Source organism: Cibotium barometz, chromosome 28, assembly GCF_041138505.1.
Source record: "Cibotium barometz isolate CiBa-2024 chromosome 28, ASM4113850v1, whole genome shotgun sequence".
Lineage (NCBI taxonomy): Eukaryota > Viridiplantae > Streptophyta > Polypodiopsida > Cyatheales > Cibotiaceae > Cibotium > Cibotium barometz.
Genome location: NC_141073.1, coordinates 35,182,407 through 35,254,495, shown reverse-complemented (window position 1 = coordinate 35,254,495; position 72,089 = coordinate 35,182,407). Strand labels below are relative to the sequence as shown.

The following is a 72,089-nucleotide window of genomic DNA, read 5'->3' as shown; positions in this document are numbered from 1 at the left end:
AAGCAATAAAAATATATAGGAAAGAGACTCATGAACTCTGATAGGGGTTTGATGTGTTTGAGAGAGATAAAAGCTAGGCCATTCCACAGTAGAAAGGTTTAGCTAGGCATTAGGTTATCTTCATAAGAGTCTAAAGGTAGGGGAAAGAAAAGCAATACAAGGGTGATTTGCTAAGAGCACAATTTCTCTTACCTTGCTTAATCTTCTTTTTCTTCCTTAACCCTCCTTGTATAACCTTCTCTCTTTTTCTTGACCTCATCATTGTCTATCCTTCCCTCCTTTCCCCTCTTCACAATGTGTTCCCCCACCCTATATTATCGAACAACTTACAAGGCTAGAAGTCTAAAGCTTAAGGTGTGGTGTAGTGTGAAAGGAGTTCAAACTCCAACAACCATGAACCGTTATTATAGTCAATGTATTTCGTACCCCCCCAAATGGTGTGATCCTCATTCTCACCATGATCATCACTCTCGTGTCCCATTATATGGCATTGCACAACTATGACAACACCTTTGCTCAACTTGATGAGTTGATGACACTTGTGGATGTAAGAAATTTTCAAACGCATAGAGTGTAAACTCGGAACAACGACAAGGGCAATTGTGGACTGCCAACAAAGAGGAATTACCCTTGTTCAATGATTGAGATGATTTTTGTAGCTTAACGTTGTGAAATCTTAAAGAAAAGCATGGAATTTGGAGAAGCTTGAGCTACAAACACTATGTTTCCTAGGAGAGCTTCTTCAATTTCCGACCAAGCTAAGTCCCTTTCTAAATTTCCTTGTATTATCTTTTTTCATTACTCTCCCACTTCAGTAGAGCAGATGTGTTGACTTACTTTGTTGTCCTTTATCTTTTTAATTTTAGGCTCCACTAAACAAAACAAAAACCAATAAAAAATATATAAGAAGGAGACTCATGAACTCTAATAGGGGTTTGATGTCTTTGAGAGAGATAAAAGCTAGGCCATTCCACACTAGAAAAGTTTAGCTAGGCATTAGGTTATCTTCATAAGAGTCTAAAGGTTGCGGAAAGAAAAGCACTACAAGGGTGATTTGCCAAGAGCACAGTTTCTCTTACCTTGCTTAATCTTCTTTTCTTCCTTAACCCTCCCTGTATAACCTTCCCTCTATTTTCTTGATCTCATCATTGTCTATCCTTCCCTCCTTTCCCCTCTGTAGAATGTGTTCCCCCACCCTATATTATTGACCAACTTACAAAGCTAGGAGTCTAAAGCTTAAGGTGTGGTGTAGTGTGAAAGGAGTCCAAACTCCAACAAGCATGAACCGAGATTATAGTCAATGTTCTTCGTAATCCCCCCCCAACGGTGTGATCCTCATTCTCACCACAATAATCACTCTCGTGTCCCATTATATGGCAATGCACAACTATGACAACACCTTTTCTCATTTTGTAGAGTTGATGACACGTGGATGTCAGAAATTTTCAAACACATAGAGTGTATAACTCAGAATAAGAACAAGGGCAATTGTTGACCAACAACAAAGAGGATTTACCCTTGTTCAATAATTGAAATGATTTCTATAGCTTAAGGTTGTGAAATCTTAAAGAAAAGCATGGAAGTTGGAGAAGCTTGAGCTACAAACACTATGTTTTCTTGGAGAGCTTCTTTGATTTCCGACAAAGGTAAGTCCCTTTCTAAATTTCCTTGTATCAACTTTTTTCGTTTTTCTCCTACTTCAATAGAGTAGATGTGTTGACTTACTTTGTTTTCCTTTATCTTTTTGATTTTAGGCTCACCCTATCTTATCGACCAACTTACAATGCTAGGAGTCCAAAGCTTAAGGTGTGGTGTAGTGTGAAATGAGTGCAAACTCCAACAAGCATGAACCGACATTATCATACCCCCCCCAATGATGTGATCCTCATTCTCACCACCATGATCATCACTCTCGTGTCCCATTATATGGCATTGCACAACTATGACAACACCTTTGCTCAACTTGTAGAGTTGATGACACTTGTGGATGTAGGAAATTGTCAAACACACAGAGTGTAAACGCGAAACAAGGACAAGGGAAACTGTGGACCAACAAGAAAGAGGATTTACTCTTGTTCAATAATTGAGATGATTTTCGTAGCTTAAGGTTAAATCTTAAAGAAAAGCATGGAAGTTGGAGAAGCTTCAGCTACAAACACTATGTTTCGTTGGAGAGCTTATTCAATTTCCCAAAAATATAAGTCCCTTTCTAAATTTCCTTGTATCATCTTTTTTCTTTATTCTCCTACTTCAGTAGAGTAGATGTGTTGACTTACTTTGTTTTCCTTTATCTTTTTAATTTTAGGCTCAATAAAAGAAAACAAAAGGCAATAAAAATATATAGAAAAGAGACTCATGAACTCTTATAGGGGTTTGATGTCTTCGAGAAAGATAAAAGCTAGACCATTCCATACTAGAAAGGTTTAGCTAGGCATTAGGTTATCTTCATAATAGTATAAAGGTAGGGGAAAGAAAAGCACTACAAGGGTGATTTGCCAAGAGCAGAGTTTCTCTTACCCTTCTTAATCTTCTTTTCTTCCTTAACCCTCCTTGTATAACCTTCTCTCTATTTTCTTGATCTTATCATTGTCTGTCCTGCCCTCCTTTCACCTCTGCATAGTGTGTAGTGTGAAAGGAATGCAAACTCATCCAAGCATGAATCGACAATATAGTCAATGTTCTTCGTTAACCCCCCCAATGGTGTGATCCTCGTTCTCACCACGATCATCACTCTCGTGTCCCATTATATGGCATTGTACAACTATAATAACACCTTAGCTCAACTTGTAGATTTGATGACACTTGTGGATGTAGGAAATTTTCAAACACATAGAGTGTAAACACGAAACAAGTACAAGGGCAATTGTCGACCGACAACAAAGAGGATTCACCCTTGTTCAATAATTGTGATGATTTCTGTAGCTTAAGGTTGTGAAATAATATGTTTCCTTGGAGAGCTTCTTTGATTTCCCACAAAGGTAAGTCCCTTTCTGAATTTCCTTGTATCATCTTTTTTCTTTATTCTCCTACTTTAGTAGAGTAAATGTGTTGAATTACTTTGTTTTCCTTTATCTTTTTAATTTTAGGCTACACAAAAGAAAACAAAAACCAATAAAAATAATATAGGAAAGAGACTCATGAACTCAAGTAGGGATTTGATGTCTTCATGAGAGATAAAAGCTAGGCTATTCCGTACTAGAAAGGTTTAGCTAGGCATTAGGTTATATTCATAAGAGTTTAAAGGTAGGGGAAAGAAAAGCACTACAAGGGTGATTTGCCAAGAGCACAATTTCTCTTACCTTGCTTAATCTTCTTTTCTTCCTTAACCCTCCCTATATAACCTTCTCTCTATTTTCTTGATCTCATCATTGTCTATCCTTCCCTCCTTTCCCCTCTGCACAGTGTTATCCACCCTATATTACCGTCCAACTTACAAGGCTAGGAGTCTAAAGCTTAAGGTGTGGTGTAGTGTGAAAGGAGTGCAAACTCCAACAAGCATGAACTGACATTATAATCAAAGTTCTTCATACCCCCCCAAACGGTGTGATCCTCATTCTCATCAAGATCATCACTCTTGTGTCCCATTATATGGCATTGCACAACTATGACAACACCTTTGCTCAACTTGTAGAGTTGATGACACTTGTGGATGTAGGAAATTTTCAAACACATAGAGTGTAAACATGAAACAAGGACAAGGGAAATTGTGGACCAACAACAAAGAGGATTTACCCTTGTTCAATAATTGAGATGATTTCTGTAGCTTAAGGTTGTGACATCTTAAAGAAAAGCATGGAAGTTGGAGAAGCTTGGGCTACAAACACTATGTTTCCTTGGAGAGCTTCTTTGATTTCCCACAAAGGTAAGTCCCTTTCTAAATTTCCTTGTATCATCTTTTTTCTTTATTCTCCTACTTAAGTAGAGTAGATGTGTTGACTTACTTTGTTTTCATACCCTCCTTTCCCCTTTGCACATTGTGTTTTCCCACCGTATCTTATCGACCAATTAACAACGCTGGGACTCTAAAGCTTAAGGTGTGGTGTAGTGTGAAATGAGTGCAAACTCCAACAAGCATGAGTCGACATTATAGTCAATGTTCTTCGTAAGTCCCCCCCCCAACACTGTGATCCTCATTCTCACCATGATCATCACTCTCGTGTCCCATTATATGGCATTGCACAACTATGACAACACCTTTGCTCAACTTGCTCAACTTGTAGAGTTGATGACACTTGTGGATGTAGGAAATTTTTAAACACATAGAGTATAAACGCGAAAGAAGGACAAGGAAAATTTTTGACCAACAATAAAGATTTACCCTTGTTCAATAATTGAGATGATTTCTATAGCTTAAGGTTTTGAAATCTTAAAGAAAAGCATGGAAGTTGGAGAAGCTTGAGCTACAAACACTATGTTTCCTTGGAGAGGTTCTTCGATTTCCAAAACAAATGTAAGTCCCTTTCTAAATTTCCTTGTATCAACTTTTTTCTTTATTCTCCTACTTCAGTAGAGTAGATGTGTTGACTTACTTTGTTTAACTTTATCTTTTTAATTTTAGGCTCAACAAAACAAAACAAAAAGCAATAAAAATATATAAGAAAGAGACTCATGAACTCTGATAGGGGTTTGATGTGTTTGAGAGAGATAAAAGCTAGTCCATTCCACACTAGAAAGGGTTAGCTAGGCATTAGGTTATATTCATAAGAGTCTAAAGGTAGGGGAAAGAAAAGCAATACAAGGGTGATTTGCTAAGAGCACAATTTCTCTTACCTTGCTTTATCTTCTTTTTCTTCCTTAACCCTCCCTGTATAACCTTCTCTCTATTTTCTTGATCTCATCATTGTCTATCCTTCCCTCCTTTCCCCTCTACACAATGTGTTCCCCCACCCTATATTATCGAACAACTTACAAGGCTAGGAATCTAAAGCTTAAGGTGTGGTGTAGTGTGAAAGGAGTTCAAACTCCAACAACCGTGAACCATTATTATAGTCAATGTTCTTCGTACCCCCCCAACAGCGTGATCCTCGTTCTCACCATGATCATCACTCTCCTATCCCATTATATGGCATTGCACAACTATGACAACACCTCTGCTCAACTTGATGAGTTGATGACACTTGTGGATGTAAGAAATCAGAGGACTTACCCTTGTTCAATAATTGAGATGCTTTTTGTAGCTTAACGTTGTGAAATCTTAAAGAAAAGCATGGAATTTGGAGAAGCTTGAGCTACAAACACTATGTTTCCTTGGAGAGCTTCTTCAATTTCCGACCAAGCTAAGTCCCTTTTTAAATTTCCTTGTATTATCTTTTTTCTTTATTCTCCCACTTCAGTAGAGTAGATGTGTTTACTTACTTTGTTGTCCTTTATCTTTTTAATTTTAGGCTCCACTAAACAAAACAAAAACCAATAAAAAATATATAAGAAGGAGACTCTTGAACTCTGATAGGGGTTTAATGTCTTTGAGAGAGATAAAAGCTAGGCCATTCCACACTAGAAAGGTTTAGCTAGGCACTAGGTTATCTTCATAAGAGTTTAAAGGTTGTGGAAAGAAAAGCACTTCAAGGGTGATTTGCCAAGAGCACAGTTTCTCTTACCTTGCTTAATCTTCTTTTCTTCCTTAACCCTCCCTGAATAACCTTCCCTCTATTTTCTTGATCTCATCATTGTCTATCCTTCCCTCCTTTCCCCTCTGCAGAGTGTGTTCCCCCATCCTATATTATTGACCAACTGAACAAGCTAGGAGTCTAAAGCTTAAGATGTGGTGTGGTGTAGTGTGAAAGGAGTCCAAACTCCAACAAGCATGAACCGACATTATAGTCAATGTTCTTCATGCTTGTTGGAGTCCAAACTCCAACAAGCATGAACTGACATTATAGTCAATGTTCTTCGTAATCCCCCCCCCAACGGTGTGATCCTCATTCTCACCACAATAATCACTCTCATGTCCCATTATATGGCAATGCACAACTATGACAACACCTTTGCTCATTTTGTAGAGTTGATGACACTTGTGGATGTAGGACATTTTCAAACATATAGAGTGTATAACTCGGAATAAGGGCAATTGTTGACCGACAACAAAGAGGATTTACCCTTGTTCAATAATTGAGATGATTTCTATAGCTTAAGCTTGTGAAATCTTAAAGAAAAGCATGGAAGTTGGAGAAGCTTCTTGAGCTATAAACACTAGTAGAGTAGATGTGTTGACTAACTTTGTTTTCCTTTATCTTTTTCATTTTAGGCTCACCCTATCTTATCGACCAACTTACAATGCTAGGAATCCAGACCTTAAGGTGTGGTGTAGTGTGAAATGAGTGCAAACTCCAACAAGCATGAACCAACATTATAGTCAATGTTCTTTGTACCCCCCCAACGATGTGATCCTCATTCTCACCATGATCATCACTCTCGTATCCCATTATATGGCATTGCACAACTATGACATTACCTTTGATCAACTTGTAGAGTTGATGACACTTGTGGATATAGGAAATTTTCAAACACACAAAGTGTAAGCACGCAAAACAAGGACAAGGGAAATTGTGGACCGACAAGAAAGAGGATTTATTCTTGTTCAATAATTGAGATGATTTTTGTAGCTTAAGGTTGTGAAATCTTAAAGAAAACCATGGAATTTGGGGAAGCTTCAGCTACAAACACTATGTTTCTTTGGAGAGCTTCTTCGATTTCCCAGAAAGGTAAGTCCCTTTCTAAATTTCCTTGTATCATATTTTTTCTTTATTCTCCTACTTCAGTAGAGTAGATGTGTTGACTTACTTTGTTTTCCTTTATCTTTTTAATTTTAGGTTCAACAAAAGAAAACAAAAGGCAATAAAAATATATAGAAAAGAAACTCATGAACTCTGATAGGGGTTTGATGTCTTTGAGAGAGATAAAAGCTAGGTCCATACTAGAAAGGTTTAGCTAGGCATTAGGTTATCTTCATAAGAGTATAAAGGTAGGGGAAAGAAAAGCACTACAAGGGTGATTTACCCAAGAGCAGAGTTTCTCTTACCTTGCTTAATCTTCTTTTCTTCCTTAACCCTCCTTGTATAACCTTCTCTCTATTTTATTGATCTTATCATTGTCTGTACTTCCCTCCTTTCACCTCTACATAGTGTGTAGTGTGAAAGGAATGTAAACTCCAACAAGCATGAATCGACATTATAGTCAATGTTCTTCGTTAACCCCCCCCCCCACGGTGTGATCCTCGTTCTCACCACGATCATCACTCTCGTGTCCCATCATATGGCATTGTACAACTATGACAACACCTTTGCTCAACTTGTAGATTTGATGACACTTGTGGATGTAGGAAATTTTCAAACACATAGAGTGTAAACACGAAACAAGTACAAGGGCAATTTGTCGACCGACAACAAAGAGGATTTACCCTTGTTCAATAATTAAGATGATTTCTGTAGCTTAAGGTTGTGAAATAATATTTCCTTGGAGAGCTTCTTCGATTTCCCACAAAGGTAAGCCCCTTTCTAGATTTCCTTGTATCATCTTTTTTCTTTATTCTCCTACTTCAGTAGAGTAAATGTGTTGACTTACTTTGTTTTCCTTTATCTTTTTAATTTTAGGCTACACAAAACAAAACAAGAGACTCATGAACTCTGGTAGGGATTTGATATCTTTGCGAGAGATAAAAGCTAGGCCATTCCATACTAGAAAGGTTTAGCTAGGCATTGGGTATCTTCATAAGAGTCTAAAGGTAGGGGAAAGAAAAGCACTACAAGGGTGATTTGCCAAGACCACAGTTTCTCTTACCTTGCTTAATCTTCTTTTCTTCCTTAACCCTCCCTGTATAACCTTCTCTCTATTTTCTTGATCTCATCATTGTCTATCCTTCCCTCCTTTCCCCTTTGCACAGTGTGTTCTCCACCCTATATTATTGACCAACTTACAAGGCAAGGAGTCTAAAGCTTAAGGTGTGGTGTAGTGTGAAAGGAGTGCAAACTCCTACAAGCATGAACCGACATTATAAACAATGTCCTTCATACCCCCCCCCAAAACGGTGTGATCCTCATTCTCATCAAGATCATCACTCTCGTGTCCCATTATATGGCATTGCACAACTATGACAACACCTTTGCTCAACTTGTAGAGTTGATGATGACACTTGTGGATGTAGGAAATTTTCAGACACATAGAGTGTAAACGTGAAACAAGGACAAGGGAAATTGTGGACTGACAACAAAGAGGATTTACCCTTGTTCAATAATTAAGAGGATTTCTGTAGCTTAAGGTTGTGACATCTTAAAGAAAAGCATGGAAGTTGGAGAAGCTTGAGCTACAAACACTATGTTTCCTTGGAGAGCTTCTTCGATTTCCCACAAAGGTAAGTCCCTTTCTAAATTTCCTTGTATCATCTTTTTGCTTTATTCTCCTACTTTAGTAGAGTAGATGTGTTGACTTACTTTGTTTTCCTTCCCTCCTTTCCCCTCTGCACATTGTGTTTCCCCACCGTATCTTATCGACCAACTAACAATGCTAGGACTCTAAAGCTTAAGGTGTGGTGTAGTGTGAAAGGAGTGCAAACTCTAAAAAGCTTGAAACGACATTATAGTCAATGTTCTTCGTAACCCCCCCCCCCCCCAAAAACTGTGATGCTCATTCTCACCATGATCATCACTCTCGTTTCCCATTATATGGCATTGCACAACTATGACAACACCTTTGCTCAATTTGTAGATTTGATGACAGTTGTGGATGTAGGTAATTTTCAAACACATAGAGTGTAAACACGAAACAAGGACAAGGGCAATTGTCAACCGACAACAAAGAGGATTTACCCTTGTTCAATAATTGAGATGATTTCTATAGGTTAAGATTGTGAAATCTTAAAGAAAAGCATGGAAGTTGGAGAAGCTTAAGCTATAAACACTATGTTTCCTTGGAGAGCTTCTTCGATTTCCTACAAAGGTAAGTCCCTTTCTAAATTTCCTTGTATCATCTTTTTTCTTTATTCTCCCACTTCAGTAGAGTAGATGTGTTGACTTACTTTGTTTTCCTTTATCTTTTTAATTTTAGGCTAAACTAAACAAAACAAAAACCAATAAAAATAATATAAGAAAGAGGCTCATGAACTCTGGTAGGGGTTTGATGTCTTCGAGAGAGATAAAAGCTAGGCCACTCCATACTAGAAAGGTTTAGCTATACGAATAAGGTTATCTTCATAAAAGTTTAAAGGTAGTGGAAAGAAAAGCACCACAAGGGTGATTTGCCAAGAGCACAGTTTCTCTTACCTTGCCAAGAGCACAGTTTCTCTTACCTTGCTTAATCTTCTTTTCTTCCTTAATGCTCGCTGTATAACCGTCTCTCTATTTTCTTGATCTCATCATTGTCTATCCTTCCCTCCTTTCCCCTCTGCACAGTGTGTTCCTGCACCCTATATTATCGACCAACTTACAAAGCTAGGAGTCTAAAGCTTAAGGTGTGGTGTAGTGTGAAAGGAGTGAAAACTCCAACAAGCATGAACCGACCTTATAGTGAATGTTCTTCGTAACCCCACCCCCCGCCCCCCCAACGGTGTGATCCTCATTCTCACGATCATCACTTTGGTGTCCCATTATATGGAATTGCAAAACTATGACAACACCTTTGCTCAACTTGTAGAGTTGATGACACGTGGATGTAGGAACTTTTCAAAATCATAGGGTGTAAACTCGGAGGACAAGGGCAATTGTGGACCTACAACAAATAGGATTTACCCTTGTTCAATAATTAACATGATTTCTGTAGCTTAAGGTTGTGAAATCTTTAAAAAAAGCATGGAAGTTGGAGAAGCTTAAGCTACAAACCCTACCTTGCTTAATCTTCTTTTCTTCCTTAACCCTCCCTGTATAACCTTCTCTCTTTTTTCTTGATCTTATCATTATCTGTCCTTCCCTCCTTTCACCTCTGCACAGTGTGTTCCCCCACTCTATATTATCGACCAACTTACAAGACTAGGAGTCTAAAGCTAAAGGTGTGGTGTAGAGTGAAAGGTGTGAAAACTCCAACAAGCAATGTTCTTCGTAACCCCAACCCCCCCCCAACGGTGTGATCCTCATTCTCACCACCACGATCATCACTCTCGTGTCCCATTATATGGAATTGCACAACTATGACAACACCTTTGCTCAACTTGTAGAGTTGATGACACTTGTGGGTGTAGGAACTTTTTAAACACATAGGGTGTAAACTCGGAACAAGGGTAAGTAAAAAAAAAAACCAATAAAAATATATACTAAAGAGACTCATGAACTCTGATAGGGGTTTGATGTCTTTGAGAGAGATAAAAGCTAGGCCATTCCACACTAGAAAGGTTTAGCTAGGCATTAGGTTATCTTCATAAGAGTCTAAAGGTAGGGGAAAATAACACTATAAGGGTGATTTGCCAAGAGCACAATTTCTCTTACCTTGCTTAATCTTCTTTCCTTCCTTAACCCTCCCTGTATAACCTTCTCTCTATTTTTTTGATCTCATCATTGTCTATCCTTTCCCCTAGACTGCATGGTGTGTTCCCCCACCCTATATTATCGACCAACTTACAAGGCTAGGAGTCTAAATCTTAAGGTTTGGTGTAGTGTGAAAGGAGTGCAAACTCCAACAAGCATGAACCGACATTATTGTTATTGTTCTTCATAACCCCCCCCAAAGGTGTGATCCTCATTCTCACCAAACGATCATCCCTTCTGCACACTGTGTTCCCCCACCCTATATTATCGTCCAACTTACAAGGCTACGAGTCTAAAGCTTAAGGTGTAGTGTAGTGTGAAAGGAGTGCAAACTCAAACAAGCACGAACCAACATTATAGTCAATGTTCTTCGTACACCCCCCCCACCCGGCCCAACGGTGTGATCCTCATTCTCACCACACGATCATCACTCTCGTGTCCCATTATATGCCATTGCACAACTATGACAACACCTTTGCTCAACTTGTAGAGTTGATGACACTTGTGGATGTAGGAATTTTCAAACATATAGAGTGTAAACTCGGAACAAGGACAAGGGCAATTGTGGACCGCCAAAAGAGGATTTACCCTTGTTCAATAATTGAGATGATTTATGTGTCTTAAGGTTGTGAAATCTTAAAGAAAAGCATGGAAGTTGGAGAAGCTTGAGCTACAAACACTATGTTTCCTTGGAGAGGTTCTTTCATTACCGACAAAGGTAAGTCCCTTTCTAAATTTCCTTGTATCATCTTTTGTACGTCAATTAGACATCAAAGTTGCTTTTTTGAATGGAGATTTGCATGAGGAGGTGTATGTATCTTAGACTCATGGTTTTGTATGTATCTTAGCCTCATGGTTTTGTTCAGAAAGGTCAAGAATTAAAAGTATGTAGATTGAAAAAAGCAGGTTCTCCCAGAGCATGGTATTAGAAGATACATTCATACTTAGTTGCATAAGGTTTTTACAATAGTTCTACTGATAGTACCCTCTGCATTAAGAGAACTAAAGATATGCATTGATGACATGCTACTTATAGGCCTTGATGGTAATCATATTTTAGCTTTTGTAGATGGCTGATATAGAGAGGTCTTTTGAAATGTCAGATCTTGTCCTGTTGCGCTATTATTTAGGCATTGAGTTTTAATAGGATATTGTTATGCTGCAGACACAATACATAGAGGCATTGTTGAAGAGGTTCAATTTTGGAGACTGCAAACCTATTGCTACACCTATGGAGCCTAGTTTGCAACTAATTCTTGAAGATGCAGGTGACCCTTTTGATGCTTGCCTATATCAAGAAGCTATTGGATGCCTTATCTTCTTATGTAACACCAGGCTTGATAGCCAATATGGGATCTTAGTATTGAGAAGATTTATACATAGCCCAGGCACAAAGCATTGGTAGTCTGTCAAACAGGTGTTCCGTTACCTAAAGGGCACCAAGCACTTTGGGTGGTAGTCTGTCAAACAAGTGTTCCGTTACCTAAAGGGCACCAAGCACTTTGGGTGGTTTTATCCCAAGGGGGTAAATCACAACTTATTTGCCTCGGTGATTCATGTATATCATGGCTCAATAAGAAGCAATCCACTATGGCCACTTCTAGCTATGAAAATGAGTACATGGCAGCGTTTACAGCTATACTTGAGTGTGTTTAGCTCAGATGCCTTTTTGCGGATTTGGGTAGTGGTGGCGAGTCCTTAGCCTTAACCATATTTACTGACACTCAAAGTGATATAACAATTGTGAAGAATTCATCTTTTCATGCTCGTGAGCTCGCACAAAGCACATTAAGATGCATTATCATTATGTCAGGGAGAGATGCTCTGCAGTGGAAATCAACTAGGCTTATCTGCCAACACATGACACCATGGCAAATTTATTCACGAAGTCTCTCACGAGAGACGTTTGAAGCTTTTTGTACTTCCCTTTGGGGATTTTAGTCTGGGCTCCCTCTCATAGTCCAAAGAGCTTAGCACATCTCTCTACTTTTAGTGCAGCTCACCTCTTATTCACATCATCACTCCCAGGGGGATTTGTAGCCATATTTGGCAGTAATGTACTAGGACCAACTGGGGAACTTTCTCCATCATGCTTTATACACCCATCTTTGGGGTATACTTATCATCGTTGTACATTGTACATTTATTATTTATCTATTATCTCACTGTGTGCTCCCTTGAGCTTCTCCACTGTGTGTGTGTGTGTGTGTGTGTGTGTGTGTGTGTGTGTGTTGTGTGTGTGCGCATTCCTACAACCCTGTTTCCAACATATCCATGGTTGTAGATTTGAATAGCATAGACTTAATCGACCTAGTAAGAGAGGTGTATTTACAAAATGGGTCTTTTAAAAATAATTACATTGCTATATTATATTTTGAAAATAATTATATGCTTAAGAAAATCTTTGTTATTAATACTATCAAATATGTGATACTAATCATTATCATTGTAAGAGATCATTACAGGGAGACCGGTGTGAAATCTACACATTCCTTAGATGAGGGTGATGGGATGATGAGAACACACATAAGAGGAGAGAGATTTGACTCATCACACCTCACCTGAATGGCCATACTGATACATAGGTTAGAAACGTTAGCAGTGTTGGTGTTAGTTGGGTTACTTTTTGCCAGGTGTTAGGGGGATATTCAATGACAAAAGGTTGATATTGATTAGGTGAGGCTTTTAATGGAGCTGGTCATTTACCCATGTGGTCAAGTATAGAATAGGCCTCATTTTAAGAAGCATGACTAGAGTGTGGGAACCTTTCAATGTTTGATGGGTTGGAGCACTTCTTTGATGGGAGAATGGTTTTCTCTTATTGAAGTTTTGACCAGAAATGGGCTCCTCATCTATCATTAGGATAGTTACTTGGCCAGCACTTAGTTGTAAGGTAACATGACTAGAGTGTGGGAAACCTTTGGATGTTCAATGGGTTGGAGCACTTCTTTGATGGGAGAATGGTTTTCTCTTATTGAATTTTGACCAAAAATGGGCTCCTCATCTATCATCAGAATAGTTACTTGGCCAACAGTTAGTTGTAAGGTAGCAGTTTGCAAGTCCTAGCCTATTTAGCATCAATTATGCCCATCCATCCTTATCCAATGAGCTCTTCTTCATGCATGGGACCTGTAGGTATAACATAGAACGTCCCTTCCAAGGGGTTATTTCAAATGTAAAACATAGCAATCCTATGCATGAGGTTTTGAATATGTCTACTCCTTCAACTCTTGCTTTTGTGGGTGTTAACCACGATTGTTTGTAGCACACACCAAGTTGCATGGGACATTATGTTATGGATAGCACCCGTGTCAACGAGTGCAAGCTTGTGTTCTAGGCCAGTCTTTGTGGTCATGCCCAGCCAGAGTCTAGTAGGCTTCACCTCCCATTCCTCCTCTTCTAAGTCAAGGACTTAGGCCATGCTAACAGAAATGTGGTTGTTATGCAACTTTCCTTGTCTAGCCTTAGCTTCTCATCGCACTGGGCCTCACATCTTAGTGTAGCTTCTTTTATTTTCTCTTCTTTCTTCTGATGAATGACCTTCAAGGAATTCGTAGTAGTTAAAGGGCCATAGTAGCATCTAAGTTTGCTACCATTGAATAATCATTGCCTTTTCACACTGCCAAGTGTTTCAATGCATGCTAATCCTTTGCGGGGTGAGTAGCCACATAAGGAACGATCCCATCCCTTTATACTTTAGCTTACACTTATGGTTCTTTAAGCTGTACATGACAACCATGTCCCTTACTTCGATATCTTTGTCTTTGAGCTAACTTTTTGACCATTATTTTGTAGACGGTATTGGCTTCTTCCAAACATTAATTTTAAACAATTAATTAGTCAGTACATTTCCTATTCATCTTTCCTTGATGATAATTTCACACTTTGGCATTTTGTCACACGGTTGTAGTCTTTCACAAATTCAGCTGCATCTCAAAAAAAGGAGGGCCACCACAAGCTTGCTAATAGAAATTTTTGGCGGTGGTGTGTCTACTAAGAAATACACTCCAGCTATGTCAAATTGGGCTTGCTCAAGGACATCGACATATTTAAATTTCTAAGGACACTGCCTCATGATCCTATCTTAGCTTAATTGGTAAGGGGCTACCTTTTTTATAAGGTGGCATGCTCTATCTCAATTGAAAGGTCTCTCTTGGGAAAAATTGTTAGCCAAATAATGGGCAATCTCTTTGAATTTTTTGACAAAAGATAATGGAAACATTTCTTCACAAAGACCAGAGTCCTCCCCTTTCTATGGTGGTGTAGTTTTGTTCGACACCTTGGGGCTCACAAGCTAATAGGAAAATCCATGTAATGCTCTCTTACTTGTGCCAAAACGCAGCCAATTGACGAAAGTCGAGGCATCTATGTGCACATGGAAAATAATATACTATCTGCCAAGGATTTCTTGAGAGTGCTATAGGCTTTTTGACATTCATACATCCACTCAAAGATGACAAGTAGTCTATACAAGGGTCTTACCATGTCGGCATATAGGATTATAAATCTTCTATAGTATTTAACATGTCCCATGAAATGCTAAACACACCCTTGAAGTTATTGGGTGGTGAAAGCTTAAGAATTAGCTTCACTTGTTCTCATTAGTAGAAATGCCATGTTCAAAAACGATGTGGCCTAGTATTATTCCATGCCTCACCCAACAAAGACATTTGAGTGGGTTAAGGGATATTATGTACAATCTGCATCTTTCTAATACCTTCCTAATGCACCAAAGATGTACATTCCTAATGCACCAAAGATGTACCTTCCATTGAAATTGACACAAAGGTCATCCATGAAAACCTCAAGTAACTCCCTAAGGCATTCCTTATATGTTGTGCACATAGGTCTTTGTAAAGTGCCTAGGGCATTGGATAGGCCAAATGGCATAACTTTGTACACATAAGTGTCTCATTCTGTGGAAAATGCGGACTTATGTTAATCATTGGGTCCACTTCCACTTAATTATAGCCCGAGAGAACCTATCAAGAAAGCTATAGGCCTCATTGCCTGCTCTGCTACTTATTCCATGCTTAGTAATGAGAATAGTAATGGGTAATGGTCCTTCACGATGGCTGCATTAACCTTTTTGAGGTTAGCACAGACCCTAAACTTTCCATTTTTTTAAGGCACTAAGACTATTGAGAATAGCCATTCCGTGTTCCATGTCTCATAAATGAATCCAGTTTGATAAGTTTGTCAATTTCATCTTTGACCATTCTGGGGTATTTGGGGTTTATTTAATTGGCCCTATGCCTTGATGGCCATGCTCCTTCCATAATGGGAATCGTGTGTGTATGACCTTCATATCAGTATATCTCCAAGCAAAGAAGTCTTGGAACTTTACGAGTAGGTCAATAGGGTCTTTTTCTTCTTCTAGAGATAGTTCATTCCCAATGTATACAAGTTTGAAATCCTTGTCTTAGGTCATGTTATGTTAATCTCCTTAACTTTAGCTGGTCCATTATAAGATGTTCTAAGCTTCCTGTTAGGGGTTCTCTTTGCCTTCTCAAAGTGTACAAAGTGGTCTCACCCACAATATACATTTTGAAATGCTCATGCACCTGTCTAAGGTTATCCACATGTAAGTGTTCTCTTATAGGATGAGCTTAACTTCTTTTTCAGCCTCTACTAAGGCTTTGTTTTCTTCTCTTCTTATGGAGTGAGAGATTTTTATAGACTCATTTGATCTTGTAGGTTTATCTCTCTCCGTGGCCATGAACTTGTCTCGCACTCAAAAAAATTGAGCTCCTTTTGTCCTAGTGATGTGGCAAAAGTCTACATGGGAGTCTATTGGTTTGATGTATCAAATCCAATGATCTTCACTTTCTTCTTAGAAAGGATACCCTTTTCCAAACATAGATGTGGTTAGTTTCCCAATCATGTACCATTAGGATCTCTCTCATGAAGGTTCTACCAAGAATGTAGCTATAGGAGTTAGACTATTGTGAAAAGTTGATTACCACAAAAGAGTGGAAAAAACTTAGAACAAAAGTATTAATTCTTAGATTTTGAAATAGCCCCATAGGTTTTGTTGTGGCCCTATACAGCAAGCTTGACTATTAGGCCAGTCGTGTCAAGTGATGGTTGCCCCCAACTTTCCTAGCATTGCTTAGTAATGATGCTGACTCTAGCCCATCATTGCCATCCATCTAGGATGGCAATGACTTGTCTATCCTTGTATTTTATAGGGAAGGTGACATTTATGTCATCACTCTCAAAGTAGTGGCCTAGCTTACTCATCCACTGGTACCTTTGGAAAGGCTTGGTGAACTTCCTCTTCCTTAGCAGGTTCTTCATTATCTGACTCATCCAAAGAGTTTTGAATTAGCTACTCTTCCATACGTGCTTTTAACTTTCCATCCATCCAATCCTTTAAGTCCTTCCATAAGATTTAGACTTCCTTGAAATAAGGAGCCAACAAAAATCTGCACTTGGGAGGATGGAAGGCGATAAATCTAGCTATGTCTATAGGTGTTTTTCCATTATCACTTAGATAGCTTTTGGGGCCAGTAATGGTGTATGAAATGTGTGTAGATCCCTATGAGTGTGGTACTCTTTGGTCATCACCCAAGAGTTTAAAGGCCATAGCCTCAAAACTTTTATCCTCAACCCTAAATCCTTGTTCCAAGTTTTCTTGGGTTGTGAAATGGATTAGTTCTTTCCCTAGTCTTCTCTTGAGAAAGGTGAAACTAATCTTTGTAATAGCATCCTCTCCAATAGTGGGGGTTTAGCATCCATTTGAGCTTGGAATACTCTTACTATTCTAGGCTACCTCTAGCCTGAGTTTTTTTTTTTATAGGATTAGGATCCTCTTCCACCTTCTGTGCCCTTTGGCTATAGGAATCTAAATCATGTCTGGCTTTGCTTGGCTCCTGTGAGGTCCTAAGGATTGTGAAGCAAGTAGAGACTCCCCTCCATAAGGCTCTTGATTCAACATTGTTCAAAAAGCACTCTCCTCAAGTGTAGTATTGAGTCCAAAAATCCATCCTAACCTCATATACATATAAGGGTGATCAACTTAGAGCACACCCCCTGACATAAGTCAAGAAGTGGTCTTGGATATTCTAGATTCAGCTGAACTTTTTATGGGTTTTAGTCTCTGTTATACTTGTGAACATTCATTCACAAGTTAAGAATGTGTGTTCCCACAGGTACATGCGTGGCTGAGTGAGTTGGGAACATGCATGGCAGATCAGTTAGGAATGTGCATGGCCAGGTTCCAAGACTTGCAAACATGCATTCATAACACTATGAGCGTGCATAGAAAACTAGGAATGTGCAAAATGATTTGTGAACATGCATTCTGAGATAGGAATGTGCATGGTGAAGTGTCAACGACTTATGAAGAAATGTTCATAAGTGAGAATGTGAATTCCTAGTTTGGCTTGTACTACGTACAGGATTTTGCCACTTGCACTGGTGGAAGGGAGGGCCACGTGATGGTCAGTTTTCAACCGTTTTTATCATTATGGACATTTATAGGAAGAATACTATTTGACCATTCCTTAATGAGAATATTACGTAGATCTTCCCTATTAGGATTAAAACATGTTTCCACTTGTATATAGGCCTAATAAAGCACGTACATAAGCAAACCAAAGAGCACTTTTCTGTGTTTTGGTCTAGAAATCTAGATTTTGCCCCTTGATTTCTCCTTTATTAATGGTGCATGTTTTTGGACTTTTGATTTGATAGCATGCTTAAGCTTTCCCTAACCTATCTAACGATATGCACAATGCAACCTAATGGTTTTTCTACAAAGATTAATGGTGAGATACTTTTAAAGCATGGTAATTTCTTAAGAACCAATATGAGACAAGGAATCAAACAAGGATTCAAAACTTTGAGAATCAACTAAAAATAGAAAGGCATTTGAAGGAGAAGTAGCAAAGCATTTCATATCATGGATAAAGAATCTACAAGATTAGATGGTGGCGGTGCGGATCACTAAGACCAATGAAGAACTAGCATGAACTAGCACGAAGATGCATCGGAGTGCTGCTCCCAAAGTATGACAATTTGGTGACCTCACTAAACACACACCCGCATATCGTGCTCCTACTTTTGAGAAGTTTGGCATAATGCATTTAAAGCCAGAGGTTACTAGTGATGCTACATTCTTTGCAAAGGTAAAGAAAGAAAAGAGCCTTGGTAGCTTCAATTCTTTTGAGAAGAAGAAGAAATCAAATGTAAAGTCTTCGATAAGCATGGTCATGTAGTCAAATCATGTAGACTAAAGAAAGAAGATGAGAATAATAACACTTTGAAGCCTTTAAAGAAAACAATGTTAAAGTGGACCTGGAGTATTTGTGGCAATAGAGGAAATCGATGCAAAGGTAGAACATTCCTTAATGGTTCATGGATCATTGATAGTGGAGCATCCTGATATATAACCAATCAAAAGGGCTAGTATACCTCCCTCAAGCATGTGGGGGAGTCCATCCTGGTAGCCATTTTGTTGGGAATGATGATAAATACCCACCCATGGTTTCAGGTAACATTTCTTTTGTTTTTAGCAATGGTGATACTAAAGAGTTGTCCGATGTCCTTTATGTGCTAGACATTAAAAGGAATCTAATATTGGTTACAGCCATAGTTGTGAACTGTCTTAAAGGTTCTCTTTTAAGGCTAGTGCAGTCACAAATGCAACAAAAATGTCATTGAGAGATGATCCAATGCAATAACTTATATGAGCTATTGATTTTCACAACCCTAACTTTTGGCCCCATCCAAACAGACAAACAAAGAGTTAGCCTGTGTGTGTCTTGCAGGAGTCATAGGATCTACCACACGTGTTATAGATTTCACCCAAAATATTTTATGACTTATGCGATGATGGGATCTAGTCCCTTGATATGTATTAGGATTATTACCCTAGTATCATCCCTAAGTAAAGGGATCAAACCCTATCTCCATCTCTAAGTATGGAAGACAGTTGGCTTCCAAATACTATCAAGACAATTGGCCTTATAGTAATCCCAATAACCTAGTAGATATTCAATCTATCTCCTGTCACATGTAAGTAGAAACTAGCATGTATTTGTTTCAAAATTTCGTGTATCTCAACAGAATAGCCTAACTCATAAACAAATAATTGGCATATTAGTATCCTACTAGGAAAAATTTAGAAAAGAGACCATGAGGCATGCATGCCCATCAGAGGTAGTATTAAGATATGAAAATGTCGATTATGAGCATTCGTGGTGTTATAACCCGTAAAAGCATCCATTTTGTCATACTAGAATAGGAGCTATATCATCAACAGTATATGCAATCATTCATGTAAAGCCGTATGAAAATAAACATCAAAATGCCATTTAGACGGTATCATTGCAGTAAGGCACTATTAAACCATATTGACAGACATCATGTATCGGTTCCAAAAGTAAATTACATGTAACCCTGTATCCTCAATAATCACACAATATGTGTGCATACGGAATTAGGGTGTCCTATGTTAAGATTAGGATCCTAGTTTTGCCCAGCAAGGGTCAAGCGAAAAACCATTTGGGGATTGATCAGCCACATGATCCTTGTACATGTTCACATCATCACTACAAGGGGATTTGTAGCCATTTATATGGTAGTGATATGTGGACATAGACTAATTATGGGCCGGGGCTCCTTATTAGGAGGTTTTTTTCCCTTGAACGTGTGTACACACTCTTATGTGAGTATGTGTACGTGACCTTATCATGTGAATTCACTTGTAGTTCACTTATTCTCATCAATCTACTTTGAGTGTTATGCTTCTCTCTATCTCTGCTCGCTTGTTGCATCTATGTGTGTGGCTACCTTTGTCCCCACTCCAAAACAACCACCTAGGCTTGGAAAGTTTATCTTAGCAGCATCATAATCAAAGGTTCTATTTTTTCTTCATGAGGTGCCACTTAGCCTTGGAAAATCTATGTTAGCATCATAATCCAAGGTCCTATGTATTGTTGTTATCCCATCAGAATCACAATTTTCCATAAAAAGTGTTAAGCTTCTTCTCAATGATTAAAAGCTCCAAAGAGGGAACTCAATTCGAATTTTACATATTGTATGGGCAAGAGTGGTGGAAGAAGGTTCCATTACAAAATCATTGTAATCTGTAAAGATCTAGCACTGTTTTATATGGATGTATGGTGATTTACTAGTACCATGCAATGATAAAAAAACACTCGTCCTCTCTTGATCTTTACCCACATTTTAGTGTGCCCTCTTTCATGATAGAAAGCATCTCTGAGACATGCAATCTCACCCTTCCCCAACTCCATGTACAATTCAAAGTACAATATCTAAGCTCAGCTCCTTTGACAATTCTCCTAGGACTATGGTACTCTCATCTTAGGGGGCTTTCTCCTTTCTCCTCCCCTCCTTAATAAGTGTGGCTGTTATGGTTTCTAGGTGCACTTTCTTTTTCCAGACTTTTGGTGCATTGACCTTTAAGTTTCTCCATTTCTTTCTTCAACATACTATTCCATTTTGTCTCTAGTCCTTCCAACATTTGTTTAGTCTATCTTTGATTGATGAAGAAGTGAATCTTCCCTCTCCGTTTTATTTTTCCACTTGTACCACTTTGCCTACAATTTCTTCTGCTAGTACTCATGAGATTACCCTTTATTTTCAATTCCTCTTGTAATCTCTCTCTCTCTCTCTCTTATATCTACTTAAGGCTTGGCTTTAGCTTTTGAGAGCTTTGTGAATGTGTTATGGTAATTTCCATTTTCTACTGGTTCATTTCTAGAATCTTATCTATTTGACCCATCAATATGTTCTTACCCAAAAATACATTATTCCTCAAACCAATTCCAGTCACTTTTGAGAATCTAGACCGTGCAATCAAAAGGGATTATTTCCCAAAACCTATACAAATATTTTCCAAATCAAAATTCTTTACAGAGTTGTTGATGTGTAAGACACATAAACCATGGCCTGTCACATCAACTTTAACTATGTTAAGCTGTAAGAAGCATATGCACCTCACTGTCATTTTCAACTCCACGACCCAAGACCAGGACGGTTGTGAAAGGACAAGGGTGCTCTTCCACCCCCTCAAGAAAATGGGTTGCCCCTAATGGAGCTACCATTTTCGTTGGTGGTAAAGGTTCCCCTTGACCTTTTGTTAATCCTTCAACGTTATACACATGGCTCTCAATTTAGGTAGGGACAATTTTGGGCAACAAAATAGAGAAGTGCATATGCTACTCTAGTTATTCCATGTTGTGAACAAGCATTTGATGCCCACAAAAGTAAAAATGTTTTTAAAATCAAGAAAGCAAATAAGAGAGAGAGAAAGAAATATATGTTTAAGTCTTCAAAAGACCTGAAGACCGGAGGATATATATAGTGAGAGAGAGAGAGAGAGATGAAACGACAAAGGCTATACACCATGAAAGGCCTGTTCGTTATAAGAACATAAGAGAATGTGTATAATGTTGTGGTCTTCGCATTCATTTCCACATCCTTTGATTTAGAATGGAATTCAAGAATCATGAATAAGAGCACCACCATAACACTTGCGTCTCAGTTCTAACCTTTTCTATCAACCTTTCTGCTATAGATGCAATGCAAGCTCCACATTTATTAAAAGTTTAGTGCCCTTTTAAGATTTCAGTCCTCTTTGGTTTTGGATTTTGAAATGCTTGCATGGCTATGGCTACCTTGTCAAGATGGCGATGCTCATAAGTGCTAATATAAGCGCCAAGTTGCATACATTATATCAATTGGCTGCTCATAGTGTGAACTTGAGGACGCTAGCTCTCTGCTAGAGGTGCCGCAGTGAGCATTGTAGCCAGGCATAACAGAGGGCAGCTATGCTGTCAACCAGGTCTAGACAGTTGCAAGCTAGACCTACCATTTGAAGTTCTCTCTTCCAATCACACAAGCCGAAAACCTGTTGGAGCTCTGCAAAGTTGCAATGTACGTGAATGGGCCAAAATAACTGAGGTCCCAACATAGACTTAATCTAATTCCCCACCCCCAAACTGACATCAAGAGTCCAGCAGCAACAGAACCGTGCAGAAAGTCACTCTCTCAAGGCCACTCCACAAAGTCAAGAGATTGATGGTAAGAGTGACACAAGTGAAGCACAAACAGATTGACCCAACACACACATAATACGTGCACCAACTTGTAGGGAGAAGATCGAAATTGTGAGAAGATCTCTGCTAAAGTAAGCATTTCCGTACACAATCTGCGTTGAGTGTGTATCCTACTGTTACAATCACAATTCTGGACCTCATCATGCCAGGATTGCTGTTCACATCTATAGACCTGTTCCAATAACCATAGCCATGGAAACAAGATAATGGCACTTAGATTGGGTAGCATTGCCAAGATGAACAGCCATCCCCTTCTATACAATTGTAGCCTTTAGATAGCATGAGGGTCAGGTCAAAACATTTGATAAAAGAGACTTGTTGAGCCATCCCCAAATGACCTTAAATCTGCTGGCTTTACGACAGCACGACACAGTGGACACGTCCTCTCCCTTTCAAACCTGGTTGTAACAACCGGCACATCGCGTAACGTGTCAAATACCAAATCATGTTTGATGATCAAGACACCAAAGATCAAAGCTTAAAAGGCAACTTAAGAGAACTTTTTTGATATACCATTCAGACACACAATCTTCGCAAAACAGATGTTTGCAGCTGAGCAAGATTGGAGCATGCATTTTCTCTTGGCATATAGCACATAGATCCCCTATTGCAACAACCTGGGAAAACAAAACCCAGAATGACTCTTCACAAGAGAAGTTCGGAAAAAAAAGGAACCACTTTTTAAAGATTTGAATACCTCTTCTGTTGTTGCATATGATCCATACTGCACTTCCCTCCGTGAGAGTGCCTTCAAGGCTGCAATAAGCATATGCACCTGTATACAATCCATAAGCAACGTCCACCTTAGATGTACGTAGGCAATAGGCCTCAAAAAATGGCATTTCAGATTTGATGGAGGTCATCGCCCCCTTTTCACACCACGGTCCACAGCCTTCCTCTCACTCAAAAAGCATCAATTGTTTACCCCTTCACACTGGAGTGCATGTGAGTGCAGTGCTTAAGTATATATACACATATCTATGCATTTGTAATATACATACAGATATGTGTACTAACTACAAAATTGAGAGGGGTGAGGTGGTGTTGTTACCTTTTTCAATACAGATGTAAGCTTAAAAGTCAGATACAATCCAGTCGTTAGGGACGAGAAGAAGCTCCCATAGTCTTTGTTAAGAAAGAAGCGATACCAGACAGGAGTCGGAAGTAAAGCTCGGTAGAGGAGCAGGACATACTCTACAAAAGTGAGCAGCTGACCCTGCATGGTTGCAATATTAACAAATTGGCAAAAAATCTGATAGACATAATCCAATAAAAGTGCCCTAGATTCTAATAATAAGTTTTTAATGGACAAACACCCATCCTCCTGACAGGCACGGGCTTGGAAAGGGGAGATCCCCATCTAAGGGCCATGGGTGAGGGGTCGAGATGGGGTCCTGCAAGGGGGTTGATATGTGTAATCCCCCCAACATAGACAGCACCCTTGCAAAGCCTAGAAACAGTAATAAGCCTAGGCGTGAAAAAACAGACCTGCCGGCGGTAGTTCCGACCCCTTGTGTTTTTGTAGTAGATCAGAAGCCCAGATTTCAAAACCATAGCTCCTTGCCTAACCATCGTATCTTGGGAAAACCAAAAATTGCCACTCAGCAAAAAGAAGATATGCATGGACATGATGAATTGATAAACAGAACTTTAGGTCAAGTTTACATATTGTAGATGGTGAGCTTTATAATGCACCAAAGCTTCCATACCATTCACCATGATGATGAATACAGAATGCCAGAACTTTGGGATCTCCTTGGGTGGGAGCATCAATAGAGGTCTCAGCAACTCCTCCTTTCTATACCACCAGTAAACTGTGATGATTTGCACGAACAGCCCAGCTGCGACCGTAAAAATAATTAAGCTCTTTCTCTCACCCTGCATAAATTCACGCTATAAGCAAACATATGAATATGGTATTCAAAAAAGGTTGTAGTATAAGAACATGAGAAGTAAATGCACAAAGAAGGAACCCCAGGAGGCTTTTGCAGATACCGAACAGGGGACAGCTCTGCTGCATATGTGTTGCAAAACATGCCCGCATCATATGCAATGCCTTGTGTTATAAAAGGCTCCATTGTATCCATATCTTATCCCTGCTTTGTGCAAAGGGACCCCCCGCCGGGGGGGGGGGGGGGGGGGGGGGGGGGGGGGGGGGGGGGGGGAGATGCAGAAGTTTTGCTGATGTGGCAAATCTGCAGGCTCGGGGAGAGACACTAAGCAGTGCTGCTACTTGTGCAGCGTATAGAGGCGAGCAGGGCGGAGGGCCTGGCAGGTGCACCAGCAAACGGGTGCCCAGCAGGCGAGAGTGGGCAGCAGATGGGCTGGGCCTGCTAAGGGCCCAAGGGGAGCACCTCCATCTGAAAACGTGCTAGTAGGCAGGGTCCCAGTGGGGGGCGCCTTCCAGGTCATGGCAGCGGGGTTGAGCCGGAAGAAGCACGGTAGGCGGCGATGAGTCTGGCAGTCCACAGCGAGCAGAACCTAGCCGCGATGGCGATTGTATGCCAGCACATGCACTTAGCTGCGAGTACAGTGGACATCAGCACATCTTTGTGACCCCTAGCTGGTACATACAGCGAAGAGTCTCCAGATGCAGAGAGTTGAGCGAGCAGCAGCAGCAAGATTGCAAGAGCCGAGATCTGATACCATATGTTGGTATTCAGAGTGCACCATAGTTACATTCAGGACCTGTACTCATCTGTTGAATCCTTTCAGGGCCTTCTGTACCGTTCCATACTTTCAGTACCCGTACAGATAACATCTACAAAGAACTTATGGGAGAAAATGTACGGTGGTGGTTTGACCCAATTTCCCCAATTTCCTCAATTAATCCTTGCCCCAATTATCCCAATTTCTCTCCAATTTTACCTGATTTCGTAGAACAGTTTATTTCATATATATATATATACATATATATATATATACATATATATATATATATTGGTAAGAAAGTAAACGTACATAAGGTACTTATCTTGGTGTGTACTCCACGTATTCATACTGTAAGCAAGGTCAACAAGGCATGATAAAAGGAGCTCCACCATAGCTTGCCAACTCCAAGGACTTCCTTGCAGCTACCCAAACGCCCCCCCACCCAACAACCCCCCCAGTCGATGGACGTGCCTACTTCGTCGTTCATGGAATCAAACAGGACCACCTATTACATGACCAGATTCACAGATTCGGCTTCCCAACATGGCAAACAAAAATGCAACTGGTACTGATGAGGGAGGGGCTGTGGAACATCGTCAAAGGGGTTGACAAGAAGCCCAGAGCCGATGAAGGTGCAGAGAAGGTTCGTCTTTGGAAAGACCGAAATGACCGAGCAACCGCTTTAATCGGGCTCAGTCTTGCCAACAACCTCATACACCATCTTGATCTCAAAAAGTTGCGAAGGAGGTATGGGAAAAAATGGAAAGCTTATCCGGAAATAAAATTGTGAATTCAAAAGTATCTTGAACCAAAAATTCTTCCATTTAAAGATGAATGAAAGTGATGACCTTAGCGAACTCTTAAGCAGTATCTGATCTGTCACTCAACAACTCTCTAGTCGTGAAGTTGTTAAAGACGACGACAAAATTGCTGTGCTCCTAAAGAGCATACAAAAGGTATCATAACTCTCCCAAATCCTAACTGCTCTCCGGTTAGCCAAAGATACATCTTATGAAGACATAGTAGCAATGCTCATTGAAGAAGACAGAAGACTCAAGAAGACTCAAGAAGCAGAGTGACAGCAGCATTGATCTTGACAAAGCCATGCTAAGTAAATAATGCAAGGACAAAAAGGGCGACAAGATTAGGTATCATTATTGCAAAAGACTTGGGCACAAGGAAGCTCAAAGCTTCAAAAAGATGGAACAAGAACAAGAAAAGCATCATGCACAGCTAGCAAGTGAAGAAAATGGAGAAGAAGAACCAGTAAAGCATGAGATAGCAGCCACCGCAAAGCTACATGGTCTCTCTCGTAATGAGAAAGACTGTGATTGGGCTTTCTAATCATTCTTATGGGTCAAGGGTTCTCTGCCCGAGTAGTCCCCCAAAATCTGGAAAAATAAACTTCATGCGTGTTTTTTTCCTTTGTGTGTTTTGTAATGCCTTGTGTTATAAAAGGCTCCATTGTATCCATATCTTATTCTTGCTTTGTGCGAGGGGGGGTGTCATAGCTGCGAGGAAGTCCTTGGAGTTGACAGCTATGGTGGAGCTCCTTTTATCACGCCTTGTTGACCTGAGGTCCGGAGGTTGGCACTAGTGGTGTGCAGTCTGTAGCCCATCATTGATACTGTTATTGGAGGTCTTCTTGAGTACCACTCCACCTTCGCTCTGAAGGGGGGTTTGTTGGGTATGTTTTGGAGCTTCACGTCTATGTAACCATTCCTATGTGTGTAACCTTAATTCATATGTATGTTTGTGTGAACACCTACTTCGGTGTGAGCACCCCCTTATATGTGGAAAAGCTAAGTGTGCCACATGTCATTAGTGTGTGTGTGTGTGTGTGTGTGTGTGTGTGTTGACATGTGTCCTCTGTTGTATGTGTCAAAAGGTAAGGCTACTATCAAGCCTACAAAAAGCATTGTACTTGGTGAACTGCCATCACATCAATCAATCTTTTCTTGAGTCATACAATCTTGTGTACACTCTCTCTACACTTTGTTTCTCTCTCCCTCCATGCCATGGTCGTCTACCACCACCCACCATGGCTTCTCTACACACTCTGAATACTAACATATGGTATCAGAGCTCGGCTCTTGCAATCTTGATGTTGTTGCTCACTCAACTCTCTGCATCTGGAGACTCTTCACTGTCTGTACCAGCTGACGCTCAAGGTCACAAAGACATGCTGACATCCACTGTACTCACAGCAGTCCACTATAGTCGCAGCTAAGTGCGTGCGCTAGCCTACTGTCGCCATCAAGGCTAGGTTCTGCTCATTGTGGATTGCCACACTCATTACCGCTTACCTTGCTTATTCTCAGCTCAACCCTGCTACCATGACCTGGGAGGCGCCCCTCGACAGGACCCGACCTTGCCTACTAGCACGTTTTTAGGCAGAGGTGCTTCCGTTGGGCCCTTACCATGCCGAGAAAGTCTACACTATCCGCAGCTGGGACATGATAATACCCAGTTCACCACCAGCCGCCCATTTTCCACCGCACCTACCAGGCCCTCTGCTCTGCTTGCCTCTATGCTTTGCACAAGTAGCACCACTGCATAGTGTCTCTCCCCGAGCCTGTAGATTTGCCACATCAGCACAACTTCTGCATAGTTGATGGACCTGCCTACTTCATCGCTCATGGAATCAAGCAGAACCACCTATAACATGACCAGATTCAAATGAACCAGCTTCCCGACATAGCAAACGAAAATGCAACCGCTACTAATGAGGGAGGGGATTTGGAACAATGTCAAAGGAGTTGACAAGAGGCTCGGAGCCGACAAAGGTGCAGAGAAGGTTCGTCCTTGGGAAGACTGAGCTTTAATTGGGCTCAAATTGTCGACAGCTTCATATATCACCTTGATCTCAAAAAGACTCCAAAGGAGGTATGGGAAGAAATGGAAAGCTTATTTCGAAATAAAATTCTGAATTGAGAAGTATTCTTGAAGAAAAAAAAATCTTTCATTTAAAGATGAATGAAAGTGATAACCTTAGTGAATGCAGTATTTGGGTTTGTCACCTGTCACTCAACAACTCTCCAGTCTTGAAGTTGTTGAAGATGACGACAAAATTGATGTGCTCCTCAAGAGCATACAAAGGTATATCACGATTCTCCCAAATCCTAATTGTTCTCCGGCTAGCCCAAGATACATCTTATGAAGACATAGTAGCAATGCTCATTTAAAAAGACATAAGACTCAAGGAGCATAGTGATAACAGCATTGATCTTGACAAAGCCATGCTAAGTCAATGGAAAGACAAAAAGGGCCACAAAATTAGGTGTTATTATTGCAAAAGACTTGGGCACAAAGAAGCTCAATGCTTCAAAAAGATGGAACAAGAACAGGAGAAATATCATGCACACCTCGCAGCAGCCGAAGAAAATGAAGAAGAACCAATGGAGCAAGAGATAGCAGCCACCGCAGTACATGGTCTCTCTCTTAATGAGAAAGATTATGATTGGGATTTCTAATCATTTTTATGGGTCAAGGGTTCTATGCCCAGGTAGTCCCCCAAAATCTGAAAAAAAAACTCCATGCATGTTTTTTTCCTCTGTGTGTTTTGTAATATCTTGTGTTATAAAAGGCTCTATTGTATCCATAGCTTATCCTTGCTTTGTGCGAGGAGGGTTTTTGTAGCTTGGAGGAAGTCCTTGGAGTTGGCAGCTATGGTGGAACTCCTTTTATTATGCCTTGTTGACCTGAGGTCCGGGGTGTTGGCACCAATGGTGTGCAGTCCGGAGTCCATCATTGATACTGTTACTCGAGGTCTTCTTCAGTACCACTCACTCATATGTATGTTTGTGTGAACACCTACTTATATGTGGATATGTAGATAAGATAAATGTGCCACATGTCATTAGTGTGTGTGTGTGTGTGTGTGTGTGTGTGTGTGTGTGTGTGTGTGTAAGGACATGTCGCCTGTGTATGTGTCAAAAGATAAGGCTACTCTCAAGCCTACAAAAACCATCGTACTCGGTGAACTTCCATCACATACAATCAATCTTTTCTTTAGTGGTGCAATCTTGTGTACTCTCTCTCTACACTTCATTTATAAATAGGCATTCCCCAAATACATTGAGATGCACCCCCTCTGCAGCTCATAGTGTGCAAGAGTTTGAAGAAGATAGCTAATGAAGATGTAACCATGGACACTCAGTATTGCGCAGTACTAGATACACCTCGGAAAGAGCACCTGCTAACCCGACTCCTCGAAATAAAATGCCACCACGAACAGCAAAGAACTTTGCTTGGCTCCGAATTCCCACACAAATGTACAGTGAACTCTAAGAATAAAATCATGAGGTACTGGACACACCGCGCCCATAATCCCCAACAGTGGACTGTGAACACATCACGTCCTACAAAAACTCGAACAATGAACTTAGAACACATCGAGTCCATAATCTCTGCAACACCAAGCAATAGACGTGAAACAAATCCAATCCATAGCTCCAAAATAAGCTTGTCTCAACAGATATTTTTCATGCTTGGAACTCCAACTCACGGTTTCCATGCACCAGAAATGGAGCTACTAACAGCCCCCTCTCCCGCCCACAAGCCTCCTTTGACTGGGAGCACATGGGGGAGAACTATCTATATAACTATAGAAGCTGACCATCCAGGTCCTCCCTAGCTATTGCAGCCTTGGGGGATACTAGAAGTATCAGTCATCATCCTGTATATGATCATTGCCCGTCTTTGAAAACTTGGTCCTGGCATGGGCTGTACCTTTGGTCTTGCAAAACCTACATTTCAGAAGAGTAGAAGTGACATCGTCCTGTCTGTTGCACTATACCAAGTGCTTGATCCTGTCCACTAGGAGCGAACCTTACCTGCTCTTGAGAAACAAGGATAGATGCCTCCTGCAAGAGGGAACCATATCCACGGCAATAGTACACCTCTGCAAGCAAGCCTTTGTGCCACTAATGATCTGAACACTCCACAACCAATCTCCAACACTTCTCCAACGCAATGAGGTATGAGGAGCAAGCAGCCCCCTCTCAAAACTGAGAGAGCAAGGGGCTGGACAGTAGCAAACAGTCCACCAAAACTTGCCAGAGAACACCCACAAAGGAGGTAGATCCATCAAAGAAGAGGCACGCTGAAGATGCGACAAGTCTGTGATGCTCCACATGCGAAGAAGAGGACCACCAATTCCTGTCCCAGGCTTTGCTCCAAACACCAACACCGTGAAAGCACAGGACCGACAGCCCCCTCTTAAGCGAAGGCAAGGCTGAAGCATACGGGAAGAAACACCTCCACTAGGGCTGAAAACGCAGCCGCCACACCACCACCAACAACGGATGATGGAGAATATAGCATAGGAGAGAGAGAGAGAGAGAGAGCTGCTGCCACCACAAAAACACAGCCACCAAAACTGAGGCACAGCACCCTAGAAGAAAAAAACGCAGCCGCCAATGTGAAAAACGCAGCCTGCAGGATGAAAACGCAGTAGCCAGAGGAAGTCGCAGCCACTGAGTGGTGAGGAAAACGCCGCCGCCTTGAAGTGCCGGTCACCTATGTAACTGATACCATGATAAAGTTGCACAATGCGGAAGCAAAACATAGGGGAGAGAGGGAGAGCAAAGGAGAGAGAGAGAGAGAGAGAGAGAAAGAAAGTTATATTAACGTCCACGGGAGGCCGAATCCGACCTATGGGACAGATCAGGTACATCCATTTACATTCCACTCTGGGTATCGATGCCAAAGAGGCATAAAACTGAAAAAAAAATAACTCAAAATGAACTCTTAAGACTCTTAAGAGTTTAAGTTACAATGGGTTCTATTGCATCTAGTTCGAAATTGAGGTTCAAAATAAAAATAGCTATATTTCATCCATGGATGGATTTGCTCTGGGGGTGTGGGGTACGGAATTCTTTAATGATTGCTTGTCCTCCTCTGTATATTGCCCATTTGCCATTCTTTCTTGCTTCTTTAACTTTATTCAGCTCTGCCGATTTGTTCTTGAGTTGTAGCGGGGTGAGTTCATCATCTATCCATACCTTTGTTCCTTGGAGAGACTTTGTTTGCTTCATCACTGCTATTTTCTCATTGTTGTCCATATAGGAGACTTTTGCCTGTGTACCCTTTACTATAATAGAGATAGGGTCTCCTAAGTCCACGAAGGGGACTACTTTGCTCAGTTGTGCTGTAAGTACATCTGTATCTAATATGTAGTCTTCTCGAAGCTCTTGAGCTATGTCTGCCCTATCCCAGCCTTGAGGAAGACCACCGACTCTGATTACCTTTTTGTTACTTTCCATTCGTTCCTTTTCTTTGACCGCTGATATGACTTCTTTAACAAAATCTTGTGAGTTAACTGAATTTACCTTTGAAACATGGTTTGTCGTTTCTGTTTGTAGTGTTGTAGGTATGGGTCCTTCTCGTGCTTCCTCTTGCTTCGTCTTCATGGCTTGCACTTGCACTTTCAGTTCGTTGATTTGTTCATCTTTCTTGATAGTCTCGTGTTTCAGTGCTGCTAATTCTCCCTGAGTTTCTTCAGTTCTTGCATGAGGTAGGCTTCCCATGGTGTCGGCTTGCTCACGGGTGGAGGAATGGGCGGTAATCGTGAAGCGGTGACTGAGGCAAAAGACTTCTTACTTTCCATGTGTTGCTGCTGATAAAGGAGAGGGCTGTTGGTGGAACGAGTCCCCCCTCAAGGGTACCCTCTCCCCTTTGGGGAGACTCAGAGAATGCGACCTACAAGATGCTCAGCTACAGGTGCAGGGGAGAGTTATGTTGCTGCCTTGGGGGCCTGAGCAAGGGTGGGTGGGGAAAGGGAGCGAAGAGAAAGGGTGGGGAAAGGGGGCGAAGAGAGAGAGAGAGAGAGGGGACGAAATGCAGGCAGAGAGAGTGAAGCGAAGAGAAAGGGTGGGGAAAGGGGGCGAAGAGAGAGAAGGCGGTGGGGAAGAGAGAGAGAGAGAGGGGACGAAATGCAGGCAGAGAGAGTGAAGCGAAGAGAAAGGGTGGGGAAAGGAGGCGAAGAGAGCACAATTTCTAACACTTACTATATCCCAGCGAGCCTGCAGATTTGCCACATCAACAAAACTTCTACATCGCCAATGGACCTGCCTACTTCGCCGCCCATGGAATTAAGCAAGACCACCTATAACATGACCACACTCAGTGGAACCGCCTGTCAGGATGTGCAACGGAAATGAGACAGCAATCAGAGAGCAAAAACTGCAGAAGAGCAAGAGAGGAAATGTAGTGTCGAACTCTACTATATACACAATACAAAACTATGGGCGGGCAAGAGCTCGTATATATATGGCTTGAGGCTGCCAGTCAACCAGTGGATGGCAAGTCGGCCAGCCCACAACCATGACAAAAATTTTGGAAAGTGCTTTTGGAGGTATCTCCATTTATGCATGTCACCAAGGCGAAAAGGAAGAGAAGGTTTCAGTCGAGATTGCAACTCGTGTACAAAGCAGGACTACAAATGTATCCTGGTCACACCTTACACCAATTAATCGCAGCCGTGCCACCGCCACCGAGCAATTGGAACTCAAATTGAGTTGATCCAATAAGGCTAAACCCTCATTTCAAGGCAAGGAGAGGGCTGTCCAAAACCTGCAAAAATGGACAGCCACCTAAAAAGGACCAAAACCAAGATAAAAATGGTCCTAAGGCTGAAAATAACACTACCAAGAAGCACCCTTCAAACTGAGAGACTATGGTCTCACTCCGAAGCAGAAAAAGCAATATATGAGTGAGGGGAAATGCTTTACTTGTGGTAGCACCGAGCATATTGCAAAGGCATGCCCAAACAAGAAGAAGCGTGATAATGCAAATGCATCAAAGCCTAATGTGCATATGATTCCAGATGTGCAGGGCAACACTTCACATGATAGCACAGACACGGTTGTATGTAAAGCTTGGGGACAGCTCAAGGATCAGCTCGCTTTGTTCATATTTGATGATTGTGCATCTGAGAATTTCATATCCACACAGATGGCACCTGCTTTGGGTATTGAAGTGGAGGACATGGGACCTCAAATTGAAGCAAGGACTGCCTTTGTTGGTAGAGAAGTGCAGGTCATGCCTATTTTTGGCAAGTTGTGCATACACATTCAAGGCTATGTGGATCATGAGGATTTTCTTGCGGCGCCTTTGAATGGTTGTGATATATTGCTTGGAAAGCCTTGGCATACACGTATTGATCCGTCCAAGGCTTACAAGACCAACAGGATCACCTTCATGCATAAAGGCCGATAGCATGTAATTGATACTGGTGATGATGGTGATACCATTCCCCTTGTATCTCATGTACAAATTAAGAAAGTAATGAAGAAGAGTGTTTTTGCGTACTTGATTTTTGTACGAGATCATGTTGAGAAAAATAATGTACATGTAAACACTCTTAGTAATGACAGGCTGAAATTTTTGCAAGAGCACAATGATTGTTTTGCTAATGAGTTGCCAAATGAGTTGCCACCTGTACGACCGGAAGATCATCACATTGATCTTATGCCGGGTAGCTCACCACCTAATAGGCCAACCTATCGTGTAAGTGCATCCCAAAAAGAGGAGATCATGAAGCAGGTGAATGAGCTTCTTGAGAAGGGTTTGGTTCAGTCAAGCTCTTCCCCATATTGTTCACCCGTCCTCTTGGTTCAAAAGAAGGATGGATCCTTTCGTATGTGTGTGGATTATAGAGCTTTGAATAAGCTTACCATCAAAAATCGATTTCCGATTCCACGCATAGACAACATTCTTGACAAGTTGGATGGATCGGCATGCTTTAGCCGAATTCATCTCAAGAGTGGGTATCATCAAGTGTGTGTAGTGCCTGAGGATGTACACAAAACTGCTTTCAAGATAGCATTTGGGCTTTATGAGTATCTATCTTGTTATGCCTTTTGGTCTTACGAATGCCCCGGCTACATTCAATAGAATGATGGATCGCATATTCCGTGAGTACAAAAAATTTACAGGTGTCTTCTTTGATGACATCCTAGTCTTCTCCAAGACCGAAGAAGAGCATAGAGCTCATTTAGCCATTGTTTTTGAAGAACTCCATAAGCATAAACTCTTCATAAATGCAAAGAAGAGTGAGTTCTTCTTGTCAGAGATACATTATCTTGGGCATATTGTGTCCAAAGATGGAGTGCGGATAGATCCTGCAAAAATTGATGCAATTTGGAATTGGCCCGAATTGAGTTCGATGCATGAAATCCGTAGTTTTCTTGGATTATGCTCTTACTATCGCAGGTTCATTTGGCACTTTGCATGGATTGCTTCTCCTTTGCATGATTTGACAAAGAAGAAGGCCACATTCAAATGGACTACTGTAGAGAAGGATGCATTCCTCAAATTGAAAGATGCAACTACTCATGGTCCAGTGTTGATCATTCTGGATTTGCAAAAGCCTTTTAGTGTGGAATGTGATGCCTTTGGAAATTGCATAGGAGTTGTCCTTAAAAGAGGGACATGCCATGGCTTATGAGAGCTATAGATTACATGATACAGAGCTATCTCTTGGCACTTATGAGAAAGAGCTCTTGACTATAATTCATGCACTTACTATATGGAAACATTACCTTCTTGGGACTGATTTCACTGTGAAGACAGATCACCAGAGTTTGATGTATTTTCTTACCTAAACTAAGTTGTCAGAGAAGCATATGAGGATGGCCAATTTCCTCTCTATGTTTCATTTTCAGATCTTACACACCCCAGGAAAGAAGAATGTAGTCGATGCATTGTCACAAAAGCCGTATGTAGCAGCTATCTCGGTTGCCTCTCATGGGGACTTGTCTGCCATGCGTGATTTATATCATATGGATGCTGATTTTGCTACTATTTGGACTGATTTGATGGCTAGTCATGCACATGCCTCATATGTGATCAAAGAGGGTTATCTCATGAAAGATAATTGCCTATGTGTGGTGTCTGACATGAGACAAAAGGTTTTGGATGAGTAACATGAGGAATACGCCAAAGAAGGGAAGTGTTTCCAATGTGGGAAGAAGGGACATATGGCTGTAAATTGTCCCGACAAGCCAAAGCAAGAAACCAGAGAGATCGGAAGATCATCAGATTGATATCATGCCAAGAAGATCATCAAGTGGTTTGCAGTAGATGCTAGTCTATTTCAAGTTTTGACAAAGAAAGCCGTGGGATCTTTATGGACCAAAGCTAAAACAGAATCCTTTGAAGCATTGAAACTTTATGCTAACAAAGGACCGGAGTTGATTATTCTAGATTTATCAAAACCTTTTATGGTTGAACATGATGCCTCAAGAGATTGCATTGGAGCAATCTTGAACCATGAGGGCCATGCTGTGGCCTATGAAAGGGCTTCAAGGTAGCGGATGCATTATCTCAGAGACCCGTGAGCCATGCAGTTTCTATGGGTTATCATATGGATTTCATTTTGATGAAAGATCTTTATGCTACCAATGAGAATTACAGGGATATTTGAAACAGATTGCAAAATGGAGATTTGGTGACCACTTATGTTATCAAGGAGGGTTTCTTTATCATGTAAACCCTATTATGAGTGACAAAGGATTTGAGACCAAAATGGATGGAAGAATGTCATTCTCCACCCTACATGGGGCATAGAGACATCTTGACTACAAATCAAGCTTTGCAGAGCTACTCCTATTGACCTAGCATCAGAAAGAACATTTAGTTTTATGTCACATGCACTCTGCATTGTAGTGCATGGTAACAAGATGAGTGCACATTGTACAACAGTAGAACCCTTTAGGATTTGATATTTGTCATACGTCGTGACCCCATTGTAATCCTCAATCAGGCATGAGCTACATAGATCATTCCTCAGCCTTAGAGAGTCAGTCAGTCAGTCAGGTCCCTTTAACCCACTTGGAGAGAATCATTCATGTATATAAAAGTCATAGAAGCCTTAGAGTTTGCATCAAAACATGTTTGCATTTTGCATAGCATTCATCCCATGTGAATGTAGACCACCTAGACCACTACAGAAGCCTCGGGATATCATCCAGTATTTTATCCTAATTATTTGACATTTTTTCCATATTTTCCAACATTTAATACCATTATTTCACATATTATTCAGTCGTGTAGCTTTAGGGAACCAGTTGGCCAGCTCTACAGCCAACCAACCAGCCCTTAGACTCCATATAAATAGCATCATTCCCTATCATTCATTCATATCATACTCCTCAGCCTTCAAGCCTTGTAGTCTTCAGCCACATGGAGCTTCATCGCGTGTGCACATAGAGCCTATTTCAGCAAATGCATCAGCCATATTCAGCCAAGGAAGGAAGCACTACAGAACCTGTGTTTTCAACCTTCATGCATAATTCAACATTCATCATATCATCGTTTTGCTACAGCCCTTCCGGTGAAGGTAATACCCATTCATACAATCATTTTCAGCATTCATTCACAACTTAGAACAGTCCCAATCAGCCCCATCCCTCAGCCTCAGATTTGCAACCTTCCTACATTCCATTGGGAGAGTGCATAGGCTTGAGATCGGTCATCATTGGTGCTTCTACAGCCGTGTACAGTTCAACCCGACTCTTGGTCTTTCAGAGATCTTGCGTTTGGCTTATCTACAGTCCAAAGTCAATCCTCATTCATTCTCTTCACATATAATAAAGCAAATACTCCTAGCAATAGGAGGGGGCCCTTCAGTGGGTACTTTGGGACCCAATACGGTGTATAGTTCTATCTCTCTCTCTCTAATATGTTAAAGTTTGAAGTGCTAAAAGTGGATTGCTAAAGACTCGCGAAACTCGGGATAAAGAAGGCGGTGTGAGACTTGTGTGACGGGATCCCTTATTCTGCTGCATGTTACATTTTATGTTCGAGAATGTTTGGTTTTGTCAAATGGTCAAGTTTGACCAACAAAAGCCAACAAGATTATTGCAACTCTTGCCGATTCCGAATGTTCCATGGGAGAGTATTGCTATGGATTTATATTTGGATTAGCAAAGTCAAGAAATGGGAATGATGGTATATGGACCTTTTCAAGATACCAAGAAGATCAACGATGTGTGTTATCGGTTGGACCTTCCAGATCATTGGAGGATACATAATGCCTTCCATGTCAGTTTATTGAAACCATACACAAGATCATCCTCAGAGGAACGTGTATTGGAGGATCCACCAGAGGTGGAAGAGCAAGAAGAGATTTTGCAACCAAAACAGATCGTGTTTTATTCTGTGAAAAAAGGAGGAAAGACAATGCTCAGAAAGTTCCTCTTGAAATTTGAGAATTATTCCCCATTGGATGCAAAATAGATGCCAGAGGAGTACTTCAAGGACTATCCAGAGATACTTTGAGCTTATGATGAACCGATTGGTCCAGATGTATTTGAAGTACAGGCATAGACGTCTTGCGAACAAAACAGATTCAAGAGGGAGGGATTGTACCTCTAGCCCTCTTTTGTATTTGGGTGGCAATGATGCCAGATGATCCATCAGACGCCCTTTTGTGCCAGATATCATAGTCGAGCGATCATTGCGACCAAATAGCCCAGATGACTGTATTGGATTTCATAGTCGAGCAGTCAATGAGACCAGATGGCCCAGATGACTATTGATGAACTCTCAGGCGATCCTAGTGACCAGATGGCCTTGAGGATTTACTGAGCGGTTTCCTTCGAGAGCCAAATAGCTTGGCACTGGCAGACCAGACAAGACAATCCATGAACAGGAGGATCATTACTTGTGCATTGCATACTGATGTATGTTTGAATTTCTTTGGCTTTGTGTGTTGTTTTTGATGTGTGGACAATGCTTGGATTTATGGCATGTGATAGTCCACTGGGCTCCATACTACCTGGCTAGTACTTGGAATACCCAGTAGACACGAATGATGCATACCTGTTTATTGACTAGCTTCTGTCTAGTTTTCACAAGAGGTAAGTATGCATTTATTTTATCTAACACGTGGCAGGCCATGAAGAAGAACCATCAAGAACAAAGCTATTGGTTAAAGAAAAGGCATAGAGACATTGCCAGATGAGCAGATGACACCACAGATATGGAGAAAGATCAAGTGCACAAGCTCACCAGACAGCGCTAGTACTTGGAATATATGGATATACTTGGAACATATGCATATACTTGGAACACTTGCATTCCGCAGTTGAGAACAACTGCGATATAAGAAAGAGGAAATGTAACTATTTGGCCCTCCTAGCACTATTCACGTGATGGAACCCGTGCCCGGACATTGGACAGGTAACAGAAGGCATGGAAACAGGGACCATAAAAGTTTGCACATGGAAAAGCGCTAGTCTTGGTCAAAAAGTAGAGAAAAGCAAAAAGTCAAACTAGGTTGCCGCAAGCTGGGAGCACCAGTGGCAATAGGAGATTGAGCCGGACCAAAAAGCAAAAGGCTGCCTTTCAAAAAGCAACTCTAAGGCCAAAAAGCAAGGTCCTAGAGCTAGAAAAGCAAAGCACAAGAACTTTGGGAAAAGCTGGGCATGTTTGAGTAATATCTTATTGTATCAAGTGTAAAAGATCAAAAGTAAAGAAAAAAGCAAAAACAAAAGCTTGACAAGCTTTTTGGCAAAAAGCAGGTCCTCTCACACGTATAAGAGAAGCATGAACCCTTTTTGAAACTTATCATCTTCTTCATTAGTTGCTTCCATACGTCTGTGCACCCCTTGCAAACCAGCTCCACCTACCTAAGTGTGCTGCTACCACCGATTGGAGCTGCTGCCTTTGTGCCACCTGGCCGTGCTGTACAGCCGCCAACGCTGCTGTCCCTCCGTACCATCTGCACCAGCCAGCGCCTATTGTCACCGCCAACCACCACCTGACCGCTAGCGCCTATGAGCTACTGCTGCCACCTACCTGACTGCTACTTGTACTGTGCGCCGCTACCAGCTGATCTATCTTGGGCCGCCGCCACCCGCTACCCAGCACTATTGCCTTGCGCAGCCCGCTACTTGACTACTGCGCCTGCTCAAAGCCACCACCCGCTGCTGCTACCTGGCCACCATCTGTGCCAGTTGACTAGCTTGCGAGCCCGTGGATTGTTCCTGAATAAATTCCTGAAAGGGGGCAGGGCATGTTCCCCGCTCAGTGTGTGTGTACTGTGCAAAGTTCCCTAACCCTTCTCTCTCTCGCTCTCTCGCTCTCTCTCTCTCTCTCATATTACACCCCCATTATGGTACTGGTTGGAGCTAGATAGATCTGCATTGCATTCTTGTATACCCTACGCATAGGTTGCATACTGAGCCTCTAGCAGTAGTGCTCCATTCATCACACCCCCCCACTAGCTCAGTACTTTCATAGTTTATTTCATGTTCATTTTGTCCTTTTTTTTCTGGACATCCAGAAGACATTGACAGTTGTACATTGATTTGTCTCATAGGTCGAGTTCGGCCTCTAGTAGACGTTAATACAGCTCTCTCTCTCTCTCTCTCTCTCTCTCTCTCTCTCTCTCTCTCTCTCTCTATCTATATATATATATATATATATATATGTGTGTGTGTGTGTGTGTGTGTGTGTGTGTGTGTGTGTTAATCTCCTCATTGGTGAGTAAGGCTGCCAATTTTGATGAGGAGATTAGCACATATCATGTGTATTAACTGAAGCAGATTAACCTAACAGGTGTGATTAAGTAGCCCTTAAGAAAATCAGACAAAGTGCGCATACAGATGTGGGAAGATCATTTGCTCCAGCTGCAAAAGATAATGCAAATGCTCCGAAACCGCCAACATCTGTATGCTGGGAGCCAGTGGCGAACTGTTTCTTTTCCTGCTTGAAGTAGTATGCGTGTAGTAGCTCCCATGCCAAGTAATAATGAGGTAAAACACTCAGTATAAACCTTAATTATGCTGTAAGCTGGAGTTCGAGCTCTCAAAACTGGAAGAAGATGGCCTTTTTTGTACAGTTTCTAGTGGAATCGTTTGGGTCTTCCCCCTCCTCCCTGGATGTAGCCAGCCTCCATCCGAGAGCAGCCAGCCATGAAGAAATGACTCCTTTCACCCTCAAATTTTGGTATCTCTCCTCTCTAGATTCCTGAATATAATCACACTTCCAACTAAGCCTAGCACTTGCAAACATTTTCACTCAGGGAATAACCCATCTGGGGTGAGAGCGTGCACTTGAACTCTCATGGAATGATGCAAAGTTTACTTTGCAACAATAAGTTCACTGATTTTCTTTAAAAGAAATCCTTGCAAAGTTGCACTTATCTCATAGTTTCCAGATCAATAAAAATCCAATCGAAGCCACCTTAAAGGTCAGTTTGGTGTTACAAGGGTGATTTTCTTCTATTTAAAATGTGGTGTTCACACAACTTATTTCCACTTGTCACTGAGCTGTCATGCACAGGACAGGGAAGAGGAAGCTTTTGCAGCTACAGGCTGCAATGAAATTGACACACTGGCCTGCCTACAGTGGGACCCACAGTTTAGCATAAACGTCTTTCGAATCCGCTTTTATTAGCTCCTGCTGGTGAAATTACCTCACAGAGTTGCATGGAAGACAGGGAGAGAGCATGCTGATTGGGTCTCCCCTACCTGCCCATGCCAAGGACAGCCTTGGGTGGTCGGGAACATGAAGTTATTGGATAGGCATGAATCAGGCTGTAGTAGCTTCCAGAACTTGCATGGGTAAAGGAGGAGGCAAGCATCCTCTTTATCCAATGAGCCACATCTTCTCCACCTTGTCCTTCTGCTTTGGTGTGTGAACACCCTAATACAAGGTCTTGGCACTTACATAAAGCTACGATTATTGGTGCGAGATTGTGATTTGACACAACTGTCAATTTTTTACTTGGTGCTTCTAATTTATTACAATTGACCCTTTTTCAAGCCAGGTTTTTTTTCCTGGGAATTTTCAGGCCACGTTTTTATAAAGGTCAATTCATACAAACATTCAAATATAAGTCATACGTAGGCTAATGTTGCAATCAAGAGACCAATAACCAAAAAGATCTCCTTCTTGACCATCTAAGACAAAAGGGAGCCTACCTTTAGAGCTGTTTGCTTCCGAAGAATATCATTTGACTTAATCAACACGATAGAGAGCCAGAAAGTTACAAGGAACCCTGCAAAACACCCACATGGTAACAAATCTTTACGGAATGGAAGTGATAAAATAATTGCACATTCAAGCATCAAACAAGTGCGCTAAAAACCCTCTTCATTTATTACAAATTAAAATGGAAATGCTGTCTCAAGACATGACCGTAGACATTATCCAAGATTACAAAATTGCCAAAGGTGATACTTATATATCCATGTGAGTTATCTCAAAAAAAATCCTTAATTTTATACCATGTTGGTTGTTTTAAACCGTATATTGCACTTCAAATTAGAGCAAACGTAGCCATCTGGTAGGCGTGGATCCGAAACTAGACAAACTATGTGAATAGTGCTAGCCCTATGCCCTTCTTGAAGCTCATGAGTAGTGCCAGCCCTACGCCCCTCTTGAAGCCATTCATGACCCTAGGCATGAAGGTCAGAGATACTCTAACCCTACCGAATAACGTGGATGCTTGTAACATGACTAGTATGCGGAAGCATGCTTAATGATGATTAACGCAAAAGCAATAAAGATTGACGCTAATCACATGCTCATGACATAGAGGAGGAAGAAGAGACACACTTTACCTAACCTACTCCTATACATTATTGAATGAATTAGTAATTACAATGATTGTCATAGATCCAATGTAGATCTAGACCATAAATGCTAGGAACGAACTTATATACCTAGATGAATCCAAGAACATGCCCAAATTCACCTTTTAGGAACGTGCATGTTATATACTCATGGTAGTCAATCCACAAGACTATATAACTATCAACTCCATTATGCATAGTATGGACTAGATACTACGACATCCCCACTAACGTCATCAGTGCCCAATAGTGGGTGTAGAACTCTGTATCAAGATATGCTCTCACACACACACACACACACACACACATAAGAGCATATATTCACACAAAGCCCTTCGTATTGAGTTTCTGTCAAACCTCCGAAGATGCAGGGCAGACTCAAGCTATGAATGAACTTATGCTTTCTGTCCCCCACTATGCATTAATGGAAAACGCTGATTTGGAGATGTACTTGGCTGATCCAAATTGTTAGACTGCATGTCCTTGGTCTTGGCTCTACAATCTGTCTTTGAATGATTATGAATGACCCATGACCTGCCTTTATATAGGAAAGTGATAGCAAGTCGTAATCAGGCCGGTTTTCACTTTTTAGGCCATAAAAAGTCATCAAAAATGTCATAAATGTGTTCATAGTGTGCCCATAATATGTCCCAACCATTGGTGCATGTCCTGGACATCTCCAGGCACCTATAGGGCCACCAAATTGGCTTCAAACTACCCATATACGACCTATAACTTTACCCTTAAGGCGGCTGTAAGGAATAATCACATCTACGTGGCACCGAATTAAGTGTGGACGTTGCATTCCCTCCTGCTAAACTTGGAGCTGGGGTGCACATGATGCGCCTTTGCTCAATGCTGTCGATTTGAATGCAGACTGGATCTCCCATACAGTGTCTCCACCACTATCTCCTCGCGAACTTCGGGGAATGGAAGTTGCCTCTTTGCCTTTGGAAGCTCTATCAGCATGGTAGACTCCATGACCACCTCAAAAACTGAAGTACTTGTCTCCTTCTCATCAATGGATTCGAAGATAATTGTGGGAACCTCGTGAACTATCACCTTCTCGATGGCTATGATGATCTCAGGAACTCGCATGGAATCTGGAATTGTTTGTGACTCTGCATGCTCGAACAATTGCACCCCTTGGTTGACCTCGACCTACAGATCCGACACGGTTTCTAGTGCCTCTTTGGTATCCCTTTGTCCTTGGTCTTCTACTATGGTACTCTTGTCCTCTTCCTCGGTCCTTACCACACTTGCTTCCACTGGAGTACTTTGATTCATCATGGCAAAAAGCTTCTTTATTTCTTTCCAATACTCTTCTTCACATCTTTTGTGGTCTTTTCTTCTTTGCCTTGCTTCGTCTTCACGTTGTTCCCTTCTTTGCCTTGCTTTGTCTTCACGTTGTTCCCTTCTTTGCCTTGCTTCTTCTTCATGTTGTTCCCTTCGGCAATCTTGGTCTTTACATGCTTGTTGGTAAATCTTTGCCCTTCCTAGGATGCTCATTCAAACATTGCCCAACTAGCTTCATTTTGCCTCGTCATCAAAGCCAAAATATCCTCTATGGTTGCCATGAAGAAACGCTTGCTGCTTTTTGTTATAATCAGCCCCAAAACCCTAAACCTAAGCTTCTACATGCATCCTAGGCATCCTAGAACCACACTAGACTGAAATATAGACTTTTAGTACTATACTATGTTGACAATAAGCAAAAAGCTCAAAAGGCTGATTTAATGCAAAAACGCAAACCCTAATTTTGCTTGCAAACCCTAATTTGCTTATTTACATGCAAACCTGAGCATTGATGCAAAACTTTTCCTAGGAATGACCTAGACATGCTCTGATACCAATGTTACATGCATTGCGCTTGGTCATGATAACGCACAACAGGGCCTTCTTTATACCTTTATGTGGTGAGAATCTTTAATATCCAATTCAGAGAGTGGAGAGAGAGAAGAGAATGAAAATGAAGAAGACGCCACAGTATTGGGTCCCAAATAACCACTGAAGGGTCCCCCCTGCAAGCAAGAGTATTTGCTTATATTATTCTTTGGAGAATGATGTACAATGCTTGTGTAAACAAGCAATATGAATGCCCAACGCAAGGACGAGAAAGACCGTACGTCGACTGAGTATCCACCAATCCAAGGCTCTGCTGAAGACTCTTCGGGCCACTGATGCAAGTACAGATAGCTTTAGGACTGCACATATGCTGGCTGAATGTGGAAGAGGTCCTTCTTGAATAGCCTGGAGTTGATTTGGATGATTGCATGCCTCTACACTTTGCTTAATACCTGAATGATCTGATGGAGACAGCAATGTCTGCATATATATGTTCATATGCTGCTGGTCGGCTAGTAGCATGTGGACAAATCCCAGCATTTAATGCTTAAAAAATGTTGCGCTTTTGGTAAACATGCCTTTTTGCTACTGCCCGACCTGATGAGACCTGACCGAGTGGAAGCTTGTGCCCAAAATGTTGCTGGCCTGCTGCAAAGCCAGTTATTGGGTACAGCTTACTCCCATGCTGGTTGGTTGGTCTACCATGTTGTCTAGGGCTAGGTGGACAAGCGTTGTCCCAAACTTTCATTCCGAAGTTTTGGCCCATTTCTAGTCATACAAAGGTTAAGTGATGTCTCTCTAAAGTTAAAGTTGCCAGAAAGTTGGACTATGCACAATGTCTTTCATGTTTCTTGGTTGAAGCCATATGTAGGTCTGGCATTGCAGGATATATCACAAGAGCTACGACCAGATATGATCGACGAAGCTGAAGTCATAAAGCCAGAGCAAATTCTCCTCCACAGATGAAAGCATGGATCCGCTCGAAGAATCCGACAGTTCTACACGAAGTTTAAAGACCGAGAAACCCATGAAGCAGTTTGGCTGGATGAAGAATTCTTTCACGAGTACCCCCAGTTGTTGGCGGAGTACTTGGAAGCCCTGAACCTTAGGAAGTCAACATGACCACTATGTGAAAGCGTGCTTAATGATGATTAACGCAAAGCAATAAAGATTAACACTAAATCACATGCTCATGACAGAGAGAAGGAGAGAGAAGAAGAAGAGAGACACTTTACCTAACCTACTCCTATATATTACTGAATGAATTGAGTAATTACAATGATTGTCATAAATTCAATGTAGATCTAGACTATGAACGCTATGAATGAACTTATGCTTACTATCCTCCACTCTACGTTAATGGAAAACGCTGATTTGGAGATGTACTTGGCTGATCCAAACTATTAGACTGCATGTCCTTGGTCTTGGCTCTGCAATCTCTGTCTTTGAATGATTATGAATGACCCATGACCTACCTTTATATAGGAAAGTGATAGCAAGTCGTAATCAGGTGTTTTTTCACTTTTCAGGCCATAAAAAGTCATCAAAAATGTCATAAAGTATGTTCATATCATGCCCATAATATGTCCTAACCATTGGTGCATGTCCTGGGCACCTCCGAGCACCTATAGGGCCACCAAATTAGCTCCAAACTGCCCACATATGACCTCTAACTTTGCCCTTAAGGCGACTATAAGGAATAATCATGTCTACGTGGCACCGGATTAAGGTGTGCACGTGACAGTGCTACAAAGTAGCTACCCAGCCTATTGATTGGGTGCTAAAAAGAGACAACTACAGATTTGCTACCAGCGACTTCCTAGGCTTTACCCGGGTAGTGGCTAGCCGCTCTACTCATGGACTTAAAGCCACCCTAGAGGACCATGGACCCTCTCCATGCATCCTTTCACTACATGTCATGAACATCATCATATCCAATCTCCTTTAAGAATATTGGCGATGGGCCTTTGATATCTAAACAAAGGGAAAATAGCAACATTCATCACAGATACTGGAATCATTTATTGGACCGTCAAAATACTAAAAGCTTATAATATACAAAAGCCTTAACCCACCTAAACCTTATAAGTCACAGTGATGGATTATAGACTAGACCACTTACTTGCAGAATGCTAAAGACTTCACCTATGCTTTAAGTAATGATCCAGCTGATCATAAATAAGACTCAGTAGTATTTTCAAATAAGCATGTTGGACATCCAATGTTGACTTTTCAAAACCCTAAGATGCAACAAGATTTACATGTAGCAATACATGACCATTAGTAGGTAGGTTGGTAGGAATGTCTTTACCTATGTATGTATAAATACATGCTACAAGAGGCAGCAGTGTGACATCATCTACAATCTTAACAGCACAATGCCACATGGAGGTAGAAGGCCACAGATTGTCAACTCCATTTCTCGAAGGAGTGATAGCATTTCCTTGGTCATGAATTGTTGGTGGAGAATGGATGTCAATCCAAACGACAGTATTCCAAAGCTCATAGGAGCAGGAGGACAAAATGTAAGCATGCACATGTGTGTTCAAACGTGCGTGTGCATGTGTGCATGCATGCATGCGTATATGCATGTATGTATGCACGAATAAGCCCCAAGTTCTAACAGCAATAAAAAACCATTAGCTAGGAATAAGCCCAAATTTCTAACAGGCAAAAAGGTTTACATGTATGCCCATTAGCTAGGTCTACAATCAGAACTGCAAGTAGAGAAACTGTGCTATGCAAGTCTAACCTTGCAAATGTTGCCGGATGAAGACTGTTAACAGGAGCATGGAGAAGGGCAGGACTTGTTCAATCCATCTGGCAATCTGCTGGAAGTCATACCTTTGTGAGCCCTGATTACCCATAGTGCCAGTCTCTGCACTTTCAGATGGACTAGCGGGTGGGGGAGCATTAGGTCCACCCTCATCGGAGGTAATGACCGGCAGGGACAATGCGGAACTCGTGCTGGCATCATCGCCAATTCTGATCTGGTCCATCTCGTCCGCCCCAATGATCCGAATGGACACTTCCGCATCGTCGTCTGAAACCGGCCCTGTGCTGGAAACCCTAACCCGATCTGACCCTGTGCTAGAAACCCTAATCCGATCGACTCCTGAAGAAGCGATTGCGGCCTCATGATCTGATGGCTGGGCTACCCCCCTGAACACGCCCAGCAGCTCCAGAAGCCCCGAAACTGGGGTTTGCAGCAGATTTGATGGCAAATGCAGGCCATACCTTCGCCTTCTGTAGGGTAGCTCGGCCGAAGATCCAGAACTGTCCATTGACGGAGATCACGAAGCCCTTGTTTCCGATCTCAGGCCACAAAAACCCTAATTTAAGACACTTATACAAAATCCTATCTGAAATGTACAAGCGAGGACCCTGATTACAGGAAAATCCTTGATTCCAAGGAGCTCTACAGTCCGATGATCGATCGTCTGCAATTGCAGATGCAGATTCTGCCTACCCCAAATTTTGATGCTGATATACAGGGGTATGTATGGTTGAAGGTGGCTTTTTGCAGCCGTTGTAAGCGGGGTTTTCTCTGTCGATTTGCTGTCCTCGCTAGAGTCTACAAACCTCGTTGACAACTTGCCACACTGTCCAAATTGATATTTAACTATAAATAATAATTTGAAATGCATTATTTATTTATCTCTTGGAAATTTCAAACATTGAAAAACTTTGAAATGCATTATTATTTATCTCTTGGAAATTTCAAACATTGAAAAACTAGATATCCGTCAAAAGTTTTTTTTTATCCAAGACAAAGTGAGGAGTGGATGGTCAAAGCTTTTCTCATTCACAGTTCGGTCAAAGCTTTTCTGGTCTTGCCTTTCCCGAGACCAAGTGAGGAGTGGATTCACGGTTTCAGTCAAAGCTTTTTTGGTCAATCATCATGGAATCTAAGGTAGGAATATTTTATGTATTTTTATAATTTTTGCTTTTAAGAATTTTAAAACATGGTGTAGATATGTTTTTATTAGCATTTACTAAATTTTGCAATACGTTAACAAATGTCAACAACTAGCACAAGTCAACCTTGAGGACTACAATTTGCTCCTCATTGGGACCAGTCAAAAACATGTCGTCCACATAAAGTATGAGAATAATCAAATCCTCACCAACTTTGCGAACATAAAGCGTGCTCTCTGTTGGACTATTTCTAAAACCAAGAGCAATCAAGTGAGCGCATGAATTTTCTGGTACCATGCCCGTGGTGCATGTTTCAGACCATACAAGGCCTTGCTCAAAGAGCATAGCTTGCCCGCTGAACCCCAAGAGGTTGGGTGACCTAGACTTCTTCCTATAAATTCCCATTTAGAAAAGCTATTTTTGACATCTAACTAATCAAAGTGTGTTTCTAATGCAATGACACAACAGATGATGGTAGTCATACGTGAAGTAGGCAAAAAGGTCTCTTCATAGTCCTTTGCTTTTGGGCATACCCCTTTGCGACTAGCCTTACCTTATAGGCAATCAATGCTACCATTTGCTTTGCGTTTAAGCTTAAAAAACCACTTAGTGCCTATGGCACGCTTGCCTGTGTGAGCACAGGTCACATAACTCCCAAGTACCATTTTTATGAATGGAATTCATTTCTGATTGCACGCTATTGTTTTTCCTTTGTGGATAATCCTTTGGGCTCAAATAAATATTTAATTATGAATTAATTAATAGAACCAAGCACATCATTAGATTACTTATGTTATTGCCAAACCATGTGCATAGTTTAAGGTGTAATCAATTCACTAATCTAAGATGAATTATGGTTTTATTTTTTCCTCTTGTGTAAAATGAAGAAAAGAGGTAAAAATCTCCAAATTGATGGATTAGTTGGTGTAATTGGATGTTTTGCTACATCCAACACACTCAAAAACATCAATTTGACTACCTATATGATCAAATTGGCCATGAAACCCCTATTTTTCTATTTTTTGATCCTTGAAAATCATTAAGCATCCCCTTAATTAAAAAAACAATTCATCAAGAAAAATTAGTGAAAATCAAGATGTTTTTTATATTTTTAGCTCTATGTTAAACTTTTTGAAGAGAGCCAAAAATCAATTAATATGCATTCTAATGCATATTTTGATGTAAATGATGCTATCTAAACCTAACATATGGTATGTGCAAGCTACATGAAAACTACCCTATAGGCAATCAAAACAACAAATCAAACAAAAATTTAAACCACCAAGTATTCTTTATGCATAAAAAAGAGAGCAAAAATCACAACGCACACAAATCTCCATCAAAATCACTTCTTTTTTGGGAAAAGCCACTACTCAAGAGAATAGGCAATGAATTATGCATAGATTTTGAGAACAACGCCTAGCTAAACCTTTCTAGTATGGAATGGCCTAGCTTTTATATCTCTTGAAGACATCAAACCCCTATCAGAGTTCATGAGTCTCTTTCCTATCAGAGTTCATGAGTCTCTTTCCTATATTATTTTTATTGGTTTTTGTTTTGTTTAGTTTAGCCTAAAATTAAAAAGATAAAGGAAAACAAAGTAAGTCAACACATCTACTCTACTGAAGTAGGAGAATAAAGAAAAAAGATGATACAAGGAAATTTAGAAAGGGACTTACCTTTGTCGAAAATCGAAGAAGCTCTCCAAGGAAAAATAGTGTTTATAGCTCAAGCTTCTCCAACTTCCATGCATTTCTTTAAGATTTCACAACCTTAAGCTATAGAAATCATCTCAATTATTGAACGAGGGTAAATCCTCTTTGTTGTCGGTCGACAATTGCCCTTGTCCTTGTTTCGAGTTACACTCTATGTGTTTAAAAATTTCCTACATCCACAAGTGTCATCAAGTTGAGCAAAGGTGTTGTCATAGTTGTGCAATGCCATATAATGGGACACGAGAGTGATGATCGTGGTGATAATAGTTGTGCAATGCCATATAATGGGACACGAGAGTGATGATCGTGGTGAGAATGAGGATCACACCGTTGGGGGGGGTACGAAGAACATTCACTATAATGTCGGTTCATGCTTGTTGGAATTTGCACTCCTTTCACACTACACCACACCTTAAGCTTTGAACTCCTAGCCTTGTAAGTTGGTCGATAATATAGGGCGACGAAACACACTGTGCAAAGGGAAAAGGAGGGAAGGATAGACAATGTTGAGATCAAGAAAATAGAGAGAAGGCTATACAGGGAGGGTTAAGGAAGAAAAGAAGATTAAGCAAGGTAAGAGAAATTGTGCTCTTTGCAAATCACCCTTGTAGTGCTTTTCTTTCCCCTACCTTTAGACTCTTATGAAGAAAACCTAATGCCTACCTAAACCTTTCTAGTATGGAATGGCCTAGCTTTTACCTCTCTTCTCGAAGACACCAAACCCCTATCAGAGTTTATGAGTCTCTTTCCTATATATTTTTATTGGTTTTTGTTTCGTTTAGTTGAGCCTAAAATTAAAAAGATAAAGGAAAACAAGTAAGTCAATACATCTACTCTACTGAAGTAGGAGAAAAAAGAAAAAAGATGATACAAGGAAATTTAGAAAGGGACATACCTTTGTGGGAAATCGAAGAAGCTCTCCAAGGAAACATAGTGTTTGTAGCTCAAGCTTCTCCGACTTCCATGCTTTTCTTTAAGATTTCACAACCTTAAGCTACAGAAATCATCTCGATTATAGAACAAGGGTAAATCCTCTTTGTTGTCGTTCCACAATTGCCCTTATCCTTGTTTCGAGTTTACACTCTATGTGTTTGAAAATTTCCTACATCCACATTGTCATCAACTCTACAAGTTGAGTAAAGGTGTTGTCATAGTTGTGCAATGCCATATAATGGGACATGAGAGAGTGATGATCGTGATGAGAATGAGGATCACACCGTTTGGGGGGGGGTATGAAGAACATTGACTATAATGTCGGTTCATGCTTGTTGGAGTTTGTACTCCTTTCACACTACACCACATCTTAAGTTTTAAACTCTTAGCCTTGTAAGTTGGTCGATAATATAGGGCGACGAAACACACTGTGTAGAGGGAAAAGGAGGGATGGATAGACAATGATGAGATCAAGCAAATAGAGAGAAGGTTATACAGGGAGGGTTAAGGAAGGAAAGAAGATTAAGCAAGGTAAGAGAAACTGTGCTCTTGGAAAATCACCCTTGTATTGCTTTTCTTTCCCCTACCTTTAGACTCTTATGAAGATAACCTAATGCCTAGCTAAACCTTCCTAGTATGGAATGGCCTAGCTTTTATCTCTCTGAAAGACATCAAACCCTTATCAAAGTTCATGAGTCTCTTTCCTATATATTTTTATTGGTTTTTGTTTTGTTTACTTGAGCCTAAAATTAAAAAGACAAAGGAAAACAAAGTAAGTTAACACATCTACTCTACTAAAGTAGGAGAATAAAGAAAAAAGATGATACAAGGAAATTTAGAAAGGGACTTACCTTTGTCAGAAATCGAAGAAGCTCTCCAAGGAAACATAGTGTTTGTAGCTCAAGCTTCTGCAACTTCCATGCTTTTCTTTAAGATTTCACAACCTTAAGCCACAGAAATCATCTCAATTATTGAACAAGGGTAAATCCTCTTTGTTGGCGGTCCACAATTGCCCTTGTCCTTGTTCCGAGTTTACACTCTATATGTTTGAAAATTTCCTACATCCACAAGTGTCATCAACTCTACAAGTTGAGCAAAGGTGTTGTCGTAGTTGTGCAATGTCATATAATGGGACACGAGAGTGATGATCGTGGGTGAGAATGAGGATCACACCGTTGGGCGGGGGGGGTGTACGAAGAACATTGACTATAATGTCGGTTCATGCTTGTTGGAGTTTGCACTCCTTTCACACTACACTACACCTTAAGCTTTAGACTCGTAGCCTTGTTAGTTGGTCGATAATATAGGGTGGGGGAACACACTATGCAGAAGGGAAAGGTGGGAAGGATAGAGAATGATGAGAGCAAGAAAATAGAGAGAAGGTTATATAGGGAGGGTTAAGGAAGGAAGAAAAGAAGATTAAGCAAGGTAAGAGAAACTGTGCTCTTGGAAAATCACCCTTGTAGTGCTTTTCTTTGCCCTACCTTTAGACTCTTATGAAGATAGCCTAATGCCTAGCTAAACCTTTCTAGTATGGAATGGCCTAGCTTTTATCTCTCTCGAAGACATCTAACCCCCATCTCAGTTCATGAGTCTCTTTCCTATATATTTTTATTACTTTTTGTTTTGTTTTGTTGAGCCTAAAATTAAAAAGATAAAGGAAAACAAAGTAAGTCAGCACATCTACTCTACTGAAGTAGGAGAATAAAGAAAAAAGTTAATACAAGGAAATTTAGAAAGGGACTTACCTTTGTCGGAAATCGAAGAACCTATCCAAGGAAACATAATGTTTGTAGCTCAGTCTTCTTCAACTTCCATGCTTTTCCTTAAGATTCAACCTTAAGCTACAAAAATCATCTCAATAATTAAACAAGCGTAAATCCTCTTTGTTGTCGGTCCACAATTGCCCTTGTCCTTGTTCCGAGTTTACACTCTATATGTTTGAAAATTTTCTACATCCACAAGTGTCATCAACTCTACAAGTTGAGCAAAGGTAATGTCATAGTTGTGCAATGCCATATAATGGGACACGAGAGTGTGATCATCGTGAGAATGAGGATCGCACCGTTGGGCATGGGGGGGGGGGTTACGAAGAACATTGACTATAATGTTGGTTCATACTTGTTGGAGTTTGCACTCCTTTAACACTACACGACACCTTAAGCTTTAGAGTCCTAGCCTTGTAAGTTGGTTGATAATCTTGGCAAATCACACTTGTAGTGCTTTTCTTTCCCCTACCTTTAGACTCTTATGAAGATAACTTAATGCCTAGCTAAACCTTTCTAGTGTGGAATGGACTAGCTGTTATCTTTCTCAAAGACATCAAACCCCTATTAGTGTTCATGAGTCTCTTTCCTATATATTTTTATTACTTTTTGTTTTGTTTTGTTGAGCTTAAAATTAAAAAGATAAAGGAAAACAAAGTAAGTCAACACATCTACTCTACTAAAGTAGGAGAATAAAGAAAAAAGTTGATACAAGGAATTTTTGAAAGGGGCTTACCTTTGTCGGAAATTGAAGAAGCTCTCCAAGGAAACATAGTGTTTGTAGCTCAAGCTTCTCTAACTTCCATGCTTTTCTTTAAGATTTCACAACCTTAAGCTATAGAAATAATCTCAATTATTGAACAATGGTAAATCCTCTTTGTTGTCGATCCACAATTGCCCTTATCCTTGTTCCGAGTTTACACTCTATATAATTGAAAATTTCCTACATCCACAAGTGTCATCAACTCTACAAGTTGAGCAAAGGTGTTGTCATAGTTGTGCAATGCCATATGATTGGACACGAGAGTGTGAGAATGAGGATCACACCGTTGGGGGGGGGGGTTATGAAGAACAATGACTATAATGTCGGTTCATGCTTTGTTGGACTTTGCACTCCTTTCACACTACACCAAACCTTAAGCTTTAGACTTCTAGCCTTGTAGTTGGTCGATAATATAGGGTGGGGGAACACACCCTGCAGAGAGGGGAAAGGAGGGAAGGATAGACAATGATGAGATCAAAAAGATAGAGATAAGGTTATATAGGGAGGGTTAAGGAAGAAAAGAAGATTAAGCAGGGTAAGAGAAATTGTGCTCTTGCCAAATCACACTTGTAGTGCTTTTCTTTTCCCTACCTTTAGACTCTTATAAAGATAACCTAATGCCTACCTAAACCTTTCTAGTGTGGAATGGCCTAGCTTTTATCTCTCTCAAAGACATCAAACCCCTATCAGAGTTCATGAGTCTCTTTCCTCTATATTTTTATTGGTTTTTCTTTTTAGTTAAGCCTAAAATTAAAAAGATAAAGGAAAACAAAGTAAGTCAGCACATCTACTCTGCTGAAGTAGGAGAATAAAGAAAAAAGATGATACAAGGAAATTTAGAAAGGGACTTACCTTTGTCGGAAATCGGAGAAGCTCTTTAAGGAAAAATAGTGTTTGTAGCTCAAGCTTCTCCAAGTTCCATGCTTTTCTTTAAGATTTCACAACCTTAAGCTATAGAAATCATCTCAATTATTGAACAAGGGTAAATCCTCTTTGTTATCAGTCCACAATCGCCCCTGCCCTTGTTCCGAGTTTACACCCTATGTGTTTGAAAAGTTCCTACATCCACAAGTGTCATCAACTCTACAAGTTGAGCAAAGGTGTTGTCATAGTTGTGTAATTCCATATAATGGGACACGAGAGAGATTATCGTGGAGAGAATGAGGATCACACCGTTGGGGGAGGGGGGTACGAAGAACATTGACTATAATGTCGGTTCATGCTTGTTAGAGTTTGCACTCCTTTCACTCTACACCACACCTTAAGCTTTAGACTCCTAGCCTTGTAAGTTGGTCGATAATATAGGTGGGGGAACACACTGCGCAGAGGTGAAAGGAGGGAAGGATAGACAATGATAAGATCAAGAAAATAGAGAGAAGGTTATACAGGGAGGGTTAAGGAAGAAAATAAGATTAAGCAAGGTAAGAGAAATTGTGCTCTTGGAAAATCACCGTTAAAGTGCTTTTCTTTTCCCTACCTTTAGAATCTTATGAAGATAACCTAATGCCTAGCTAAACCTTTCTAGTGTGGAATGGCCTAGCTTTTATCTCTCTCAAAGACATCAAACCCCTATCAGAGTTCATGAGTCTCTTTCCTATATATTTTTATCGGTTTTTGTTTTGTTTAGTTGAGCCTAAAATTAAAAAGATAAAGGAAAACAAAGTAAGTCAACACATCTACTCTACTGAAGTAGGAGAATAAAGAAAAAAGATGATACAAGGAAATTTAGAAAGGGACTTACCTTTGTCGAAAATCGAAGAAGCTCTCCAAGGAAGCATTGTAGCACAAGCTTCTCCAACTTCCATGCTTTTTTTTAAAGATTTCAGAACCTTAAGCTACAGAAATCATCTTATTTATTGAACAAGGGTGGTAAATCCTCTTTGTTGTAGGTCCACAATTGCCCTTGTCCTCCGAGTATGTCATCAAATCTACAAGTTGAGGAAAGGTGTTCTCATAGTTTTGCAATTCCATATAATGGGACACGAGAGTGATGATCATGGGGTGAGAATGAGGATCACACTGTTGGGGGGGGGGGGGGGGGGGGCGGAAGGGGGAGTTGGGTTACGAAGAACAATCTTTATAATGTCGGTTCATGCTAGTTGGCACTCCTTTCACACTGCACCACACCTTAAGCTTTAGACTCCTAGCCTTGTAAGTTGGTTGATAATATAGGGTGGGGGAACACACTGTGCAGAGGGGAAAGGAGGGAAGGATAGACAATGATGAGATCAAGAAAATAGAGAGAAGGTTATATAGGGAGGGTTAAGGAAGAAAAGAAGATTCAGTAAGGTAAGAGAAACTGTGCTCTTGGCAAATCACCCTTGTAGTGCTTTTCTTTCCACTACCTTTAGACTCTTATGAAGATAACCTAATTCCTAACTAAACCTTTCTAGTATGGAGTGGCCTAGCTTTTATCTCTCTCGAAGACATCAAATTCCTACCAGAGTTCATGAGTCTCTTTCCTATATTATTTTTATTGGTTTCTGTTTTGTTTAGTTTAGCCTCAAATTAAAAAGATAAAGGAAAACAAAGTAAGTCAACACATCTACTCTACTGAAGTAGGAGAATAAAGAAAAAAGATGATACAAGGAAATTTAGAAAGGGACTTACCCTTGTGGGAAATCGAAGAAGCTCTCCAAGGAAACATAGTGTTTATAGCTTAAGCTTCTTCAACTTCCATGCTTTTCTTTACGATTTCACAATCTTAACCTATAGAAATCATCTCAATTATTGAACAAGCGTAAATCCTCTTTGTTGTCAGTTGAGACAATTGCCCTTGTCCTTGTTTCGTGTTTACATTCTATGTGTTTGAAAATTTCCTACATCCACAAGTGTCATCAAATCTACAAGTTGAGCAAAGGTGTTGTCATAGTTGTGCAATGCCATATAATAGGACAAGAGAGTGATAATCGTGGTGAGAATGAGGATCACACCATTGGGGGGGGGGTTACGAAGACATTGACTAAATGTCAGTTCATGCTTGTTGGAGTTTGCATTCCTTTCACACTACACACTGTGTAGAGGTGAAAGGAGGGAAGGACAAACAATGATAAGATCAAGAAAATAGAGAGAAGGTTATACAGGGAGGGTTAAGAAAGAAAAGAAGATTAAGCAAGGTAAGCGAAACTATGCTCTTGGCAAATCACCCTTGTAGTGCTTTTCTTTCCCCTACCTTTAAACTCTTATGAAGATAACCTAATGCCCAACTAAACCTTTCTAGTATGGAATGGCCTAGCTTTTATCTCTCTCAAAGACATCAAACCCCTATCAAAGTTCATGAGTATCTTTCCTATATATTTTTATTGCTTTTTGTTTTGTTTTGTTGAGCCTAAAATTAAAAAGGTAAAGGAAAACAAAGTAAGTCAACACATCTACTTTTACTGAAGTAGGAGAATAAAGAAAAAAGATAATACAAGGAAATTTAGAAAGGGACTTACCTTTGTGGGAAATCGAAGAAGCTCTCCAAGGAAACATAGTGTTTGTAGCTCAAGCTTCTCCAACTTCCATGCTTTTCCTTAAGATTTCACAACCTTAAGCTACAGAAATCATCTCAATTATTGAACAAGGGTAAATCCTCTATGTTGTCGGTCCACAATTTCCCTTGTCCTTGTTTCACGTTTACAATCTATGTGTTTGAAAATTTCCTACATCCACAAGTGTCATCAACTCTACAAGTTGAGCAAAGGTGTTGTCATAGTTATGCAATGCCATATAATGGGACACGAGAGTGATGATCTTGATGAGAATGAGGATTACACCATTGGGGGGGGGGTACGAAGAACATTGTTTATAATGTCGGATCATGCTTGTTGGAGTTTGCACTCCTTTCACACAACACTACACTACACCACACCTTAAGCTTTCGACTCCTAGCCTTGTAAGTTGGTCGATATTTAGGGTGGAGAACACACTATGCAGAGGGGAAAGGAGGGAAGGATAGACAATGATGAGATCAAGAAAATAGAGAGAAGGATATACCGGGAGGGTTAAGGAAGAAAAGAAGATTAAGCAAGGTAAGAAAAATAGAGAGAAGGATATACCGGGAGGGTTAAGGAAGAAAAGAAAATAGAGAGAAGGATATACCGGGAGGGTTAAGGAAGAAAAGAAGATTAAGCAAGGTAAGAAAAACTGTGCTCTTGGCAAATCACCCTTGTAGTGCTTTTCTTTCCCCTACCTTTAGACTCTACTCTACTGAAGTAGGAGAATAAAGATAAAGGAAAGCAAAGTGAGTCAACACATCTACTCTACTGAAGTAGGAGAATAAAGAAGAAAGATGATACAAGGAAATTTAGAAAGGGACTTACCTTTGTGGGAAATCGAAGAAGCTCTCCAAGGAAACATATTGTTTATAGCTTAAGCTTCTCCAACTTCCATGCTTTTCTTTAAGATTTCACAACCTTAAGCTACAGAAATCATCACAATTATTGAACAAGGGTAAATCCTCTTTGTTGTCAGTCGACAATTGCCCTTGTCCTTGTTTCGTGTTTACACTCTATGTGTTCAAAAATTTCCTACATCCACAAGTGTCATCAAATCTACAAGTTGAGCGAAGGTGTTGTCATAGTTGTGCAATGCCATATAATGGGACACAAAAGTGATGATCGTGGTGAGAACGAGGATCACACCGTTAGGGGGGGGGTAACGAAGAACATTGACTATAATGTCGATTCATGCTTGTTGGAGTTTGCATTCCTTTCACAACCTTTCACAATACACAGTGTGAAGAGGTAAAAGGAGGGAAGGACAGATAATGATAAGATCAAGAAAATAGAGAGAAGGTTATACAAGGAGGGTTAAGGAAGAAAAGAAGATTAAGCACGGTAAGAGATACTCTACTCTTGGCAAATCACCCTTGTAGCGCTTTTCTTTCCCCTACCTTTATACTCCTATGAAGATAACCTAATGCCTAGCTAAACCTTTCTAGTATGGAATGGCCTAGCTTTTATCTCTCTCGAAGACATCAAACCCCTATTAGAGTTCATGAGTCTCTTTTCTATATATTTTTATTACCTTTTGTTTTGTTTTGTTAAGCCTAAAATTAAAAAGATAAAGGAAAACAAAGTAAGTCAACACATCTACTCTCTTGAAGTAGGAGAATAAAGAAAAAAGATGATACAAAGAAGAAAAGAAGATTAAGCAAGGTAAGAGAAACTGTGCTCTTGGCAAATCACCCTTGTAGTGCTTTTCTTTTCCCTACCTTTAGACTCTTATGAAGATAACCTAATGCCTAGCTTAACCTTTCTAGTGTGGAATAGCCTGGCTTTTATCTCTCTCAAAACGACATCAAAGGTCATGAGTCTCCTTCCTATATATTTATATTGGTTTTTGTCTTGTTTAGTTGAGCCTAAAATTAAAAAGATAAAGGAAAACAAAGTAAGTCAACACATCTACTCTACTGAAGTAGGAGAATAAAGAAAAAAGATGATACAAGGAAATTTAGAAAGGGACTCACCTTTGTCGGAAATCAAAGAAGCTCTCCAAGAAAACATAGTCTTCTCCAACTTCCGTGCTTTTCTTTAAGATTTCACAACCTTAAGCTACAGAAATCATCTCAATTATTGAACAAGGGTAAATCCTCTTTGTTGTTGGTCAACAATTGCCGTTCTCCTTATTTCGTGTTTACACTCTCTGTGTTTGAAAATTTCCTTCATCCACAAGTGTCATCAACTCTACAAGTTGAGCAAAGGTGTTGTCATAGTTGTGCATTGCCATATAATGGGACATGAGAGTGATGATTGTGGTGGTGAGAATGAGGATCACACCGTTGGGGGGGGGATTACGAAGAATATTGACTATAATGTCGGTTCATGCTTGTTGGAGTTTGGACTCCTTTCACACTACACCACACCTTAAGCTTTAGACTCCTAGCTTTGTAAGTTGGTCGATAATATAGGGTGGGGGAACACACTCTGTAGAGGGGAAAGGAGGGAAGGATAGAAAATGATGCGATCAAGAAAATAGAGAGAAGGTTATACAGGGAGGGTTAAGGAAGAAAAGAAGATTAATCAAGGTAAGAGAAACTGTGCTCTTGGCAAATCACCCTTGTAGTGCTTTTCTTTCTGCTACCTTTAGACTCTTATGAAGATAACCTAATGCCTACCTAAACCTTTCTAGTGTGGAATGGCCTAGCTTTTATCTCTCTCAAGACATCAAACCCTTATCAGAGTTCATGAGTCTCCTTCCTATATATTTTTTATTGGTTTTTGTTTTGTTTAGTGGAGCCTAAAATTAAAAAGATAAAGGAAAACAAAGTAAGTCAACACATCTACTCTACTGAAGTGGGAGAATAAAGAAAAAAGATAATACAAGGAAATTTAGAAAGGGACTTACCTTGGTCGGAAATTGAAGAAGCTCTCCAAGGAAACATACTGTTTGTAGCTCAGGCTTCTCCAAATTCCATGCTTTTCTTTAAGATTTCACAATGTTAAGCTACAAAAATCATCTCAACTATTGAACAAGGGTAAATCCTCTTTGTTGGAAGTCCACAATTGCCCTTGTCCTTGTTTCGAGTTTACACTCTATGCGTTTGAAATTTTTTAACCTCCACAAGTATCATCAGCTCATCAAGTTGAGCAAAGGTGTTGTCATAGTTGTGCAATGCCATAAAATGGGACACGAGAGTGATGATCATGGTGAGAATGAGGATCACACCATTGGGGGGGTACGAAGAACATTGACTAAAATGTCGGTTCACGGTTGTTGGAGTTTGCACTCCTTTCACACTACACCACACCTTAAGCTTTAGACTCCTAGCCTTGTAAGTTGTTCGATAATATAGGGTGGGGGAACACACTGTGCAGAGGGGAAAGGAGGGAAGGATAGACAATGATGAGATCAAGAAAATAGAGAGAAGGTTATACAAGGAGGGTTAAGGAAGAAAAAGAAGATTAAGCAAGGTAAGAGAAATTGTGCTATTGGCAAATCACCCTTGTATTGATTTTCTTTCCCTACCTTTAGACTCTCTTATGAAGATAACCTAATGCCTAGATAAACCTTTTTAGTGTGGAATGGACTAGCTTTTATCTCTCTCAAAGACATCAAACCCCTATCAGAGTTCATGAGTTTCTTTCCTATATATTTTTATTGGTTTTTGTTTTGTTTAGTTGAGCCTAATATTAAAAAGATAAAGCAAAACAAAGTAAGTCAACACATCTACTCTATTGAAGTAGGAGAATAAACAAAAAAGATGATACAAGGAAATTTATAAAGGGACTTACCTTTGTTGCAAATCGAAGAAGCTCTCCAAGGAAACATAGTGTTTGTAGCTCAAGCTTCTCCAACTTCCATGCTTTTTTTAAAGATTTCACAACCTTATGCTACAGAAATCATCTCAACTATTGAACAAGGGTAAATCTTGTTTGTTGTTGATCCACAATTCCCCTTGTCCTTGTTCCGAGTTTACACTCAATGTGTTTGAAAAAGGATCACACGAAAGGGTGGGGGAACATACTGTGCAGAGGGGAAAGGAGGGAAGGATAGATGATGATGAGATCAAGAAAATAGAGAGAAGGTTATACAGGGAAGGATAGACGATGATGAGATCAAGAAAATAGAGAGAAGGTTATATAGGGAGGGTTGAGGAAGAAAAGAAGATTAAGCAAGGTAAGATAAATTGTGCTCTTAACAAATCACCCTTGTAGTGCTTTTCTTTCCCCTATCTTGATACTCTTATGAAAACCTAATGCGTAGCTAAACCTTTTTAGTGTGGAATGGCCTAGCTTTTATATCTCTCAAAGACATCAAACCCCTATCAGAGTTCATGAGTGTCTTTTGTTGCCATATATATAGGCAGTGATGTGTGTGAACACACTTAGGACCGCCGAGGCACTTTTTCCCTCTTTAGGAGGTTTTTTCCCCTGGCTTGTATATACGCCCATCATTCTAGGGCTAACTTATCTTTGTACATTGACACAATCTAATACACTTTGTGTTGTGTGCATTCTTGCTTCTTCTTCTCCAAGCTTTGTGTGCTTTCTTGCAACCCTAATTCCAACAATTGGTATCAGAGCAGGCATCGGCTCCCAGGGCTACGCTGTCGGCACCCTCCAACTCACGTTCTCTGATTGAGGTGAGCTTTCACGAGCACTTGCAGGTCCCTATACTCTGCAAAAAAACGGGCGTAGGGCTTTGCGTTCTCAAAAATTGCACCTGAGGTCATTTCGGGCTCCGTTTTTACATTGCAAGTTCTGCACAGGTGTTCGTCATTTTCTGCAGAAATTTCGACAGTGCAGTTTTCTGCAAAACAGGCATACGTACTCTATTGTGGACCGTGCTACATAGCACGAGTTGTTTTCTGCTCAGTCTTTTTTTCATTATAGGTAGTTTTTGCATCAGTTTCAATCAGTGGCCTCCCATGGCTGATAACAGTAATGATGTATTTCACATGTTATTTGCTGATGACAAATTGGATGGAGACAGTAACTACCCCTTTGGGCATACAAATTGGATGGAGACAGTAACTACCCCTTTGGGCATACATGATGTAGCATGTTTTGGTTGCAAAAGGAGTGTGGAACATTGTGCAGGGTATGGATGTACGTCCAGGTTCTGTGGATGTAGGATCTGTTGAGGATGTTGCAGGTTCTAGCAGCTCTACTGTTGCTGCTGTTTTACCCACTGTTGGGATGGTAAAGATGCGTAGGCTCATGCCTTGATTGCACTTTCTGTCAAACGTAACATCACCCCACATATTCGTTCAGCTAAAATAGCAAAACAGGCTTAGGATATTCTAGCTGGTTTGTATGCAGGTCATAACGAGGCAAAAATCTCTTACCTGCGTAAAGAGCTAGAATTGAAGATAATGCAGGAAGATGATGACATGAATGTTTTTCTTGCTGAGAATAAAGATCTCAAGGAACAATTGATTTCTGCAGGTGAGATTATACCTGATCATTCTCTTGTGCAGACTATTCTTGATGCTTTACTTGAGTCATATCAGACTTTTGCTTCCACGTGGAGACTTGTTATACTGAAGGACAGACCTGATGTTGTCAAGTATGATACGTTAGTCAACAAGCTCTTGCAAGAAGCGCAGTCCAGGCAAAATAGGGCTAGGCAGCGTGCAGTTGATCAGGCATTTATTGCTGCCCAGCAGAGAAGAAGTGGTAAGGCAGCCCCTTCCATTGTTTCTTCTCCTATTAATAGGTTTGTAACTTCTTCTCCTTCCACAGGTAGCAACAATAAGTCTGAGAGGGCTCTTGATAAAGGCAAGAAAAAGACCAGGTGCAACTATTGTAAGGCAAATGATCATGTCATTAAGAATTGCCCTAAGCTAAAGACTAAAGAGGCAAAGAAGAAAGAGTCAAATGCAGCCACAATAGCGGATGCTTCTACAAATGCAGATTCTGCAAATGTTGTGCAGGATACAGAATGGGCGTTTAGCGTGTATTGCCAGTATGACCCATCTATACATGATGCATGTTTGGCAGTTTCTGTTGACTCTCATGTATGGTATTTTGACAGTGGTGCTACAAAGCACATTACCTCGCATCATGATATGTTCACTTCTCTTGAGGCTGTCCCTAATGGGAATACTATCATATGTGCCAATAATGCTTCTTACCCAGTGAAGGGCATTGGTGAAATTATGCTTACTGCTGCAAATGGCAGCGCTTTCACACTTTCAGATGCTTTGTATGTGCCAGGGATAAAGAAGAATCTATTGTCTGTCTCTGCGCTTGCTAGACTTGGACTTGTAGTCAAATTTGTGGATGATAGATGTACTGTTCATGATTTGACTTCTGGTGATACGATTATTGTATCTGGCACCTTGTTTCGTGGGCTGTATAGGCTCAATTCTTATGACAAGTGTGTGGAAGATTCAGCAAATGCAGTTTCTGATGAAAAGGCAGTTTCAGATGCAAAACTATGGCATGCTCGTTTTGGTCATCTGAACTTTGCTAGTTTGCTGCGTTTGTAGAAATTTGATATGGTTGCTTCATTGCCCCCTCTTGAGGCACCATTGAAACAAGTTCGTGAAGGCTGTATTTTGGGCAAAATGCAGCGTTCTGCGTTTCCAAAGGATGGTTCTGTGCGGGCCACTCGTAAATTGCAACTTGTACATAGTGATATATGTGGGCCTATGCAAACTCCGTCATTTGGTAAACACTTGTACTTCGTGACTTTCATTGATGATTACTCAAGGCATGCATGGGTATATCCACTGAAGGCAAAGTCTGAAGTGTTTTTGTGCTTCAAACAGTTTTTGCTTATGGTTGAAAATGTACCCGAGGGGGGGAGTACATGTCTAAAGAGTTTGATGCATTTCTGGCTAGTCGTGGGATAAAACACCAATGTACAGTGCCGTATACCCCTTAGCAAAATGGTGTTGTTGAGAGAAAAAACATGTCACTTATGGAGATGGCACGATGTATGGTCAAGAGCCAAGCTTTGCCACATGTGTTTTGGCTTGAGGCTGTCATGTGTGCTGCGTATGTACTCAACAGGTGTCCCACTAAGGCCTTGCAGTCTATTACTCCATACGAAGCTTGGCATGGCAGGAAGCCTTCTATTGGTCACTTGCGTGTCTTTGGTTGCTTGGCCTATGCTTTAGTGCCTATGCTACAATACAGAAAATTAGATGATAAGGCTGTCAAATGCATTTTTGTTGGTTACAGTGCTGAGAGCAAGGGTTACAGATTGTATCATCCGCAGTCAAAGCGTATCTTGATTAGTCAAGATGTTGTTTTTGTGGAAGATGCTGTGCAGCCTTTGTTATCATGTACCAAAGAGACAGGTGTGAGCTCACGGGATGTATTTGATTGTTGCCTCTATTTTTATAGGTGGGAATTCAAATGTAAGTCCTAATGAGGCAAATACTCAGCCTATGCAGATTTCAAACGACATCATAGATCAGCCTATTTCTGATGTATTTGATTGTTGCCTCTATTTTTATAGGTGGGAATTCAAATGTAAGTCCTAATGAGGCAAATACTCAGCCTATGCAGATTTCAAACGACATCATAGATCAGCCTATTTCTGATGTAGATTTACAGGATGTAATCTATGAGGATAGGGCTGAAAATGAGAAGGCTAGAGGTATGCCTAAATGGCTGGTGCAAACCTTGCGTGATAGTAAAATTGATGCACCTATGTCTAGTCGTACTCGTTCAGGTTTTCAGCATGCCTCTTATACATCAGATTGTTATGCTTTGGCTGTGTCTAGTATGTGTGAAGAGGAAGAACCTCTTTCATTTGATGAGGCACAAAAATCAGAAAATTGGTTGGCTGCAATGCAAAGTGAATATGATGCTATAATGAAGAATGGTACATGGTCTTTGTGTGATTTGCCTATTAGTGAAAGGCCATTGGTGGATGTAAGTGGGTTTTTAAGTTAAAACAAAAGCCAGATGGCAGTGTTAATCGCTATAAAGCTAGACTTGTTTGCAAAGGGTTATGCTCAAGAAAAGGGCATTGATTTTGATGAGACCTTTGCTCCCACTTGTCGTATGACTACCATTCGTAGCATTTGTGCATTGGCAGCTCATAATGGTTGGAATGTACATCAGTTGGACATAAAGACTGCGTTCTTGAATGGAGATTTGCATGAGGAGGTGTATGTATCGTAGCCTCGTGGTTTGTTCAAAGAGGACAGGAAAACAAAATGTGCAGGTTGAAAAAGGTTTTATATGGTTTAAAGCAAGCTCCACGAGCTTGGTATGAAAAGATACATGCATATTTGACTGCACATGGTTTTCAGAATAGTCCAACAGAAAGCACTTTGTATGCTAAACGTGTGGATGATGTACATCTAATCATTGCTCTCTATGTTGATGACATGCTGCTCACAGGATCAAATGAGAGTCATATTGCTGATTTTAAGGCTGATTTGAATGCCTCTTTTGAGATGTCAGATTTGGGGCATTTGCATCATTATTTGGGGATACAGTTTAAGCAGTGTGATGGAGGTATTGCTTTGTGTCAAACAAACTATATTGAGACATTGTTATGGAGATTTGACCTTGAAGACTGCAAGCCTATTGCTACTCCAATGGAGATAGGTTTGAAGTTGAGTCTTCATGATGCTGGAGATCACTTTGATGTCACACTATCAGACAGCTGTTGGTTGCCTCATTTATGTATGCATTACGAGGCTGGAGATAGGTTTGAAGTTGAGTCTCACAGGTGAGCAGGTTTATGCATAGCCCAAGGTCTCAGCATCATGAAGACTCAACTTCAAACCTATCTCCATTGGACATTCATTACGAGGCCGGACATTCAGTTTGTAGTCTCACAGGTGAGCAGGTTTATGCATAGCCCAAGGTCTCAGCATTGGAAGGCAGTTAAACGCATAGCCTAAGGTCTCAGCATTGGAAGGCAGTTAAACGCATCTTTTGCTACTTGAGTGGCACCATACATCTTGGGTTGTTTTATCCCAAGGGGGGATCGTTGACGCCAGATTTGCATGCTTTTTCGGACTCAGATTGGGCTGGTTGCTATGACACAAGAGTGTCCACAAGTGGTTTTTGTTTCATGCTCGGTAGCTCATGCATATCTTGGTTGAGCAAGAAGCAACCTACTGTGGCCACTTCTAGTTGTGAAGCTGAGTATAGGGCAGATTTCACAGCTACGGTTGAGTGTGTGTGGCTCAGACGGCTTATGGCTGACTTGGGTGTTGGACAGGAGTCTGTCACCTCTATCTTCACTGACAGTCAGAGCGCATTGGCAGTTGCGAGAAACCCAGTTTTTCATGCTCGCACAAAGCACATTGAGGTGCATTATCACTATGTCAGGGAGAGACTCTCAGCAGCAGCAGGAGAGATCAGCTTGGCCTATGTGCCAACACAGGACAACCTCGCCGATCTTTCAAACACAAAGGCATTTCCTCGTGAGAAGTTCGAAGCTTTCCGCAAAGCTTTGGGCTTGCTCCCCTTTGTGGATTGATCTACTTTGGGCATGGTACTCCCCTATACATGAGTGCCAGCTCTCGTTCACACCATCACTCCCAGGGGGGATTTGTTGCCATATATATAGGCAGTGATGTGTGTGAACACACTTAGGACCGTCGGGGCACTTTTACCCTCTTTAGGAGGTTTTTTTCCCCGGCTTGTATATACACCCATCATTCTAGGGCTAACTTATCTTTGTACATTGACACAATCTAATACACTTTGTGTTGTGTGCATTCTTGCTTCTTCTTCTCCAAGCTTTGTATGCTTTCCTGCAACCCTAATTCCAACGTCTTTCCTATATATTTTTATTGGTTTTTGTTTTATTTAGTTGAGCCTAAAATTCAAAAGATAAAGGAAAACAAAGTAAGTCAACACATCTACTCTACTGAAGTAGGAGAATAAAGAAAAAAAATGATACAAGGAAATTTAGAAAGGGACTTACCTTTGTCGAAAATTGAAGAAGCTCTCCAAGGAAACATAGTGTTTGTAGCTCAAGCTTCTCCAAATTCCATTCTTTTCTTTAAGATTTAACAACCTTAAGCTATAGAAATCATCTCAATTATTGAACAAGGGTAAATCCTCTTTGTTGTCGGTCCACAATTGGCCTTGTCCTTGTTTCGAGTTTACACTCTTATGTGTTTGAAAAGTTCCTACATCCACAAGTATCATCAATTCTACTTGAGAAAAGGTGTTGTCATAGTTGTGCAATTCCATATAATGGGCCACGAGAGTGATGATCGTGGTGAGAATGGGGATCACATCGTTTGGGGGGGGGGGGGGGGGGTTACGGCGAACATTGACTATAATGTCGGTTTATGCTTGTTGGAGTTTGCACTCCTTTCACACTACACCACACCTTAAGCTTTAAACTCATACCCTTGTAAGTTGGTCAATAATATAGGGTGGGGGAACACACTGTGCAGAGGTGAAAGAAGGGAAGGACAGACAATGATGAGATCAAGAAGATACAGAGAAGGTTATGCAGGGAGGGTTACGAAAGAAAATAAGATTAAGCAAGGTAACAAAAACTGTGCTCTTGCCAAATCACCCTTGTAGTGCTTTTCTTTCCCCTACCTTTAGACTCCTATGAAGATAACCTAATGCATACCTAAACCTTTCTAGTGTGGAATGGCCTAGCTTTTATCACTCTCAAAGACATTAAACCCCTATCAGTTTTGATAAGTCTCTTCCCTATGTATTTTTATTGGTTTTTTGTTTTGTTTAGTTGAGCCTAAAATTAAAAAGATAAAGGAAAACAAAGTAAGTCAACACATCTACTGTACTGAGGTAGGAGAATAAAGCAAAAAGATGATACAAATGAAATTTAGAAAGGGACTTACCTTTGTCAAAAATTGAAGAAGCTCTCCAAGGAAACATAGAGTTTGTAGCTCAAGCTTCTCCAACTTCCATGCTTTTCTTTAAGATTTCACAACCTTAAGCTACAGAAATCATCTTAATTATTGAACAAGGGTGAATCCTCTTTGTTGTTGGTCCACAATTGGCCTTGTCCTCCGAGTTTACACTCTATGTGTGAAAATTTCCTACATCCACAAGTGTCATCAACTCTACAAGTTGAGCAAAGGTGTTGTCGTATTTGTGCAATGCCATATAATGGGACACGAGAGTGATGATCGTGGGTGAGAATGAGGATCACACCGTTGGGCGGGGGGGTGTACGAAGAACATTGACTATAATGTCGGTTCATGCTTGTTGGAGTTTGCACTCCTTTCACACTACACCACACCTTAAGCTTTAGACTCCTAGCTTTGTAAGTTGGTCGATAATATAGGGTAGGGGAACACACTGTGCAGAGGGGAAAGGAGGGAAGGATAGACAATGATGAGATCAAGAAAATAGAGAGAAGGTTATACAGGGAGGGTTAAGAAAGAAAAGAAGATTAAGCAAGGTAAGAGAAATTGTGCTCTTGGCAAATCACCCTTGTAGTGCTTTTCTTTCCCCTACCTTTTTAGACTCTTATGAAGATAACCTAATGCCTAGCTAAACCTTTCTAGTATGGAATGGCCTAGCTTTTATCTCTTTCGAAGACATCAAACCCCTATCAGAGTTCATGAGTCTCTTTCCTATATTATTCTTATTGTTTTTTGTTTTGTTTAGTTTAGCCTAAAATTAAAAAGAGAAAGGAAAACAAAGTAAGTCAACGCATCTACTCTACTGAAGTAGGAGAATAAAGAAAAAAGATGATACAAGGAAATTTAGAAAGGGACTTACCTTTGTTGGAAATCGAAGAAGCTCTCTTAGGAAACATAGTGTTTATAGCTTAAGCTTCTCCAACTTCCATGCTTTTCTTTAAGATTTCACAACCTTAAGCTACAGAAATCATCTCAATTATTGAACGAGGGTAAATCCTCTTTGTTTTTCAATCAACAATTGCCCTTGTCCTTGTTTCCTATTTACACTCTATGTGTTTGAAAATTTCCTACATCCACAAGTGTCATCAAATCTACAAGTTGAGCAAGGTGTTGTCATAGTTGTGCAATGCCATATAATGGGACATGAGAGTGATGATCGTGGTGAGAAGAATGAGGATCACACCATTTGGGGGGGGGTACGAAGAACATTGACTATAATGTTGGTTCATGCTTGTTGGAGTTTGCATTCCTTTCACAATACACACTCTGTAGAGGTGAAAGGAAAGAAGGAAAGACAATGATAAGATCAAGAAAATAGAGAGAAGGATATACAGGAAGGGTTAAGGAAGAAAAGAAGATTAAGCAAGTTAAGAGAAACTATGCTCTTCACAAATCACCCTTGTAGTGCTTTTCTTTGACCTACCTTTAGACTCTTATGAAGATAACCTAATGCCTAGCTAAACCTTTCTAGTATGGAATGGCCTAGGTTTTATCTCTCTCGAAGACATCAAGCCCCTATCAGAGTTCATGAGTCTCTTTCCTATATATTTTTATTGCTTTTTGTTTTGTTTTGTTGAGCCTAAAATTCAAAAGATAAAGGTAAACAAAGTAAGTCAACACATCTACTCTACTGAAGTAGGAGAATTAAGAAAAAAGATGATACAAGAAAATTTAGAAAGAGACTTACCTTTGTTGGAAATCGAAGAACCTCTCCAAGGAAACATAGTGTTTGTAGCTCAAGCTTTTCAACTTCCATGCTTTTCTTTAAGATTTCACAACCTTAAGCTACAGAAATCATCTTTATTATTGAACAAGGGTAATGTCATGAGAATATATTTTAAGTCCTCTAGAAAAATATTATTTATCCCCTCTTGAGTAATTTGGGGACGCCTAGGTTACTCGTGCGTCATGCCGGCTAGGTTAATATCGTGGGTGACACCACTATAAATATTAATACGTGCGGTATATGACGTATGTTTGCGGCCACCTATGATTATTTCAGTTAGGTTTGTATGACAGGGTGATTCCTGGGGTACTTACGCCTGGTAGTCATCATGAGTTGGTTATGATTTGTGCTTGTTTAATATTTGTGGGATTAATTTAATTATTAATTGGGCTTATATTTTCAAGTGATGAAGACTATGGGAATTGAAGAGTTTACTTTGGAAGAAATGTCTTGGTTCATCACATTTCATTTTTGGCAAGCATAGTAGCTTGCAACCTTAGCAAATGATTTTTCCATTTTGAACTTTAGGAAAGATACATTTATTATGTGGATTTTATTAAAGCTTATGGCTTTACCCTAGTCTCAATAATTGACACTCTATTTTTGTAAAAGAAGAGTGCCGTGCTCTCTAAAAAGCACATTTTGTATATTTTGGGGCTATGGCCTAATTTTGGTAGAAAGAAAGATAATAAAGAAATACTCTTGTGTGGGGGAAGGCCACGCACAAGAGGGGGGAAGATTGCACCCAATATGGTCTATTGAGCTAAGTATTTTAATTTTGTTAGGTGTTTGAATTTCAATTGATTTGATTTAGTTGAAGCTTTCAAAGCATTGGTTTTTATGGTTGAATCAATTCTTGTGAATTCTCTACTCTTCCACAATCTATCCTAGAATAAGATTCCGGTTGGAGTGGTATCAGAGCTTGGGCTAGAAGATTTGTGGAGAAGGTAGGAAAGGGCTTCAACTTCTCAAAAATCAAGAAAGTGTAGGAAATTATCAAGTGGACATAAGGGTGTTTTGTAAGTCTTTACCCAAAGGTCAAAGATTCAAAACTAGATCTACTCTCAAACCCACTCACCACCCTGCAAAACCATCCCTCTTTATTAAAAAGTGGTTTTTCCAAATACTCACTAAAATCAAAATCTGACCGCATGGATGAAATCCTCATAGCCAAAAACCTCACAGTATTCTCTCAGAAATCAGAAAGCTTCAAGCAGTAGTAAATCTATAATGGACGGAGTCTATTTTTCTGTGTAAAAGCCATCAAAAAAATCACCAAAATAAATTCATGGAGAAGGCGCACGGCGGTAGCCTGCCGACGCAAAACGGCGAGTGGAGGTGATTGACAAAAATCCCACAAGCTTAATTATCATAAGCTTAATCACTTCTTAATCTTAATCTTACTTTTCCCAATCCCCATACAAGTCACATTACCTTTTTGGAGCCTTTACTTCTCCTATTTTCAAATTTGAAGAGAAATACAAAGGTTTCCAAATCTGAAATTTTTGGGTGCAGAAAAGTGATTTACAGATTTTAAAAGGCTTAAAAATTGCCTAGAAAAGGCCAGAAAATTCCGAAATCATTTCTAAAAAATTCTAAATTTTTTTTAAAAATATTACAGAGATTGGGCAAGGTTTACAGGACTGTTTCAGCAGGTTTCAAAGTGCAAAAAAATTATTTCATCAACAATTCGACTAGCCCAAGTCTCGTGAATCACGCAGAATCATTCGGGATTTGTTTGAAGCGACGAGAATTCAATTCAGCCATTAAACAACGTCTTTGTTCAGCTTCAACCAAGATCAAATTGCGGGAGAAAAATAAGATAAGTACTTACATTTGCTTTATTTATTTAGATCAAATAAAGTAAAATTTTATTTATCTACATCATTTGCACAAGCACTATGGCAGATTTTCCTATCTCGCCATCAATTCAAGAGCAAATCCTTTCTTTACAACATCAAATTGTAGAAGAAAGAGAGAAGCGTATTGAATTGGAGAGACAGCTCACAAGTCGTAGACGCAAGCGTGACTCTTGGCTATCTTTTGATGATGAAGATGACACTATCCAAAGGGCTGTAAATGCTACATTGCAAGCACAAAGGTCACAAAAAGAATCCAAGATTAGTCGGAAAGCTTTCACATTTCAAAATTATGATGGAAAGAAGGATGCTAGGGTCATTTTAGCTTGGCTTAGTCAACTAGATGACTATTTTTCTGGAGAAAAATTTTCAGAGAGTGATAAGATTAAATGTGCAGTCAATCATTTGGTAGACAGTGCAGCTTTATGGTGGAGTGTAATAAAGCGAGGTCGTGACAAGCCAGATTCTTGGAAAAGATTTCAACGGCTGGTTAAAAAGCACTTTTTACCCTCACAATTCAAGTCCAAAGTTAGGCACCAATGGGACACTTTGCATCAATTGGAAAAGGAAACTATGTCACAGTATGTAGAAAAGTTCTGGAATACTTTATTACAGGTGCAGGTTGTGGATAGAGTCAGCGAGAAGGACCAAAAAAGGAAATTCATTTCGGGCCTTAGATCTACCATTAGGGCCGATGTGAATATGTTTCGACCTCATTCCCTATCTTCTGCAATATCTTTGGCAACTAATTCTGAACGTAAAAATGGTTTTCCTAAAGAGATTAAAGCACATGAGGGTACTTCTTCTAAACCATTTACTAAATCTTTTTATGCCTCAAAGAAGATGTATAAACCAGGTTATGACAAAGGCAAGGACGAGGCTAAAGGCAACATGAGTACCAATAAGAAAGTCAATGGTGGAAAACCGAAGACATCTACTATCAAATGTTTCAAGTGTCACAAAGAAGGACACATAGCCCCGAATTGTCTGGAGTGTACCACGAATTCAACACCAGCAGCAGCAGGCAGAAGCAGCTCGAGTCAATATGATTGAAGATGACAATGAAGAAGAATCATTCAAGCAAGAGGGTAATTCCGATCCAGACTACTCAGAACAAGAAGGTAAACCTCATGTTCATTCTTAGCTTAAAATAAAAGGAACAATAAATGGACATGAAGTTCTTATTTTGCATGATGATGGTAATACACATGATTTCATTTCTGAAAAGGCACTTAAAGCATTAAATCTTCATTCTTCACCTACGCACTATAAAGTCAAAGCAACATTTACTGGAACAAAGTATAATTGCATGCAAGAGGTGAAAGGTTTGGATTTATGCATCAAGCCTTTAACAGAAAAGAGGGATTTCTTAGTTGCACCTTTACAAGGGGTAGATATAATTTTGGGTATGCCTTGGAGACACAAATACAATCCTATTATAGACTATGACACTCATAGCATTTCTCTAAGGAAGGACAATGAAAATATTATCCTCCAGTGTCAAGTCAAAGGAGAAATGAGTCCTT

General features: G+C 40.4%; 1 protein-coding gene across 1 annotated transcript; it reads right to left on the bottom strand.

Annotated features, from left to right (window-relative positions):
- Positions 1–22,569: 22,569 nt before the first annotated feature.
- LOC147622773 (uncharacterized) lies at positions 22,570–47,232 on the bottom strand. The gene is made up of 8 exons (XM_086822397.1): positions 46,376–47,232; positions 41,125–41,201; positions 24,247–24,415; positions 24,026–24,114; positions 23,589–23,753; positions 23,235–23,312; positions 23,051–23,154; positions 22,570–22,935 (listed from the first exon to the last, which is right to left on the bottom strand). Exons 1-8 carry the CDS (start codon positions 46,905–46,907, stop codon positions 22,830–22,832), a joined length of 1,320 nt encoding a protein of 439 aa, XP_086678523.1. The 5' UTR covers positions 46,908–47,232; the 3' UTR covers positions 22,570–22,829.
- Between the last annotated feature and the right edge of the window lie 24,857 nt (positions 47,233–72,089).

Bases quoted from the DNA above. Each gene is read 5' to 3' on its own strand.
- LOC147622773 (XM_086822397.1), bottom strand. From the start codon at position 46,907: ATGGACAGTTCTGGATCTTCGGCCGAGCTACCCTACAGAAGGCGAAGG. The intron at 23,313-23,588 runs GTAACAACACCA...GATTGTATACAG, and splicing joins TTACATCTGTATTGAAAAAG to GTGCATATGCTTATTGCAGC. The intron at 23,155-23,234 runs GTATTCAAATCT...TTGTTTTCCCAG, and splicing joins CATATGCAACAACAGAAGAG to GTTGTTGCAATAGGGGATCT.